Genomic DNA, 72,089 nt, shown 5'->3' with positions numbered 1-72,089 from the left:
TGGGTACAAGTGAACTCCCCAGGGGAGCCTTTATGCAGCCCCACATGCAACTGGACCCTCCGGGTTCACTCTTTCACTGCAACCCTAAATATAACCCTAGCACGCCTGGCAGTCGACTGAAAGCTCGGGCCACAGAAAATATGTTACGAGCCCCATTCGCCAATCCAAAAGTGCCCCCAAAGGAAGGCTTTGGGTACATCTGAACTCCCCAGGGGAGCCTTTACGCAGCCCCACATGCAACTGGACCCTCCGGGTTCACTCTTTCACCGCAAGCCTAAATATAGGCCTCGGCGCAATGGGAGAAGACTGAAAAGCCGGGCCTCAGATAACGTATTGCGATTCCCTTTCGCCCATCCAGAAGTGCCCCCAAAGGAAGGCTTTGGGTACAAGTGAACTCCCCAGGGGAGCCTTAACGCAGCCCCACATGCAACTGGACCCTCCGTATTCGCTCTTTCACAGCAACCCTAAATATAGCCCTGTCCCGCCTGGCAGTCGACTGAAAACTCGGGCCCCAGAAAATGCATTAAAAGCCTAATTCGCCCATCCAAAAGTGCCCCCAGAGGAAGGCTTTGGGTACAACTGAACTCCCCAGGGGAGCCTTTATGCAGCCCCACATGCAACTGGACCCTCCTTGTTCACTGTTTACGAGCAACCCTAAATATACCCCTAGCCACCATGGCAGAAGACTGAAAACTCGGGCTCCAGAAAATGCGTTTCAAGCCCCATTCACCCATCCAGAAGTGCCCCCAAAGGAAGGCTTTGGGTACATCTGAACTCCCCAGGGGAGCCTTTATGCAGCCCCACATGCAACTGGACCCTCCGGATTCACTCTTTCACCGCAAGCCTATATATAGCACTAGCACGCCTGGCAGTCGACTGAAAGCTTGGGCCACAGAAAATGTGTTACGAGCCCCTTTCACCCATCCAGAAGTGCCCCCAAAGGAAGGCTTTGGGTACAACTGAACTCCCCAGGGGAGCCTTTATGCAGCCCCACATGCAACTGGACCCTCCGGGTTCACTCTTTCACCGCAAGACTAAATATAGCACTAGCACGCCTGGCAGTCGACTGAAAGCTCGGGCCACAGAAAATTGGTAACGAGCCCCTTTCGCCATCCAAAAGTGCCCCCAAAGGAAGGCTTTGGGTACATCTGAACTCCCCAGGGAAGCTTTTACGCAGCCCCACATGCAACTGGACCCTCCGGGTTCGCTCTTTACAGCAACCCTAAATATAACCCTAGCCAGCATGGCAGAAGACTGAAAACTCGGGCTCCAGAAAAAGCGTTTCTAGCCCCTTTCGCCCATCCAGAAGTGCCCCCAAAGGAAGGCTTTGGGTACATCTGAACTCCCCAGGGGAGCCTTTATGCAGGCCCATACGAAACTGGACACCCCGTGTTCGCTCTTTCACAGCAACACTAAATATAACCCTGGTCCACATGGCAGACGACTGAAAGCTCGGGCCACAGAAAATGTGTTACGAGCCCCATTCGCCCATCCAAAAGTGCCCCCAATGGAAGGCTTTGGGTACAACCGAACTCCCCAGGGGAGCCTTTACGCAGCCCCACATGCAACTGGACCCTCCGTGTTCGCTCTTTACAGCAACCCTAAATATAACCCTAGCCAGCATGGCAGAAGACTGAAAAATTGGGCCACAGAAAAAGTGTTTCAAGCCCCTTTCGCCCATCCAGAAGTGCCCCCAAAGGAAGGCTTTGGGTACAAGTGAACTCCCCAGGGGAGCCTTTATGCAGCCTCACATGCAACTGGACCCTCCGCGATCACTCTTTCACGGCAAGCCTAAATATATCCCTCGGCGCAATGGGAGAAGACTGAAAAAGCGGGCCTCAGAAAACGCATTGCGATTCCCCTTGGACCATCCAAAAGTGCCCCCAAAGGAAGGCTTTGGGTACAACTGGACTCCCCAGGGGAGCCTTAACGCAGCCCCACATGCAACTGGTCCCTCCGTATTCGCTCTTTCACAGCAACCCTAAATATAGCCCTGGCCCGCCTGGCAGTCGACTGCAAACTCGGGCCCCAGAAAATGCATTAAAAGCCTACTTCGCCCATCCAAAAGTGCCCCCAGAGGAAGGCTTTGGGTACAAGTGAACTCCCCAGGGGAGCCTTTATGCAGCCCCACATGCAACTGGACCCTCCGTGTTCGCTCTTTACAGCAACCCTAAATATACCCCTAGCCACCATGGCAGAAGACTGAAAACTCGGGCCACAGAAAAAGCGTTTCAAGCCCCTTTCGCCCAGCCAGAAGTGCCCCCAAAGGAAGGCTTTGGGTACAACTGAACTCCCCAGGGGAGCCTTTATGCAGCCCCACATGCAACTGGACACTCCGTGTTCGCTCTTTACAGCAACACTAAATATAGCACTGGCCCGCATGTCAGAAGACTGAAAACTCGGGCCACAGAAAACGTGCTAAAAGCCCCATTCGCCCATCCAAAAGTGCCCCCAAAGGAAGGCTTTGGGTACATCTGAACTCCCCAGGGGAGCCTTTATGCAGGCCCATACGAAACTGGACCCCCCGTGTTCGCTGTTTACAAGCAACCCTAAATATAACACTAGGCAGCATGGCAGAAAACTGAAAACTCGGGCCACAGTAAAAGCGTTTCAAGCCCATTTCACCCATCCAGAAGTGCCCCCAAAGGAAGGCTTTGGGTACAAGTGAACTCCCCAGGGGAGCCTTTATGCAGCCCCACATGCAACTGGACCCTCCGGGTTCAATCTTTCATAGCAACCCTAAATATTGCTCTGGCACGCCTGGCAGTCGACTGAAAACTCGGGCCCCAGAAAATGCGTTAAAAGCCTAATTCGCCCATCCAAAAGTGCCCCCAGAGGAAGGCTTTGGGTACATCTGAACTCCCCAGGGGAGCCTTTACGCAGCCCCACATGCAACTGGACCCTCCTTGTTCACTGTTTACGAGCAACCCTAAATATACCCCTAGCCACCATGGCAGAAGACTGAAAACTCGGGCCACAGAAAAAGCGTTTCAAGCCCCTTTCGCCCATCCAGAAGTGCCCCCAAAGGAAGGCTTTGGGTACATCTGAACTCCCCAGGGGAGCCTTTATTCAGGCCCATACGCAACTGGACCCCCCGTGTTCGCTGTTTACAAGCAACCCTAAATATAACACTAGCCAGCATGGCAGAAAACTGAAAACTCGGGCCACAGAAAAAGCGTTTCAAGCCCCATTCACCCATCCAGAAGTGCCCCCAAAGGAAGGCTTTGGGTACAAGTGAACTCCCCATGGGAGCCTTTATGCAGCCCCACGTGCAACTGGACCCTCCGAGTTCACTCTTTCACAGCAATCCTAAATATAGCCCTGGCCCGCCTGGCAGTCGACTGAAAACTCGGGCCCCAGAAAATGCGTTAAAAGCCTAATTCGCCCATCCAAAAGTGCCCCCAGAGGAAGGCTTTGGGTACAACTGAACTCCCCAGGGGAGCCTTTATGCAGCCCCACATGCAACTGGACCCTCCGTATTTGCTCTTTCACAGCAACCCTAAATATAGCCCTGGCCCGCCTGGCAGTCGACTGAAAACTCGGGCCACAGAAAACGTGCTACAAGCCCCATTCGCCCATCCAAAATTGCCACCAGAGGAAGGCTTTGGGTACAAGTGAACTCCCCAGGGGAGCCTTTACGCAGCCCCACATGCAACTGGACCCCCCGTGTTCACTGTTTACAAGCAACCCTAAATATACCCCTAGCCACCATGGCAGAAGACTGAAAACTCGGGCTCCAGAAAATGCGTTTCAAGCCCCATTCACCCACCCAGAAGTGCCCCCAAAGGAAGGCTTTGGGTACAACTGAACTCCCCAGGGGAGCCTTTATGCAGCCCCACATGCAACTGGACCCTCCGGGTTCACTCTTTCACCGCAAGCCTAAATATAGCCCTGGCACGCCTGGCAGTCGACTGAAAACTCGGGCCACAGAAAAAGCGTTTCAAGCCCCTTTCGCCCATCCAGAAGTGCCCCCAAAGGAAGGCTTTGGGTACAACTGGACTCCCCAGGGGAGCCTTAACGCAGCCCCACATGCAACTGGACCCTCCGTATTCGCTCTTTCACAGCAACCCTAAATATAACCCTGGCCCGCCTGGCAGTCGACTGAAAACTCAGGCCCCAGAAAATGCATTAAAAGCCTAATTCGCTCATCCAAAAGTGCCCCCAGAGGAAGGCTTTGGGTACAAGTGAACTCCCCAGGGGAGCCTTTACGCAGCCCCACATGCAACTGGACCCTCCTTGTTCACTGTTTACGAGCATCCCTAAATATACCCCTAGCCACCATGGTAGAAGACTGAAAACTCAGGCTCCAGAAAATACGTTTCAAACCCCATTGACCCATCCAAAAGTGCCCCCAAAGGAAGGCTTTGGGTACATCTGAACTCCCCAGGGGAGCCTTTATTCAGGCCCATACGCAACTGGACCCCCCGTGTTCGCTGTTTACAAGCAACCCTAAATATAACACTAGCCAGCATGGCAGAAAACTGAAAACTCGGGCCACAGAAAAAGCGTTTCAAGCCCCATTCACCCATCCAGAAGTGCCCCCAAAGGAAGGCTTTGGGTACAAGTGAACTCCCCATGGGAGCCTTTATGCAGCCCCACATGCAACTGGACCCTCAGAATTCACTCTTTCACAGCAACCCTAAATATAGCCCTGGCCCGCCTGGCAGTCGACTGAAAACTCGGGCCCCAGAAAATGCGTTAAAAGCCTAATTCGCCCATCCAAAAGTGCCCCCAGAGGAAGGCTTTGGGTACAACTGAACTCCCCAGGGGAGCCTTTATGCAGCCCCACATGCAACTGGACCCTCCGTATTTGCTCTTTCACAGCAACCCTAAATATAGCCCTGGCCCGCCTGGCAGTCGACTGAAAACTCGGGCCACAGAAAACGTGCTACAAGCCCCATTCGCCCATACAAAAGTGCCACCAGAGGAAGGCTTTGGGTACAACTGAACTCCCCAGGGGAGCCTTTACGCAGCCCCACATGCAACTGGACCCCCCGTGTTCACTGTTTACAAGCAACCCTAAATATACCCCTAGCCACCATGGCAGAAGACTGAAAACTCGGGCTCCAGAAAATGCGTTTCAAGCCCCATTCACCCATCCAGAAGTGCCCCCAGAGGAAGGCTTTGGGTACAACTGAACTCCCCACGGGAGCCTTTATGCAGCCCCACATGCAACTGGACCCTCCGGGTTCACTCTTTCACAGCAACCCTAAATATAGCCCTAGCACGCCTGGCAGTCGACTGAAAACTCGGGCCACAGAAAAAGCGTTTCAAGCCCCTTTCGCCCATTCGGAAGTGAGCCAAAGGAAGGCTTTGGGTACAACTGGACTCCCCAGGGGAGCCTTTATGCAGCCCCACATGCAACTGGACCCTCCGTATTTGCTCTTTCACAGCAAGCCTAAATATATCCCTGGCCCGCCTGGCAGTCGACTGAAAACTCGGGCCAGAGAAAATGCATTAAAAGCCTAATTCGACCATCCAAAAGTGCCCCCAAAGGAAGGCTTTGGGTACATCTGAACTCCCCAGGGGAGCCTTTATGCAGGCCCATACGCAACTGGACCCCCCGTGTTCGCTGTTTACAAGCAACCCTAAATATAACACTAGCCAGCATGGCAGAAAACTGAAAACTCGGGCAACAGAAAAAGCGTTTCAAGCCCCATTCACCCATCCAGAAGTGCCCCCAAAGGAAGGCTTTGGGTACAAGTGAACTCCCCAGGGGAGCCTTTATGCAGCCCCACATGCAACTGGACCCTCCGAGTTCACTCTTTCACAGCAAGCCTAAATATATCCCTGGCCCGCCTGGCAGTTGACTGAAAACCCGGGCCAGAGAAAATGCGTTAAAAGCCTAATTCGCCCATCCAAAAGTGCCCCCAAAGGAAGGCTTTGGGTACAAGTGAACTCCCCAGGGGAGCCTTTATGCAGCCCCACATGCAACTGGACCCTCCGAATTCGCTCTTTACAGCAACCCTAAATATAACCCTAGCCAGCATGGCAGAAGACTGAAAACTCGGGCCACAGAAAAAGCGTTTCAAGCCCCTTTCGCCCATCCAGAAGTGCCCCCAAAGGAAGGCTTTGGGTACATCTGAACTCCCCAGGGGAGCCTTTATGCAGGCCCACATGCAACTGGAACCCCCGTGTTCGCTGTTTACAAGCAACCCTAAATATAACACTAGCCAGCCTAGCAGAAAACTGAAAACTCGGGCCACAGAAAAAGCGTTAAAAGCCTAATTCGCCCATCCAAAAGTGCCCCCAAAGGAAGGCTTTGGGTACAACTGAACTCCCCAGGGGAGCCTTTACGCAGCCCCACATGCAACTGGACCTTCCTTGTTCACTGTTTACGAGCAACCCTAAATATACCCCTAGCCACCATGGCAGAAGACTGAAAACTCGGGCTCCAGAAAATGCGTTTCAAGCCCCATTCACCCATCCAGAAGTGCCCCCAAAGGAAGGCTTTGGGTACAAGTGAACTCCCCAGGGGAGCCTTTATGCAGCCCCACATGCAACTGGACCCTCCGGGTTCACTCTTTCACCGCAAGCCTAAATATATCCCTAGCACGCCTGGAAGTCGACTGAAAGCTCGGGCCACAGAAAATGTGTTACGAGCCCCATTCGCCCATCCAAAAGTGCCCCCAAAGGAAGGCTTTGGGTACATCTGAACTCCCCAGGGGAGCCTTAACGCAGCCCCACATGCAACTGGACCCTCCTTGTTCGCTCTTTACAGCAACCCTAAATATAACCCTAGCCAGCATGGCAGAAGACTGAAAACTCGGGCCACAGAAAAAGCGTTTCAAGCCCCATTCACCCATCCAGAAGTGCCCCCAGAGGAAGGCTTTGGGTACAAGTGAACTCCCCAGGGGAGCCTTTATGCAGCCCCACATGCAACTGGACCTTCCTTGTTCACTGTTTACGAGCAACCCTAAATATACCCCTAGCCACCATGGCAGAAGACTGAAAACTCGGGCTCCAGAAAATGCGTTTCAAGCCCCATTCACCCATCCAAAAGTGCCCCCAAAGGAAGGCTTTGGGTACAACTGAACTCCCCAGGGGAGCCTTTATGCAGCCCCACATGCAACTGGACCCTCCGGGTTCACTCTTTCACCGCAACCCTAAATATAGCCCTCGGCGCAATGGGAGAAGTGTGAAAAAGCGGGCCTCAGAAAACGCATTGCGATTCCCCTTGGACCATCCAAAAGTGCCCCCAAAGGAAGGCTTTGGGTACATCTGAACTCCCCAGGGGAGCATTTACGCAGCCCCACATGCAACTGGACCCTCCGGGTTCACTCTTTCACAGCAACCCTAAATATACCCCTAGCCACCATGGCAGAAGACTGAAAACTCGGGCTCCAGAAAATGCGTTTCAAGCCCCATTCACCCATCCAGAAGTGCCCCCAAAGGAAGGCTTTGGGTACAAGTGAACTCCCCAGGGGAGCCTTTATGCAGCCCCACATGCAACTGGACCCTCCGGGTTCACTCTTTCACTGCAACCCTAAATATAACCCTAGCACGCCTGGCAGTCGACTGAAAGCTCGGGCCACAGAAAATATGTTACGAGCCCCATTCGCCAATCCAAAAGTGCCCCCAAAGGAAGGCTTTGGGTACATCTGAACTCCCCAGGGGAGCCTTTACGCAGCCCCACATGCAACTGGACCCTCCGGGTTCACTCTTTCACCGCAAGCCTAAATATAGGCCTCGGCGCAATGGGAGAAGACTGAAAAGCCGGGCCTCAGATAACGTATTGCGATTCCCTTTCGCCCATCCAGAAGTGCCCCCAAAGGAAGGCTTTGGGTACAAGTGAACTCCCCAGGGGAGCCTTAACGCAGCCCCACATGCAACTGGACCCTCCGTATTCGCTCTTTCACAGCAACCCTAAATATAGCCCTGTCCCGCCTGGCAGTCGACTGAAAACTCGGGCCCCAGAAAATGCATTAAAAGCCTAATTCGCCCATCCAAAAGTGCCCCCAGAGGAAGGCTTTGGGTACAACTGAACTCCCCAGGGGAGCCTTTATGCAGCCCCACATGCAACTGGACCCTCCTTGTTCACTGTTTACGAGCAACCCTAAATATACCCCTAGCCACCATGGCAGAAGACTGAAAACTCGGGCTCCAGAAAATGCGTTTCAAGCCCCATTCACCCATCCAGAAGTGCCCCCAAAGGAAGGCTTTGGGTACATCTGAACTCCCCAGGGGAGCCTTTATGCAGCCCCACATGCAACTGGACCCTCCGGATTCACTCTTTCACCGCAAGCCTATATATAGCACTAGCACGCCTGGCAGTCGACTGAAAGCTTGGGCCACAGAAAATGTGTTACGAGCCCCTTTCACCCATCCAGAAGTGCCCCCAAAGGAAGGCTTTGGGTACAACTGAACTCCCCAGGGGAGCCTTTATGCAGCCCCACATGCAACTGGACCCTCCGGGTTCACTCTTTCACCGCAAGACTAAATATAGCACTAGCACGCCTGGCAGTCGACTGAAAGCTCGGGCCACAGAAAATTGGTAACGAGCCCCTTTCGCCATCCAAAAGTGCCCCCAAAGGAAGGCTTTGGGTACATCTGAACTCCCCAGGGAAGCTTTTACGCAGCCCCACATGCAACTGGACCCTCCGGGTTCGCTCTTTACAGCAACCCTAAATATAACCCTAGCCAGCATGGCAGAAGACTGAAAACTCGGGCTCCAGAAAAAGCGTTTCTAGCCCCTTTCGCCCATCCAGAAGTGCCCCCAAAGGAAGGCTTTGGGTACATCTGAACTCCCCAGGGGAGCCTTTATGCAGGCCCATACGAAACTGGACACCCCGTGTTCGCTCTTTCACAGCAACACTAAATATAACCCTGGTCCACATGGCAGACGACTGAAAGCTCGGGCCACAGAAAATGTGTTACGAGCCCCATTCGCCCATCCAAAAGTGCCCCCAATGGAAGGCTTTGGGTACAACCGAACTCCCCAGGGGAGCCTTTACGCAGCCCCACATGCAACTGGACCCTCCGTGTTCGCTCTTTACAGCAACCCTAAATATAACCCTAGCCAGCATGGCAGAAGACTGAAAAATTGGGCCACAGAAAAAGTGTTTCAAGCCCCTTTCGCCCATCCAGAAGTGCCCCCAAAGGAAGGCTTTGGGTACAAGTGAACTCCCCAGGGGAGCCTTTATGCAGCCTCACATGCAACTGGACCCTCCGCGATCACTCTTTCACGGCAAGCCTAAATATATCCCTCGGCGCAATGGGAGAAGACTGAAAAAGCGGGCCTCAGAAAACGCATTGCGATTCCCCTTGGACCATCCAAAAGTGCCCCCAAAGGAAGGCTTTGGGTACAACTGGACTCCCCAGGGGAGCCTTAACGCAGCCCCACATGCAACTGGTCCCTCCGTATTCGCTCTTTCACAGCAACCCTAAATATAGCCCTGGCCCGCCTGGCAGTCGACTGCAAACTCGGGCCCCAGAAAATGCATTAAAAGCCTACTTCGCCCATCCAAAAGTGCCCCCAGAGGAAGGCTTTGGGTACAAGTGAACTCCCCAGGGGAGCCTTTATGCAGCCCCACATGCAACTGGACCCTCCGTGTTCGCTCTTTACAGCAACCCTAAATATACCCCTAGCCACCATGGCAGAAGACTGAAAACTCGGGCCACAGAAAAAGCGTTTCAAGCCCCTTTCGCCCAGCCAGAAGTGCCCCCAAAGGAAGGCTTTGGGTACAACTGAACTCCCCAGGGGAGCCTTTATGCAGCCCCACATGCAACTGGACACTCCGTGTTCGCTCTTTACAGCAACACTAAATATAGCACTGGCCCGCATGTCAGAAGACTGAAAACTCGGGCCACAGAAAACGTGCTAAAAGCCCCATTCGCCCATCCAAAAGTGCCCCCAAAGGAAGGCTTTGGGTACATCTGAACTCCCCAGGGGAGCCTTTATGCAGGCCCATACGAAACTGGACCCCCCGTGTTCGCTGTTTACAAGCAACCCTAAATATAACACTAGGCAGCATGGCAGAAAACTGAAAACTCGGGCCACAGTAAAAGCGTTTCAAGCCCCATTCACCCATCCAGAAGTGCCCCCAAAGGAAGGCTTTGGGTACAAGTGAACTCCCCAGGGGAGCCTTTATGCAGCCCCACATGCAACTGGACCCTCCGGGTTCAATCTTTCATAGCAACCCTAAATATTGCTCTGGCACGCCTGGCAGTCGACTGAAAACTCGGGCCCCAGAAAATGCGTTAAAAGCCTAATTCGCCCATCCAAAAGTGCCCCCAGAGGAAGGCTTTGGGTACATCTGAACTCCCCAGGGGAGCCTTTACGCAGCCCCACATGCAACTGGACCCTCCTTGTTCACTGTTTACGAGCAACCCTAAATATACCCCTAGCCACCATGGCAGAAGACTGAAAACTCGGGCTCCAGAAAATGCGTTTCAAGCCCCATTCACCCATCCAGAAGTGCCCCCAAAGGAAGGCTTTGGGTACAACTGAACTCCCCAGGGGAGCCTTTATGCAGCCCCACATGCAACTGGACCCTCCGGGTTCACTCTTTCACCGCAAGCCTAAATATAGCCCTAGCACGCCTGGCAGTCGACTGAAAGCTCGGGCCACAGAAAATGTGTTACGAGCCCCATTCGCCAATCCAAAAGTGCCCCCAAAGGAAGGCTTTGGGTACATCTGAACTCCCCAGGGGAGCCTTTACGCAGCCCCACATGCAACTGGACCCTCCGGGTTCACTCTTTCACCGCAAGCCTAAATATAGGCCTCGGCGCAATGGGAGAAGACTGAAAAGCCGGGCCTCAGATAACGTATTGCGATTCCCTTTCGCCCATCCAGAAGTGCCCCCAAAGGAAGGCTTTGGGTACAAGTGAACTCCCCAGGGGAGCCTTAACGCAGCCCCACATGCAACTGGACCCTCCGTATTCGCTCTTTCACAGCAACCCTAAATATAGCCCTGGCCCGCCTGGCAGTCGACTGAAAACTCGGGCCCCAGAAAATGCATTAAAAGCCTAATTCGCCCATCCAAAAGTGCCCCCAGAGGAAGGCTTTGGGTACAACTGAACTCCCCAGGGGAGCCTTTATGCAGCCCCACATGCAACTGGACCCTCCTTGTTCACTGTTTACGATCAACCCTAAATATACCCCTAGCCACCATGGCAGAAGACTGAAAACTCGGGCTCCAGAAAATGCGTTTCAAGCCCCATTCACCCACCCAGAAGTGCCCCCAAAGGAAGGCTTTGGGTACAACTGAACTCCCCAGGGGAGCCTTTATGCAGCCCCACATGCAACTGGACCCTCCGGATTCACTCTTTCACGGCAAGCCTATATATAGCACTAGCACGCCTGGCAGTCGACTGAAAGCTTGGGCCACAGAAAATGTGTTACGAGCTCCTTTCACCCATCCAGAAGTGCCCCCAAAGGAAGGCTTTGGGTACATCTGAACTCCCCAGGGGAGCCTTTATGCAGGCCCATACGAAACTGGACACCCCGTGTTCGCTCTTTCACAGCAACCCTAAATATAACCCTGGTCCACATGGCAGACGACTGAAAGCTCGGGCCACAGAAAATGTGTTACGAGCCCCATTCGCCCATCCAAAAGTGCCCCCAATGGAAGGCTTTGGGTACAACCGAACTCCCCAGGGGAGCCTTTACGCAGCCCCACATGCAACTGGACCCTCCGTGTTCGCTCTTTACAGCAACCCTAAATATAACCCTAGCCAGCATGGCAGAAGACTGAAAAATTGGGCCACAGAAAAAGTGTTTCAAGCCCCTTTCGCCCATCAGGAAGTGCCCCCAAAGGAAGGCTATGGGTACAAGTGAACTCCCCAGGGGAGCCTTTATGCAGCCCCACATGCAACTGGACCCTCCACGTTCACTCTTTCACCGCAAGCCTAAATATAGCCCTAGCACGCCTGGCAGTCGACTGAAAGCTCGGGCCACAGAAAATGTGTTACGAGCCCCATTCGCCCATCCAAAAGTGCCTCCAAAGGAAGGCTTTGAGTACAACCGAATTCCCCAGGGGAGCCTTTACGCAGCCCCACATGCAACTGGACCCTCCGTGTTCGCTCTTTACATCAACCCAAAATATAACCCTAGCCAGCATGGCAGAAGACTGAAAAATCGGGCCACATAAAAAGTGTTTCAAGCCCCTTTCGCCCATCCAGAAGTGCCCCCAGAGGAAGGCTTTGGGTACAACTGAACTCCCCCGGGGAGCCTTTACGCAGCCCCACATGCAACTGGACCCTCCGTATTTGCTCTTTCACAGCAACCCTAAATATAGCCCTGGCCCGCCTGGCAGTCGACTGAAAACTCGGGCCCCAGAAAATGCATTAAAAGCCTAATTCGCCCATCCAAAAGTGCCCCCAGAGGAAGGCTTTGGGTACAACTGAACTCCCCAGGGGAGCCTTTACACAGCCCCACATGCAACTGGACCCTCCTTGTTCACTGTTTACGATCAACCCTAAATATACCCCTAGCCACAAAGGCAGAAGACTGAAAACTCGGGCTCCAGAAAATGCGTTTCAAGCCCCATTCACCCATCCAGAAGTGCCCCCAAAGGAAGGCTTTGGGTACAACTGAACTCCCCAGGGGAGCCTTTACGCAGCCCCACATGCAACTGGACCCTCCGGGTTCACTCTTTCACCGCAAGCCTAAATATAGCCCTAGCACGCCTGGCAGTCGACTGAAAGCTCGGGCCACAGAAAATGTGTTACAAGCCCCATTCGCCCATCCAAAAGTGCCCCCAAAGGAAGGCTTTGGGTACATCTGAACTCCCCAGGGGAGCCTTTACGCAGCCCCACATGCAACTGGACCCTCCGTGTTCGCTCTTTACAGCAAGCCTAAATATAACCCTAGCCAGCATGGCAGAAGACTGAAAACTCGGGCTCCAGAAAATGCGTTTCAAGCCCCATTCACCCATCCAGAAGTGCCCCCAAAGGAAGGCTTTGGGTAGAAGTGAACTCCCCAGGGGAGCCTTTATGCAGCCCCACATGCAACTGGACCCTCCGTATTCGCTCTGTCACCGCAAGCCTAAATATATCCCTCGGCGCATTGGGAGAAGACTGAAAAAGCGGGCCTCAGAAAACGCATTGCGATTCCCCTTGGACCATCCAAAAGTGCACCCAAAGGAAGGCTTTGGGTACAAGTGGACTCCCCAGGGGAGCCTTAACGCAGCCCCACATGCAACTGAACCCTCCGTAATCTCTGTTTCACAGCAACCCTAAATATAGCCCTGGCCCGCCTGGCAATCGACTGAAAACTCGGGCCCCAGAAAATGCGTTAAAAGCCTAATTCGCCCATCCAAATGTGCCCCCAAAGGAAGGCTATGGGTACAAGTGAACTCCCCAGGGGAGCCTTTACGCAGCCCCACATGCAACTGGACCCTTCTTGTTCACTGTTTAGGAGCAACCCTAAATATACCCCTAGCCACCATGGCAGAAGACTGAAAACTCGGGCTCCAGAAAATGCGTTTCAAGCCCCATTCACCCATCCAGAAGTGCCCCCAAAGGAAGGCTTTGGGTACAAGAGAACTCCCCAGGGGAGCCTTTATGCAGGCCCATACGCAAATGGACCCTTCTTGTTCACTGTTTACGAGCAACCCTAAATATACCCCTAGCCACCATGGCAGAAGACTGAAAACTCGGGCTCCAGAAAATGCGTTTCAAGCCCCATTCACCCATCCAGAAGTGCCCCCAAAGGAAGGCTTTGGGTACAAGAGAACTCCCCAGGGGAGCCTTTATGCAGGCCCATACGCAACTGGACCCCCCGTGTTCGCTGTTTACAAGCAACCCTAAATATAACACTAGCCAGCATGGCAGAAAACTGAAAACTCGGGCCACAGAAAAAGCGTTTCAAGCCCCATTCACCCATCCAGAAGTGCCCCCAAAGGAAGGCTTTGGGTACAAGTGAACTCCCCAGGGGAGCCTTAACGCAGCCCCACATGCAACTGGACCCTCCGTATTCGCTCTTTCACAGCAACCCTAAATATATCCCTGGCCCGCCTGGCAGTCGACTGAAAACTCGGGCCACAGAAAATGCATTAAAAGCCTACTTCGCCCATCCAAAAGTGCCCCCAGAGGAAGGCTTTGGGTACAACTGAACTCCCCAGGGGAGCCTTTATGCAGCCCCACATGGAACTGGACCCTCCTTGTTTTCTGTTTACGAGCAACCCTAAATATACCCCTAGCCACCATGGCAGAAGACTGAAAACTCGGGCTCCAGAAAATGTGTTTCAAGCCCCATACACGCACCCAGAAGTGCCCCCAAAGGAAGGCTTTGGGTACAAGTGAACTCCCCAGGGGAGCCTTTATGCAGCCCCACATGCAACTGGACCCTCCGGGTTCACTCTTTCACCGCAAGCCTAAATATAGCCCTAGCACGCCTGGCAGTTGACTGAAAGCTCCGGACACAGAAAATGTGTTACGAGCCCCATTCGCCCATCCAAAAGTGCCTCCAAAGGAAGGCTTTGGGTACATCTGAACTCCCCAGGGGAGCCTTAACGCAGCCCCACATGCAACTGGACCCTCCGTGTTCGCTCTTTACAGCAACCATAAATATAACCCTAGCCAGCATGGCAGAAAACTGAAAACTCGGGCCACAGAAAAAGCGTTTCAAGCCCCATTCGCCCACCCAAAAGTGCCCCCAGAGGAAGGCTTTGGGTACAACTGAACTCCCCAGGGGAGCCTTTATGCAGCCCCACATGCAACTGGACCCTCCTTGTTCACTGTTTACGAGCAACCCTAAATATACCCCTAGCCACCATGGCAGAAGACTAAAAACTCGGGCTCCAGAAAATGCGTTTCAAGCCCCATTCACCCATCCAGAAGTGCCCCCAAAGGAAGGCTTTGGGTACAAGAGAACTCCCCAGGGGAGCCTTTATGCAGCCCCACATGCAACTGGACCCTCCGTGTTCGCTCTTTACAGCAACCCTAAATATAACCCTAGCCAGCATGGCAGAAGACTGAAAACTCGGGCCACAGAAAACGTGCTACAAGCCCCATTAGACCATCCAAAAGTGCCCCCAAAGGAAGGCTTTGGGTACAACTGAACTCCCCAGGGGAGCCTTTATGCAGGCCCATACGCAACTGGACCCCCCGTGTTCGCTGTTTACAAGCAACCCTAAATATAGCACTAGCCAGCATGGCAGAAGACTGAAAACTCGGGCTCCAGAAAATGCGTTTCAAGCCCCATTCAAACATCTAGAAGTGCCCCCAAAGGAAGGCTTTGGGTACAACTGAACTCCCCAGGGGAGCCTTTATGCAGCCCCACATGCAACTGGACCCTCCGGGTTCACTCTTTCACAGCAAGCCTAAATATACCCCTAGCCACCATGGCAGAAGACTGAAAACTCGGGCCACAGAAAAAGCGTTTCAAGCCCCTTTCGCCCATCCAGAAGTGCCCCCAAAGGAAGGCTTTGGGTACAAGTGAACTCCCCAGGGGAGCCTTTATGCAGCCCCACATGCAACTGGACACTCCGGGTTCACTCTTTTACAGCAACCCTAAATATAACACTGGCCCGCCTGGCAGTCGACTGAAAACTCGGCCCCCAGAAAATGCGTTAAAAGCCTAATTCGCCCATCCAAAAGTGCCCCCAGAGGAAGGCTTTGGGTACAACTGAACTCCCCAGGGGAGCCTTTACGCAGCCCCACATGCAACTGGACCCTCCTTGTTCACTGTTTACGAGCAACCCTAAATATACCCCTAGCCACCATGGAAGAAGACTGAAAACTCGGGCTCCAGAAAATGCGTTTCAAGCCCCATTCACCCATCCAGAAGTGCCCCCAAAGGAAGGCTTTGGGTACAACTGAACTCCCCAGGGGAGCCTTTATGCAGCCCCACATGCAACTGGACCCTCCGGGTTCACTCTTTCACCGCAAGCCTAAATATATCCCTAGAACGCCTGGCAGTCGACTGAAAGCTCGGGCCACAGAACATGTGTTACGAGCCCCATTCGCCCATCCAAAAGTGCCTCCAAAGGAAGGCTTTGGGTACATCTCAACTCCCCAGGGGAGCCTTTACGCAACCCCACATGCAACTGGACCCTCCGTGTTCGCTCTTTACAGCAACCCTAAATATAACGCTAGCCAGCATGGCAGAAGACTGAAAACTCGGGCCACAGAAAAAGTGTTTCAAGCCCCTTTCGCCCATCCAGAAGTGCCCCCAAAGGAAGGCTTTGGGTACAAGTGAACTCCCCCGGGGAGCCTTTACGCAGCCCCACATGCAACTGGACCCTCCGGGTTCACTCTTTCACAGCAAGCCTAAATATAACCCTGGCCCGCCTGGCAGTCGACTGAAAACTCGGGCCCCAGAAAATGCGTTAAAAGCCTAATTCGCCCATTCAAATGTGCCCCCAGAGGAAGGCTTTGGGTACAACTGAACTCCCCAGGGGAGCCTTAACGCAGCCCCACATGCAACTGGACCCTCCGTATTCGCTCTTTCACAGCAACCCTAAATATATCCCTGGCCCGCCTGGCAGTCAACTGAAAACTCGGGCCACAGAAAATGCAATAAAAGCCTACTTCGCCCATCCAAAAGTGCCCCCAGAGGAAGGCTTTGGGTACAACTGAACTCCCCAGGGGAGCCTTTACGCAGCCCCACATGGAACTGGACCCTCCTTGTTTTCTGTTTACGAGCAACCCTAAATATACCCCTAGCCACCATGGCAGAAGACTGAAAACTCGGGCTCCAGAAAATGCGTTTCAAGCCCCATTCACCCATCCAGAAGTGCCCCCAAAGGAAGGCTTTGGGTACAAGTGAACTCCCCAGGGGAGCCTTTATGCAGCCCCACATGCAACTGGACCCTCCGGGTTCACTCTTTCACCGCAAGCCTAAATATAGCCCTAGCACGCCTGGCAGTTGACTGAAAGCTCCGGACACAGAAAATGTGTTACGAGCCCCATTCGCCCATCCAAAAGTGCCTCCAAAGGAAGGCTTTGGGTACATCTGAACTCCCCAGGGGAGCCTTAACGCAGCCCCACATGCAACTGGACCCTCCGTGTTCGCTCTTTACAGCAACCATAAATATAACCCTAGTCAGCATGGCAGAAAACTGAAAACTCGGGCCACAGAAAAAGCATTTGAAGCCCCATTAGCCCATCCAAAAGTGCCCCCAGAGGAAGGCTTTGGGTACAACTGAACTCCCCAGGGGAGCCTTTATGCAGCCCCACATGCAACTGGACCCTCCTTGTTCACTGTTTACGAGCAACCCTAAATATACCCCTAGCCACCATGGCAGAAGACTAAAAACTCGGGCTCCAGAAAATGCGTTTCAAGCCCCATTCACCCATCCAGAAGTGCCCCCAAAGGAAGGCTTTGGGTACAAGTGAACTCCCCAGGGGAGCCTTTATGCAGCCCCACATGAAACTGGACCCTCCGGGTTCACTCTTTCACCGCAAGCCTAAATATATCCCTAGCACGCCTGGCAGTTGACTGAAAGCTCCGGCCACAGAAAATGTGTTACGAGCCCCATTCGCCCATCCAAAAGTGCCTCCAAAGGAAGGCTTTGGGTACAACTGAACTCCCCAGGGGAGCCTTTATGCAGCCCCACATGCAACTGGACCCTCCGTGTTCGCTCTTTACAGCAACCCTAAATATAACCCTAGCCAGCATGGCAGAAGACTGAAAACTCGGGCCACAGAAAACGTGCTACAAGCCCCATTAGACCATCCAAAAGTGCCCCCAAAGGAAGGCTTTGGGTACAACTGAACTCCCCAGGGGAGCCTTTATGCAGGCCCATACGCAACTGGACCCCCCGTGTTCGCTGTTTACAAGCAACCCTTAATATAGCACTAGCCAGCATGGCAGAAGACTGAAAACTCGGGCTCCAGAAAATGCGTTTCAAGCCCCATTCAAACATCTAGAAGTGCCCCCAAAGGAAGGCTTTGGGTACAACTGAACTCCCCAGGGGAGCCTTTATGCAGCCCCACATGCAACTGGACCCTCCGGGTTCACTCTTTCACAGCAAGCCTAAATATATCCCTGGCCCGCCTGGCAGTCGACTGAAAACTCGGGCCCCAGAAAATGCATTAAAAGCCTAATTCGCCCATCCAAAAGTGCCCCCAGAGGAAGGCTTTGGGTACAACTGAACTCCCCAGGGGAGCCTTTACGCAGCCCCACATGCAACTGGACCCTCCTTGTTCACTGTTTACGAGCAACCCTAAATATACCCCTAGCCACCATGGAAGAAGACTGAAAACTCGGGCTCCAGAAAATGCGTTTCAAGCCCCATTCACCCATCCAGAAGTGCCCCCAAAGGAAGGCTTTGGGTACAACTGAACTCCCCAGGGGAGCCTTTATGCAGCCCCACATGCAACTGGACCCTCCGCGTTCACTCTTTCACAGCAAGCCTAAATATAGCCCTAGCAGGCCTGGCAGTCGACTGAAAGCTCGGGTCACAGAAAATGTGTTACGAGCCCCATTCGCCCATCCAAAAGTGCCTCCAAAGGAAGGCTTTGGGTACATCTCAACTCCCCAGGGGAGCCTTTACGCAACCCCACATGCAACTGGACCCTCCGTGTTCGCTCTTTACAGCAACCCTAAATATAACGCTAGCCAGCATGGCAGAAGACTGAAAACTCGGGCCACAGAAAAAGCGTTTCAAGCCCCTTTCGCCCATCCAGAAGTGCCCCCAAAGGAAGGCTTTGGGTACAAGTGAACTCCCCAGGGGAGCCTTTACGCAGCCCCACATGCAACTGGACCCTCCGGGTTCACTCTTTCACAGCAAGCCTAAATATAACCCTGGCCCGCCTGGCAGTCGACTGAAAACTCGGGCCCCAGAAAATGCGTTAAAAGCCTAATTCGCCCATTCAAATGTGCCCCCAAAGGAAGGCTTTGGGTACAACTGGACTCCCCAGGGGAGCCTTTATGCAGCCCCACATGCAACTGGACCCTCCATATTCGCTCTTTCACAGCAACCCTAAATATAGCCCTGGCCCGCCTGGCAGTCGACTGAAAACTCGGGCCCCAGAAAATGCATTAAAAGCCTAATTCGCCCATCCAAAAGTGCCCCCAGAGGAAGGCTTTGGGTACAAGTGAACTCCCCAGGGGAGCCTTTATGCAGCCCCACATGCAACTGGACCCTCCGGGTTCACTCTTTCACCGCAAGCCTAAATATAGCACTAGCCACCATGGCAGTCGACTGAAAGCTCGGGCCACAGAAAATTGGTAACGAGCCCCTTTCGCCCATCCAAAAGTGCCCCCAAAGGAAGGCTTTGGGTACATCTGAACTCCCCAGGGGAGCCTTTATGCAGGCCCATACGAAACTGGACACCCCGTGTTCGCTCTTTCACAGCAACCCTAAATATAACCATGGTCCACATGGCAGACGACTGAAAGCTCGGGCCACAGAAAATGTGTTACGAGCCCCATTCGCCCATCCAAAAGTGCCCCCAATGGAAGGCTTTGGGTACAACCGAACTCCCCAGGGGAGCCTTTACGCAGCCCCACATGCAACTGGACCCTCCGCGATCACTCTTTCACGGCAAGCCTAAATATATCCCTCGGCGCAATGGGAGAAGACTGAAAAAGCGGGCCTCAGAAAACGCATTGCGATTCCCCTTGGACCATCCAAAAGTGCCCCCAAAGGAAGGCTTTGGGTACAACTGGACTCCCCAGGGGAGCCTTAACGCAGCCCCACATGCAACTGGTCCCTCCGTATTCGCTCTTTCACAGCAACCCTAAATATAGCCCTGGCCCGCCTGGCAGTCGACTGAAAACTCGGGCCCCAGAAAATGCATTAAAAGCCTACTTCGCCCATCCAAAAGTGCCCCCAGAGGAAGGCTTTGGGTACAACTGAACTCCCCAGGGGAGCCTTTACGCAGCCCCACATGCAACTGGACCCTCCGTGTTCGCTCTTTACAGCAACCCTAAATATACCCCTAGCCACCATGGCAGAAGACTGAAAACTCGGGCCACAGAAAAAGCGTTTCAAGCCCCTTTCGCCCATCCAGAAGTGCCCCCAAAGGAAGGCTTTGGGTAAAACTGAACTCCCCAGGGGAGCCTTTATGCAGCCCCACATGCAACTGGACCCTCCGTGTTCGCTCTTTACAGCAACACTAAATATAGCACTGGCCCGCATGGCAGAAGACTGAAAACTCGGGCCACAGAAAACGTGCTAAAAGCCTAATTCGCCCATCCAAAAGTGCCCCCAGAGGAAGGCTTTGGCTACATCTGAACTCCCCAGGGGAGCCTTTATGCAGGCCCATACGAAACTGGACACCCCGTGTTCGCTCTTTCACAGCAACCCTAAATATAACCCTGGTCCACATGGCAGACGACTGAAGGCTCGGGCCACAGAAAATGTGTTACGAGCCCCATTCGCCCATCCAAAAGTGCCCCCAATGGAAGGCTTTGGGTACAACCGAACTCCCCAGGGGAGCCTTTACGCAGCCCCACATGCAACTGGACCCTCCGCGATCACTCTTTCACGGCAAGCCTAAATATATCACTCGGCGCAATGGGAGAAGACTGAAAAAGCGGGCCTCAGAAAACGCATTGCGATTCCCCTTGGACCATGCAAAAGTGCCCCCAAAGGAAGGCTTTGGGTACAACTGGACTCCCCAGGGGAGCCTTTACGCAGCCCCACATGCAACTGGACCCTCCGTGTTCGCTCTTTACAGCAACCCTAAATATACCCCTAGCCAGCATGGCAGAAGACTGAAAACTCGGGCCACAGAAAAAGCGTTTCAAGCCCCTTTCGCCCAGCCAGAAGTGCCCCCAAAGGAAGGCTTTGGGTACAACTGAACTCCCCAGGGGAGCCTTTATGCAGCCCCACATGCAACTGGACCCTCCGTGTTCGCTCTTTACAGCAACACTAAATATAGCACTGGCCCGCATGGCAGAAGACTGAAAACTCGGGCCACAGAAAACGTGCTAAAAGCCCCATTCGCCCATCCAAAACTGCCCGCAAAGGAAGGCTTTGGGTACATCTGAACTCCCCAGGGGAGCCTTTATGCAGGCCCATACGAAACTGGACCCCCCGTGTTCGCTGTTTACAAGCAACCCTAAATATAACACTAGGCAGCATGGCAGAAAACTGAAAACTCGGGCCACAGTAAAAGCGTTTCAAGCCCCATTCACCCATCCAGAAGTGCCCCCAAAGGAAGGCTTTGGGTACAAGTGAACTCCCCAGGGGAGCCTTTATGCAGCCCCACATGCAACTGGACCCTCCGGGTTCAATCTTTCATAGCAACCCTAAATATTGCTCTGGCACGCCTGGCAGTCGACTGAAAACTCGGGCCCCAGAAAATGCGTTAAAAGCCTAATTCGCCCATCCAAAAGTGCCCCCAGAGGAAGGCTTTGGCTACATCTGAACTCCCCAGGGGAGCCTTTACGCAGCCCCACATGCAACTGGACCCTCCTTGTTCACTGTTTACGAGCAACCCTAAATATACCCCTAGCCACCATGGCAGAAGACTGAAAACTCGGGCTCCAGAAAATGCGTTTCAAGCCCCATTCACCCATCCAGAAGTGCCCCCAAAGGAAGGCTTTGGGTACAACTGAACTCCCCAGGGGAGCCTTTATGCAGCCCCACATGCAACTGGACCCTCCGGGTTCACTCTTTCACCGCAAGCCTAAATATAGCCCTAGCACGCCTGGCAGTCGACTGAAAGCTCGGGCCACAGAAAATGTGTTACGAGCCCCATTCGCCCATCCAAAAGTGCCCCCAAAGGAAGGCTTTGGGTACATCTGAATTCCCCAGGGGAGCCTTTATGCAGCCCCACATGCAACTGGACCCTCCTTGTTCACTGTTTACAAGCAACCCTAAATATAACCCTAGCCAGCATTGCAGAAAACTGAAAACTTGGGCCACAGAAAAAGCGTTTCAAGCCCCATTCACCCATCCAGAAGTGCCCCCAGAGGAAGGCTTTGGGTACAACTGAACTCCCCAGGGGAGCCTTTATGCAGCCCCACATGCAACTGGACCCTCCTTGTTCACTGTTTACGAGCAACCCTAAATATACCCCTAGCCACCATGGCAGAAGACTGAAAACTCGGGCTCCAGAAAATGCGTTTCAAGCCCCATTCACCCATCCAGAAGTGCCCCCAAAGGAAGGCTTTGGGTACAACTGAACTCCCCAGGGGAGCCTTAACGCAGCCCCACATGCAACTGGACCCTCCTTGTTCACTGTTTACGAACAACCCTAAATATACCCCTAGCCACCATGGCAGAAGACTGAAAACTCAGGCTCCAGAAAATGCGTTTCAAGCCCCATTCACCCATCCAGAAGTGCCCCCAAAGGAAGGCTTTGGGTACAACTGAACTCCCCAGGGGAGCCTTTATGCAGCCCCACATGCAACTGGACCCTCCGGGTTCACTCTTTCACCGCAACCCTAAATATAGCCCTCGGCGCAATGGGAGAAGTGTGAAAAAGCGGGCCTCAGAAAACGCATTGCGATTCCCCTTGGACCATCCCAAAGTGCCCCCAAAGGAAGGCTTTGGGTACATCTGAACTCCCCAGGGGAGCATTTACGCAGCCCCACATGCAACTGGACCCTCCGGGTTCACTCTTTCACAGCAACCCTAAATATACCCCTAGCCACCATGGCAGAAGACTGAAAACTCGGGCTCCAGAAAATGCGTTTCAAGCCCCATTCACCCATCCAGAAGTGCCCCCAAAGGAAGGCTTTGGGTACAACTGAACTCCCCAGGGGAGCCTTTATGCAGCCCCACATGCAACTGGACCCTCCGGATTCACTCTTTCACGGCAAGCCTATATATAGCACTAACACGCCTGGCAGTCGACTGAAAGCTTGGGCCACAGAAAATGTGTTACGAGCTCCTTTCACCCATCCAGAAGTGCCCCCAAAGGAAGGCTTTGGGTACAACTGAACTCCCCAGGGGAGCCTTTATGCAGCCCCACATGCAACTGGACCCTCCGGATTCACTCTTTCACGGCAAGCCTATATATAGCACTAGCACGCCTGGCAGTCGACTGAAAGCTTGGGCCACAGAAAATGTGTTACGAGCTCCTTTCACCCATCCAGAAGTGCCCCCAAAGGAAGGCTTTGGGTACAACTGAACTCCCCAGGGGAGCCTTTATGCAGCCCCACATGGAACTGGACCCTCCTGGTTCACTCTTTCACCGCAAGCCTAAATATAGCACTAGCACGCCTGGCAGTCGACTGAAAGCTCGGGCCACAGAAAATTGGTAACGAGCCCCTTTCGCCCATCCAGAAGTGCCCCCAAAGGAAGGCTTTGGGTACATCAGAACTCCCCAGGGGAGCCTTTATGCAGGCCCATACGAAACTGGACACCCCGTGTTCGCTCTTTCACAGCAACCCTAAATATAACCCTGGTCCACATGGCAGACGACTGAAAGCTCGGGCCACAGAAAATGTGTTACGAGCCCCATTCACCCATCCAAAAGTGCCCCCAATGGAAGGCTTTGGGTACAACCGAACTCCCCAGGGGAGCCTTTACGCAGCCCCACATGCAACTGGACCCTCCGTGTTCGCTCTTTACAGCAACCCTAAATATAACCCTAGCCAGCATGGCAGAAGACTGAAAAATTGGGCCACAGAAAAAGTGTTTCAAGCCCCTTTCGCCCATCCAGAAGTGCCCCCAAAGGAAGGCTTTGGGTACAAGTGAACTCCCCAGGGGAGCCTTTATGCAGCCCCACATGCAACTGGACCCTCCACGTTCACTCTTTCACCGCAAGCCTAAATATAGCCCTAGCACGCCTGGCAGTCGACTGAAAGCTCGGGCCACAGAAAATGTGTTACGAGCCCCATTCGCCCATCCAAAAGTGCCTCCAAAGGAAGGCTTTGAGTACAACCGAACTCCCCAGGGGAGACTTTACGCAGCCCCACATGCAACTGGACCCTCCGTGTTCGCTCTTTACATCAACCCTAAATATAACCCTAGCCAGCATGGCAGAAGACTGAAAAATCGGGCCACATAAAAAGTGTTTCAAGCCCCTTTCGCCCATCCAGAAGTGCCCCCAAAGGAAGACTTTGGGTACAAGTGAACTCCCCAGGGGAGCCTTTATGCAGCCCCACATGCAACTGGACCCTCCGGGTTCACTCTTTCACAGCAACCCTAAATATAGCCCTGGCCCGCCTGGCAGTCGACTGAAAACTCGGGCCCAGAAAATACATTAAAAGCCTAATTCGCCCCTCCAAAAGTGCCCCCAGAGGAAGGCTTTGGGTACAACTGAACTCCCCAGGGGAGCCTTTATGCAGCCCCACATGCAACTGGACCCTCCGGGTTCACTCTTTCACAGCAACCCTAAATATACCCCTAGCCACCATGGCAGAAGACTGAAAACTCGGGCCACAGAAAAAGCGTTTCAAGCCCCTTTCGCCCATCCAGAAGTGCCCCCAAAGGAAGGCTTTGGGTACAAGTGAACTCCCCAGGGGAGCCTTTATGCAGCCCCACATGCAACTGGACCCTCCGGGTTCACTCTTTTACAGCAACCCTAAATATAACACTGGCCCGCCTGGCAGTCGACTGAAAACTCGGCCCCCAGAAAATGCGTTAAAAGCCTAATTCGCCCATCCAAAAGTGCCCCCAGAGGAAGGCTTTGGGTACAACTGAACTCCCCAGGGGAGCCTTTACGCAGCCCCACATGCAACTGGACCCTCCTTGTTCACTGTTTACGAGCAACCCTAAATATACCCCTAGCCACCATGGCAGAAGACTGAAAACTCGGGCTCCAGAAAATGCGTTTCAAGCCCCATTCACCCATCCAGAAGTGCCCCCAAAGGAAGGCTTTGGGTACAACTGAACTCCCCAGGGGAGCCTTTACGCAGCCCCACATGCAACTGGACCCTCCGCGTTCACTCTTTCACCGCAAGCCAAAATATAACCCTAGAACGCCTGGCAGTCGACTGAAAGCTCGGGCCACAGAACATGTGTTACGAGCCCCATTCGCCCATCCAAAAGTGCCTCCAAAGGAAGGCTTTGGGTACATCTCAACTCCCCAGGGGAGCCTTTACGCAACCCCACATGCAACTGGACCCTCCGTGTTCGCTCTTTACAGCAACCCTAAATATAACGCTAGCCAGCATGGCAGAAGACTGAAAACTCGGGCCACAGAAAAAGCGTTTCAAGCCCCTTTTGCCCATCCAGAAGTGCCCCCAAAGGAAGGCTTTGGGTACAAGTGAACTCCCCAGGGGAGCCTTTACGCAGCCCCACATGCAACTGGACCCTCCGGGTTCACTCTTTCACAGCAAGCCTAAATATAACCCTGGCCCGCCTGGCAGTCGACTGAAAACTCGGGCCCCAGAAAATGCGTTAAAAGCCTAATTCGCCCATTCAAATGTGCCCCCAGAGGAAGGCTTTGGGTACAACTGAACTCCCCAGGGGAGCCTTAACGCAGCCCCACATGCAACTGGACCCTCCATATTCGCTCTTTCACAGCAACCCTAAATATATCCCTGGCCCGCCTGGCAGTCGACTGAAAACTCGGGCCGCAGAAAATGCATTAAAAGCCTAATTCGCCCCTCCAAAAGTGCCCCCAGAGGAAGGCTTTGGGTACAACTGAACTCCCCAGGGGAGCCTTTACGCAGCCCCACATGGAACTGGACCCTCCTTGTTCACTGTTTACGAGCAACCCTAAATATACCCCTAGCCACCATGGCAGAAGACTGAAAACTCGGGCTCCAGAAAATGCGTTTCAAGCCCCATTCACCCATCCAGAAGTGCCCCCAATGGAAGGCTTTGGGTACAACTGAACTCCCCAGGGGAGCCTTTATGCAGCCCCACATGCAACTGGACCCTCCGGGTTCACTCTTTCACAGCAACCCTAAATATAGCCCTAGCACGCCTGGCAGTTGACTGAAAGCTCGGGCCACAGAAAATGTGTTACGAGCCCCATTCGCCCATCCAAAAGTGCCTCCAAAGGAAGGCTTTGGGTACATCTGAACTCCCCAGGGGAGCCTTTATGCAGCCCCACATGCAACTGGACCCTCCGTGTTCGCTCTTTACAGCAACCCTAAATATAACCCTAGCCAGCATGGCAGAAGACTGAAAACTCGGGCCCCAGAAAACGTGCTACAAGCCCCATTAGACCATCCAAAAGTGCCCCCAAAGGAAGGCTTTGGGTACAAGTGAACTCCCCAGGGGAGCCTTTATGCAGGCCCATACGCAACTGGACCCCCCGTGTTCGCTGTTTACAAGCAACCCTTAATATAGCACTAGCCAGCATGGCAGAAGACTGAAAACTCGGGCTCCAGAAAATGCGTTTCAAGCCCCATTCAAACATCTAGAAGTGCCCCCAAAGGAAGGCTTTGGGTACAACTGAACTCCCCAGGGGAGCCTTTATGCAGCCCCACATGCAACTGGACCCTCCGGGTTCACTCTTTCACAGCAAGCCTAAATATAACCCTGGCCCGCCTGGCAGTCGACTGAAAACTCGGGCCCAAGAAAATGCATTAAAAGCCTAATTCGCCCCTCCAAAAGTGCCCCCAGAGGAAGGCTTTGGGTACAACTGAACTCCCCAGGGGAGCCTTTACGCAGCCCCACATGCAACTGGACCCTCCGGGTTCACTCTTTCACAGCAACCCTAAATATACCCCTAGCCACCATGGCAGAAGACTGAAAACTCGGGCCACAGAAAAAGCGTTTCAAGCCCCTTTCGCCCATCCAGAAGTGCCCCCAAAGGAAGGCTTTGGGTACAAGTGAACTCCCCAGGGGAGCCTTTATGCAGCCCCACATGCAACTGGACCCTCCGGGTTCACTCTTTTACAGCAACCCTAAATATAACACTGGCCCGCCTGGCAGTCGACTGAAAACTCGGCCCCCAGAAAATGCGTTAAAAGCCTAATTCGCCCATCCAAAAGTGCCCCCAGAGGAAGGCTTTGGGTACAACTGAACTCCCCAGGGGAGCCTTTACGCAGCCCCACATGCAACTGGACCCTCCTTGTTCACTGTTTACGAGCAACCCTAAATATACCCCTAGCCACCATGGCAGAAGACTGAAAACTCGGGCTCCAGAAAATGCGTTTCAAGCCCCATTCACCCATCCAGAAGTGCCCCCAAAGGAAGGCTTTGGGTACAACTGAACTCCCCAGGGGAGCCTTTATGCAGCCCCACATGCAACTGGACCCTCCGGGTTCACTCTTTCACAGCAAGCCAAAATATAACCCTAGAACGCCTGGCAGTCGACTGAAAGCTCGGGCCACAGAACATGTGTTACGAGCCCCATTCGCCCATCCAAAAGTGCCTCCAAAGGAAGGCTTTGGGTACATCTGAACTCCCCAGGGGAGCCTTTACGCAACCCCACATGCAACTGGACCCTCCGTGTTCGCTCTTTACAGCAACCCTAAATATAACGCTAGCCAGCATGGCAGAAGACTGAAAACTCGGGCCACAGAAAAAGCGTTTCAAGCCCCTTTTGCCCATCCAGAAGTGCCCCCAAAGGAAGGCTTTGGGTACAAGTGAACTCCCCAGGGGAGCCTTTACGCAGCCCCACATGCAACTGGACCCTCCGGGTTCACTCTTTCACAGCAAGCCTAAATATAACCCTGGCCCGCCTGGCAGTCGACTGAAAACTCGGGCCCCAGAAAATGCGTTAAAAGCCTAATTCGCCCATTCAAATGTGCCCCCAGAGGAAGGCTTTGGGTACAACTGAACTCCCCAGGGGAGCCTTAACGCAGCCCCACATGCAACTGGACCCTCCATATTCGCTCTTTCACAGCAACCCTAAATATATCCCTGGCCCGCCTGGCAGTCGACTGAAAACTCGGGCCGCAGAAAATGCATTAAAAGCCTAATTCGCCCCTCCAAAAGTGCCCCCAGAGGAAGGCTTTGGGTACAACTGAACTCCCCAGGGGAGCCTTTACGCAGCCCCACATGGAACTGGACCCTCCTTGTTCACTGTTTACGAGCAACCCTAAATATACCCCTAGCCACCATGGCAGAAGACTGAAAACTCGGGCTCCAGAAAATGCGTTTCAAGCCCCATTCACCCATCCAGAAGTGCCCCCAATGGAAGGCTTTGGGTACAACTGAACTCCCCAGGGGAGCCTTTATGCAGCCCCACATGCAACTGGACCCTCCGGGTTCACTCTTTCACCGCAAGCCTAAATATAGCCCTAGCACGCCTGGCAGTTGACTGAAAGCTCGGGCCACAGAAAATGTGTTACGAGCCCCATTCGCCCATCCAAAAGTGCCTCCAAAGGAAGGCTTTGGGTACATCTGAACTCCCCAGGGGAGCCTTTATGCAGCCCCACATGCAACTGGACCCTCCGTGTTCGCTCTTTACAGCAACCCTAAATATAACCCTAGCCAGCATGGCAGAAGACTGAAAACTCGGGCCACAGAAAACGTGCTACAAGCCCCATTAGACCATCCAAAAGTGCCCCCAAAGGAAGGCTTTGGGTACAACTGAACTCCCCAGGGGAGCCTTTATGCAGGCCCATACGCAACTGGACCCCCCGTGTTCGCTGTTTACAAGCAACCCTAAATATAGCACTAGCCAGCATGGCAGAAGACTGAAAACTCGGGCTCCAGAAAATGCGTTTCAAGCCCCATTCAAACATCTAGAAGTGCCCCCAAAGGAAGGCTTTGGGTACAACTGAACTCCCCAGGGGAGCCTTTATGCAGCCCCACATGCAACTGGACCCTCCGGGTTCACTCTTTCACAGCAACCCTAAATATAACCCTGGCCCGCCTGGCAGTCGACTGAAAACTCGGGCCCAAGAAAATGCATTAAAAGCCTAATTCGCCCCTCCAAAAGTGCCCCCAGAGGAAGGCTTTGGGTACAACTGAACTCCCCAGGGGAGCCTTTACGCAGCCCCACATGCAACTGGACCCTCCGGGTTCACTCTTTCACAGCAACCCTAAATATACCCCTAGCCACCATGGCAGAAGACTGAAAACTCGGGCCACAGAAAAAGCGTTTCAAGCCCCTTTCGCCCATCCAGAAGTGCCCCCAAAGGAAGGCTTTGGGTACAAGTGAACTCCCCAGGGGAGCCTTTATGCAGCCCCACATGCAACTGGACCCTCCGGGTTCACTCTTTTACAGCAACCCTAAATATAACACTGGCCCGCCTGGCAGTCGACTGAAAACTCGGCCCCCAGAAAATGCGTTAAAAGCCTAATTCGCCCATCCAAAAGTGCCCCCAGAGGAAGGCTTTGGGTACAACTGAACTCCCCAGGGGAGCCTTTACGCAGCCCCACATGCAACTGGACCCTCCTTGTTCACTGTTTACGAGCAACCCTAAATATACCCCTAGCCACCATGGAAGAAGACTGAAAACTCGGGCTCCAGAAAATGCGTTTCAAGCCCCATTCACCCATCCAGAAGTGCCCCCAAAGGAAGGCTTTGGGTACAACTGAACTCCCCAAGGGAGCCTTTATGCAGCCCCACATGCAACTGGACCCTCCGCGTTCACTCTTTCACCGCAAGCCTAAATATAACCCTAGAACGCCTGGCAGTCGACTGAAAGCTCGGGCCACAGAACATGTGTTACGAGCCCCATTCGCCCATCCAAAAGTGCCTCCAAAGGAAGGCTTTGGGTACATCTCAACTCCCCAGGGGAGCCTTTACGCAACCCCACATGCAACTGGACCCTCCGTGTTCGCTCTTTACAGCAACCCTAAATATAACGCTAGCCAGCATGGCAGAAGACTGAAAACTCGGGCCACAGAAAAAGCGTTTCAAGCCCCTTTCGCCCATCCAGAAGTGCCCCCAAAGGAAGGCTTTGGGTACAAGTGAACTCCCCAGGGGAGCCTTTACGCAGCCCCACATGCAACTGGACCCTCCGGGTTCACTCTTTCACAGCAAGCCTAAATATAACACTGGCCCGCCTGGCAGTCGACTGAAAACTCGGGCCCCAGAAAATGCGTTAAAAGCCTAATTCGCCCATTCAAATGTGCCCCCAGAGGAAGACTTTGGGTACAACTGAACTCCCCAGGGGAGCCTTAACGCAGCCCCACATGCAACTGGACCCTCCGTATTCGCTCTTTCACAGCAACCCTAAATATATCCCTGGCCCGCCTGGCAGTCAACTGAAAACTCGGGCCGCAGAAAATGCATTAAAAGCCTAATTCGCCCCTCCAAAAGTGCCCCCAGAGGAAGGCTTTGGGTACAACTGAACTCCCCAGGGGAGCCTTTACGCAGCCCCACATGGAACTGGACCCTCCTTGTTCACTGTTTACGAGCAACCCTAAATATACCCCTAGCCACCATGGCAGAAGACTGAAAATTCGGGCTCCAGAAAATGCGTTTCAAGCCCCATTCACCCATCCAGAAGTGCCCCCAAAGGAAGGCTTTGGGTACAACTGAACTCCCCAGGGGAGCCTTTATGCAGCCCCACATGCAACTGGACCCTCCGGGTTCACTCTTTCACCGCAAGCCTAAATATAGCCCTAGCACGCCTGGCAGTTGACTGAAAGCTCAGGCCACAGAAAATGTGTTACGAGCCCCATTCGCCCATCCAAAAGTGCCTCCAAAGGAAGGCGTTGGGTACATCTGAACTCCCCAGGGGAGCCTTTATGCAGCCCCACATGCAACTGGACCCTCCGTGTTCGCTCTTTACAGCAACCCTAAATATAACCCTAGCCAGCATGGCAGAAGACTGAAAACTCGGGCCACAGAAAACGTGCTACAAGCCCCATTAGACCATCCAAAAGTGCCCCCAAAGGAAGGCTTTGGGTACAAGTGAACTCCCCAGGGGAGCCTTTATGCAGGCCCATACGCAACTGGACCCCCCGTGTTCGCTGTTTACAAGCAACCCTTAATATAGCACTAGCCAGCATGGCAGAAGACTGAAAACTCGGGCTCCAGAAAATGCGTTTCAAGCCCCATTCACCCATCCAGAAGTGCCCCCAAAGGAAGGCTTTGGGTACAAGTGAACTCCCCAGCGGAGCCTTTATGCAGCCCCACATGCAACTGGACCCTCCGGGTTCACTCTTTCACAGCAAGCCTAAATATAGCCCTAGCAGGCCTGGCAGTCGACTGAAAGCTCGGGTCACAGAAAATGTGTTACGAGCCCCATTCGCCCATCCAAAAGTGCCTCCAATGGAAGGCTTTGGGTACATCTGAACTCCCCAGGGGAGCCTTTACGCAGCCCCACATGCAACTGGACCCTCCGTGTTCGCTCTTTACAGCAACCATAAATATAACCCTAGCCAGCATGGCAGAAAACTGAAAACTCGGGCCACAGAAAAAGCGTTTCAAGCCCCATTCACCCATCCAGAAGTGCCCGCAAAGGAAGGCTTTGGGTACAACTGAACTCCCCAGGGGAGCATTTACGCAGCCCCACATGCAACTGGACCCTCCTTGTTCACTGTTTACGAGCAACCCTAAATATACCCCTAGCCACCATGGCAGAAGACTGAAAACTCGGGCCACAGAAAAAGCGTTTCAAGCCCTGTTCACCCATCCAGAAGTGCCCCCAAAGGAAGGCTTTGGGTACAAGTGAACTCCCCAGGGGAGCCTTTATGCAGCCCCACATGCAACTGGACCCTCCGTATTCGCTCTTTCACAGCAACCCTAAATATAGCCATGGCCCGCATGGCAGACGACTGAAAAATCGGGCCCCAGAAAACGTGCTACAAGCCCCATTCAACCATCCAAAAGTGCCCCCAAAGGAAGGCTTTGGGTACAAGTGAACTCCCCAGGGGAGCCTTTATGCAGGCCCATACGCAACTGGACCCCCCGTGTTCGCTGTTTACAAGCAACCCTGAATATAACACTAGCCAGCATGGCAGAAAACTGAAAAACCGGGCCACAGAAAAATCGTTTCAAGTCCCATTCACCCATCCAGAAGTGCCCCCAAAGGAAGGCTTTGGGTACAACTGAACTCCCCAGGGGAGCCTTTACGCAGCCCCACATGCAACTGGACCCTCCTTGTTCACTGTTTACGAGCAACCCTAAATATACCCCTAGCCACCAAGGCAGAAGACTGAAAACTCGGGCTCCAGAAAATGCGTTTCAAGCCCCATTCACCCATCCAGAAGTGCCCCCAAAGGAAGGCTTTGGGTACAACTGAACTCCCCAGGGGAGCCTTTATGCAGCCCCACATGCAACTGGACCCTCCGGGTTCACTCTTTCACCGCAAGCCTAAATATATCCCTCGGCGCATTGGGAGAAGACTGAAAAAGCGGGCCTCAGAAAACGCATTGCGATTCCCCTTAGACCATCCCAAAGAGCCCCCAAAGGAAGGCTTTGGGTACAAGTGGACTCCCCAGGGGAGCCTTAACGCAGCCCCACATGCAACTTGTCCCTCCGTATTCGCTCTTTCACAGCAACACTAAATATAGCCCTGGCCCGCCTGTAAGTCGACTGAAAACTCGGGCCCCAGAAAATGCATTAAAAGCCTAATTCGCCCATCCAAATGTGCCCCCAGATGAAGGCTTTGGGTACAAGTGAACTCCCCAGGGGAGCCTTTACGCAGCCCCACATGCAACTGGACCCTCCTTGTTCACTGTTTACGATCAACCCTAAATATACCCCTAGCCACCATGGCAGAAGACTGAAAACTCGGGCTCCCGAAAATGCGTTTCAAGCCCCATTCACCCATCCAGAAGTGCCCCCAAAGGAAGGCTTTGGGTACAACTGAACTCCCCAGGGGAGCCTTTATGCAGCCCCACATGCAACTGGACCCTCCGGGTTCACTCTTTCACCGCAAGCCTAAATATAGCCCTAGCACGCCTGGCAGTCGACTGAAAGCTCGGGCCACAGAAAATGTGTTACGAGCCCCATTCGCCCATCCAAAACTGCCCCCAAAGGAAGGCTTTGGGTACATCTGAACTCCCCAGGGGAGCCTTTACGCAGCCCCACATGCAACTGGACCCTCCGTGTTCGCTCTTTACAGCAACCCTAAATATACCCCTAGCCAGCATGGCAGAAGACTGAAAACTCGGGCCACAGAAAAAGCGTTTCAAGCCCCTTTCGCCCATCCAGAAGTGCCCCCAAAGGAAGGCTTTGGGTACAAGTGAACTCCCCAGGGGAGCCTTTATGCAGCCCCACATGCAACTGGACCCTCCGGGTTCACTCTTTCACCGCAAGCCTAAATATAGCCCTAGCCACCATGGCAGAAGACTGAAAACTCAGGCCACAGAAAACGTGCTACAAGCCCCATTAGATCATCCAAAAGTGCCCCCAAAGGAAGGCTTTGGGTACAACTGAACTCCCCAGGGGAGCCTTTATGCAGCCCCACATGCAACTGGACCCTCCGGGTTCACTCTTTCACGGCAAGCCTAAATATAGCCCTCGGCGCAATGGGAGAAGTGTGAAAAAGCGGGCCTCAGAAAACGCATTGCGATTCCCCTTGGACCATGCAAAAGTGCCCCCAAAGGAAGGCTTTGGGTACAACTGGACTCCCCAGGGGAGCCTTTATGCAGCCCCACATGCAACTGGACCCTCCGTATTCGCTCTTTCACAGCAACCCTAAATATAGCCCTGGCCCGCCTGGCAGTCGACTGAAAACTCAGGCCCCAGGAAATGCATTAAAAGCCTAATTCGCCCATCCAAAAGTGCCCCCAGAGGAAGGCTTTGGGTACAAGTGAACTCCCCAGGGGAGCCTTTATGCAGCCCCACATGCAACTGGACCCTCCGGGTTCACTCTTTCACCGCAAGCCTAAATATAGCCCTAGCACGCCTGGCAGTCGACTGAAAGCTCGGGCCACAGAAAATATGTTACGAGCCCCATTCGCCAATCCAAAAGTGCCCCCAAAGGAAGGCTTTGGGTACAAGTGAACTCCCCAGGGGAGCCTTTATGCAGCCCCACATGCAACTGGACCCTCCGGGTTCACTCTTTCACAGTAACCCTAAATATAGCCCTAGCCACCATGGCAGAAGACTGAAAACTCGGGCTCCAGAAAATGCGTTTCAAGCCCCTTCACCCATCCAGAAGTGCCCCCAAAGGAAGGCTTTGGGTACATCTGAACTCCCCAGGGGAGTCTTTACGCAGCCCCACATGCAACTGGACCCTCCGGGTTCACTCTTTCACCGTAAGCCTAAATATAGCCCTAGCACGCCTGGCAGTCGACTGAAAGCTCGGGCCACAGAACATGTGTTACGAGCCCCATTCGCCCATCCAAAAGTGCCCCCAAAGGAAGGCTTTGGGTACATCTGAACTCCCCAGGGGAGCCTTTACGCAGCCCCACATGCAACTGGACCCTCCGTGTTCGCTCTTTACAGCAACAGTAAATATAACCCTAGCCAGCATGGCAGAAGACTGAAAACTCGGGACACAGAAAAAGCGTTTCAAGCCCCTTTCGCCCATCCAGAAGTTCCCCCAAAGGAAGGCTTTGGGTACAAGTGAACTCCCCAGGGGAGCCTTTATGCAGCCCCACATGCAACTGGACCCTCCTTGTTCACTGTTTACGAGCAACCCTAAATATACCCCTAGCCACCATGGCAGAAGACTGAAAACTCGGGCCAGAGAAAATGCGTTTCAAGCCCCATTCACCCATCCAGAAGTGCCCCCAAAGGAAGGCTTTGGGTACAAGTGAACTCCCCAGGGGAGCCTTTACGCAGCCCCACATGCAACTGGACCCTCCGGGTTCACTCTTTCACAGCAAGCCTAAATATAACCCTGGCCCGCCTGGCAGTCGACTGAAAACTCGGGCCCCAGAAAATGCGTTAAAAGCCTAATTCGCCCATTCAAATGTGCCCCCAGAGGAAGGCTTTGGGTACAACTGAACTCCCCAGGGGAGCCTTAACGCAGCCCCACATGCAACTGGACCCTCCGTATTCGCTCTTTCACAGCAACCCTAAATATATCCCTGGCCCGCCTGGCAGTCAACTGAAAACTCGGGCCGCAGAAAATGCATTAAAAGCCTAATTCGCCCCTCCAAAAGTGCCCCCAGAGGAAGGCTTTGGGTACAACTGAACTCCCCAGGGGAGCCTTTACGCAGCCCCACATGGAACTGGACCCTCCTTGTTCACTGTTTACGAGCAACCCTAAATATACCCCTAGCCACCATGGCAGAAGACTGAAAATTCGGGCTCCAGAAAATGCGTTTCAAGCCCCATTCACCCATCCAGAAGTGCCCCCAAAGGAAGGCTTTGGGTACAACTGAACTCCCCAGGGGAGCCTTTATGCAGCCCCACATGCAACTGGACCCTCCGGGTTCACTCTTTCACCGCAAGCCTAAATATAGCCCTAGCACGCCTGGCAGTTGACTGAAAGCTCAGGCCACAGAAAATGTGTTACGAGCCCCATTCGCCCATCCAAAAGTGCCTCCAAAGGAAGGCGTTGGGTACATCTGAACTCCCCAGGGGAGCCTTTATGCAGCCCCACATGCAACTGGACCCTCCGTGTTCGCTCTTTACAGCAACCCTAAATATAACCCTAGCCAGCATGGCAGAAGACTGAAAACTCGGGCCACAGAAAACGTGCTACAAGCCCCATTAGACCATCCAAAAGTGCCCCCAAAGGAAGGCTTTGGGTACAAGTGAACTCCCCAGGGGAGCCTTTATGCAGGCCCATACGCAACTGGACCCCCCGTGTTCGCTGTTTACAAGCAACCCTTAATATAGCACTAGCCAGCATGGCAGAAGACTGAAAACTCGGGCTCCAGAAAATGCGTTTCAAGCCCCATTCACCCATCCAGAAGTGCCCCCAAAGGAAGGCTTTGGGTACAAGTGAACTCCCCAGCGGAGCCTTTATGCAGCCCCACATGCAACTGGACCCTCCGGGTTCACTCTTTCACAGCAAGCCTAAATATAGCCCTAGCAGGCCTGGCAGTCGACTGAAAGCTCGGGTCACAGAAAATGTGTTACGAGCCCCATTCGCCCATCCAAAAGTGCCTCCAATGGAAGGCTTTGGGTACATCTGAACTCCCCAGGGGAGCCTTTACGCAGCCCCACATGCAACTGGACCCTCCGGGTTCGCTCTTTACAGCAACCATAAATATAACCCTAGCCAGCATGGCAGAAAACTGAAAACTCGGGCCACAGAAAAAGCGTTTCAAGCCCCATTCACCCATCCAGAAGTGCCCGCAAAGGAAGGCTTTGGGTACAAGTGAACTCCCCAGGGGAGCATTTACGCAGCCCCACATGCAACTGGACCCTCCTTGTTCACTGTTTACGAGCAACCCTAAATATACCCCTAGCCACCATGGCAGAAGACTGAAAACTCGGGCTCCAGAAAAAGCGTTTCAAGCCCTGTTCACCCATCCAGAAGTGCCCCCAAAGGAAGGCTTTGGGTACAAGTGAACTCCCCAGGGGAGCCTTTATGCAGCCCCACATGCAACTGGACCCTCCGTATTCGCTCTTTCACAGCAACCCTAAATATAGCCATGGCCCGCATGGCAGACGACTGAAAAATCGGGCCCCAGAAAACGTGCTACAAGCCCCATTCAACCATCCAAAAGTGCCCCCAAAGGAAGGCTTTGGGTACAAGTGAACTCCCCAGGGGAGCCTTTATGCAGGCCCATACGCAACTGGACCCCCCGTGTTCGCTGTTTACAAGCAACCCTGAATATAACACTAGCCAGCATGGCAGAAAACTGAAAAACCGGGCCACAGAAAAAGCGTTTCAAGTCCCATTCACCCATCCAGAAGTGCCCCCAAAGGAAGGCTTTGGGTACAACTGAACTCCCCAGGGGAGCCTTTACGCAGCCCCACATGCAACTGGACCCTCCTTGTTCACTGTTTACGAGCAACCCTAAATATACCCCTAGCCACCAAGGCAGAAGACTGAAAACTCGGGCTCCAGAAAATGCGTTTCAAGCCCCATTCACCCATCCAGAAGTGCCCCCAAAGGAAGGCTTTGGGTACAACTGAACTCCCCAGGGGAGCCTTTATGCAGCCCCACATGCAACTGGACCCTCCGGGTTCACTCTTTCACCGCAAGCCTAAATATATCCCTCGGCGCATTGGGAGAAGACTGAAAAAGCGGGCCTCAGAAAACGCATTGCGATTCCCCTTAGACCATCCCAAAGAGCCCCCAAAGGAAGGCTTTGGGTACAAGTGGACTCCCCAGGGGAGCCTTAACGCAGCCCCACATGCAACTTGTCCCTCCGTATTCGCTCTTTCACAGCAACACTAAATATAGCCCTGGCCCGCCTGTAAGTCGACTGAAAACTCGGGCCCCAGAAAATGCATTAAAAGCCTAATTCGCCCATCCAAATGTGCCCCCAGATGAAGGCTTTGGGTACAAGTGAACTCCCCAGGGGAGCCTTTACGCAGCCCCACATGCAACTGGACCCTCCTTGTTCACTGTTTACGATCAACCCTAAATATACCCCTAGCCACCATGGCAGAAGACTGAAAACTCGGGCTCCCGAAAATGCGTTTCAAGCCCCATTCACCCATCCAGAAGTGCCCCCAAAGGAAGGCTTTGGGTACAACTGAACTCCCCAGGGGAGCCTTTATGCAGCCCCACATGCAACTGGACCCTCCGGGTTCACTCTTTCACCGCAAGCCTAAATATAGCCCTAGCACGCCTGGCAGTCGACTGAAACCTCGGGCCACAGAAAATGTGTTACGAGCCCCATTCGCCCATCCAAAACTGCCCCCAAAGGAAGGCTTTGGGTACATCTGAACTCCCCAGGGGAGCCTTTACGCAGCCCCACATGCAACTGGACCCTCCGTGTTCGCTCTTTACAGCAACCCTAAATATACCCCTAGCCAGCATGGCAGAAGACTGAAAACTCGGGCCACAGAAAAAGCGTTTCAAGCCCCTTTCGCCCATCCAGAAGTGCCCCCAAAGGAAGGCTTTGGGTACAAGTGAACTCCCCAGGGGAGCCTTTATGCAGCCCCACATGCAACTGGACCCTCCGGGTTCACTCTTTCACCGCAAGCCTAAATATAGCCCTAGCCACCATGGCAGAAGACTGAAAACTCAGGCCACAGAAAACGTGCTACAAGCCCCATTAGATCATCCAAAAGTGCCCCCAAAGGAAGGCTTTGGGTACAACTGAACTCCCCAGGGGAGCCTTTATGCAGCCCCACATGCAACTGGACCCTCCGGGTTCACTCTTTCACCGCAAGCCTAAATATAGCCCTCGGCGCAATGGGAGAAGTGTGAAAAAGCGGGCCTCAGAAAACGCATTGCGATTCCCCTTGGACCATGCAAAAGTGCCCCCAAAGGAAGGCTTTGGGTACAACTGGACTCCCCAGGGGAGCCTTTATGCAGCCCCACATGCAACTGGACCCTCCGTATTCGCTCTTTCACAGCAACCCTAAATATAGCCCTGGCCCGCCTGGCAGTCGACTGAAAACTCGGGCCCCAGAAAATGCGTTAAAAGCCTAATTCGCCCATCCAAAAGTGCCCCCAGAGGAAGGCTTTGGGTACAAGTGAACTCCCCAGGGGAGCCTTTATGCAGCCCCACATGCAACTGGACCCTCCGGGTTCACTCTTTCACCGCAAGCCTAAATATAGCCCTAGCACGCCTGGCAGTCGACTGAAAGCTCGGGCCACAGAAAATATGTTACGAGCCCCATTCGCCAATCCAAAAGTGCCCCCAAAGGAAGGCTTTGGGTACAAGTGAACTCCCCAGGGGAGCCTTTATGCAGCCCCACATGCAACTGGACCCTCCGGGTTCACTCTTTCACAGTAACCCTAAATATAGCCCTAGCCACCATGGCAGAAGACTGAAAACTCGGGCTCCAGAAAATGCGTTTCAAGCCCCTTCACCCATCCAGAAGTGCCCCCAAAGGAAGGCTTTGGGTACATCTGAACTCCCCAGGGGAGTCTTTACGCAGCCCCACATGCAACTGGACCCTCCGGGTTCACTCTTTCACCGTAAGCCTAAATATAGCCCTAGCACGCCTGGCAGTCGACTGAAAGCTCGGGCCACAGAACATGTGTTACGAGCCCCATTCGCCCATCAAAAAGTGCCCCCAAAGGAAGGCTTTGGGTACAAGTGAACTCCCCAGGGGAGCCTTTATGCAGGCCCATACGCAACTGGACCCCCCGTGTTCGCTGTTTACAAGCAACCCTAAATATAACCCTAGCCAGCATGGCAGAAAACTGAAAACTCGGGCCACAGAAAAAGCGTTTGAAGCCCCATTCACTAATCCAGAAGTGCCCCCAAAGGAAGGCTTTGGGTACAAGTGAACTCCCCAGGGGAGCCTTTATGCAGCCCCACATGCAACTGGACCCTCCTTGTTCACTGTTTACGAGCAACCCTAAATATACCCCTAGCCACCATGGCAGAAGACTGAAAACTCGGGCCAGAGAAAATGCGTTTCAAGCCCCATTCACCCATCCAGAATTGCCCCCAAAGGAAGGCTTTGGGTACAACTGAACTCCCCAGGGGAGCCTTTATGCAGCCCCACATGCAACTGGACCCTCAGGGTTCACTCTTTCACAGCAACCCTAAATATATCCCTCGGCGCAATGGGAGAAGACTGAAAAAGCGGGCCTCAGAAAACGCATTGCGATTCCCCTTGGACCATACAAAAGTGCCCCCAAAGGAAGGCTTTGGGTACAACTGGACTCCCCAGGGGAGCCTTTACGCAGCCCCACATGCAACTGGACCCTCCGTATTCGCTCTTTCACAGCAACCCTAAATATAGCCCTGGCCCGCCTGGCAGTCCACTGAAAACTCGGGCCCCAGAAAATGCATTAAAAGCCTAATTCGCCCATCCAAAAGTGCCCCCAGAGGAAGGCTTTGGGTACAAGTGAACTCCCCAGGGGAGCCTTTACGCAGCCCCACATGCAACTGGACCCTCCTTGTTCACTGTTTACGAGCAACCCTAAATATACCCCTAGCCACTATGGCAGAAGACTGAAAACTCGGGCCACAGAAAATGCGTTTCAAGACCCATTCACCCATGCAAAAGTGCCCCCAAAGGAAGGCTTTGGGTACAAGTGAACTCCCCAGGGGAGCCTTTATGCAGCCCCACATGCAACTGGACCCTCCGGGTTCACTCTTTCACAGCAACCCTAAATATAGCCCTGGCCCGCCTGGCAGTCGACTGAAAACTCGGGCCCCAGAAAATGCGTTAAAAGCCTAATTCGCCCATCCAAAAGTGCCCCCAGAGGAAGGCTTTGGGTACAAGTGAACTCCCCAGGGGAGCCTTTACGCAGCCCCACATGCAACTGGACCCTCCGTATTCGCTCTTTCACAGCAACCCTAAATATAGCCCTGGCCCGCCTGGCAGTCGACTGAAAACTCGGGCCACAGAAAATGCGTTAAAAGCCTAATTCGCCCATCCAAAAGTGCCCCCAGAGGAAGGCTTTGGGTACAACTGAACTCCCCAGGGGAGCCTTTACGCAGCCCCACATGCAACTGGACCCTCCTTGTTCACTGTTTACGAGCAACCTTAAATATACCCCTAGCCACCATGGCAGAAAACTGAAAACTCGGGCCACAGAAAAAGCATTTCAAGCCCCATTCACCCATCCAGAAGTGCCCCCAAAGGAAGGCTTTGGGTACAAGTGAACTCCCCAGGGGAGCCTTTATGCAGCCCCACATGCAACTGGACCCTCCGGGTTCACTGTTTCACCGCAAGCCTAAATATAGCCATAGCACGCCTGGCAGTCGACTGAAAGCTCGGGCCACAGAAAATGTGTTACGAGCCCCATTCGCCCATCCAGAAGTGCCCCCAAAGGAAGGCTTTGGGTACAAGTGAACTCCCCAGGGGAGCCTTTATGCAGCCCCACATGCAACTGGACCCTCCGTATTCGCTCTGTCACCGCAAGCCTAAATATATCCCTCGGCGCATTGGGAGAAGACTGAAAAAGCGGGACTCAGAAAACGCATTGCGATTCCCCTTGGACCATCCAAATGTGCCCCCAAAGGAAGGCTTTGGGTACAACTGGACTCCCCAGGGGAGCCTTAACGCAGCCCCACATGCAACTGGACCCTCAGTATTCGCTCTTTCACAGCAACCCTAAATATAGCCCTGGCCCGCCTGGCAGTCGACTGAAAACTCGGGCCACAGAAAATGCGTTAAAAGCCTAATTCGCCCATCCAAAAGTGCCCCCAGAGGAAGGCTTTGGGTACAACTGAACTCCCCAGGGGAGCCTTTACGCAGCCCCACATGCAACTGGACCCTCCTTGTTCACTGTTTACGAGCAACCCTAAATATACCCCTAGCCACCATAGTAGAAGACTGAAAACTCGGGCTCAAGAAAATGCGTTTCAAGCCCCATTCACCCATCCAGAAGTGCCCCCAAAGGAAGGCTTTGGGTACAAGTGAACTCCCCAGGGGAGCCTTTATGCAGCCCCACATGCAACTGGACCCTCCGGGTTCACTCTTTCACCGCAAACCTAAATATAGCCCTAGACCGCCTGGCAGTCGACTGAAAGCTCGGGCCCTAGAAAATGCATTAAAAGCCGAATTTGCCCATCCAAAAGTGCCCCCAGAGGAAGGCTTTGGGTACAAGTGAACTCCCCAGGGGAGCCTTTATGCAGCCCCATATGCAACTGGACCCTCCGTAATCTCTCTTTCACAGCAATCCTAAATATAGCCCTGGCCCGCCTGGCAGTCGACTGAAAACTCGGGCCCCAGAAAATGCGTTAAAAGCCTAATTCGCCCATCCAAAAGTGCCCCCAGAGGAAGGCTTTGGGTACAACTGAACTCCCCAGGGGAGCCTTTATGCAGCCCCACATGCAACTGGACCCTCCGTATTCGCTCTTTCACAGCAACCCTAAATATAGCCCTGGACCGCCTGGCAGTCGACTGAAAACTCGGGCCCCAGAAAATGCGTTAAAAGCCTAATTCGCCCATCCAAAAGTGCCCCCAGAGGAAGGCTTTGGGTACAACTGAACTCCCCAGGGGAGCCTTAACGCAGCCCCATATGCAACTGGACCCTCCGTAATCTCTCTTTCACAGCAATCCTAAATATAGCTCTGGACCGCCTGGCAGTCGAATGAAAACTCGGGCCTCAGAAAAACTGTTAAAAGCCTAATTCGCCCATCCAAAAGTGCCCCCAGAGGAAGGCTTTGGGTACAACTGAACTCCCCAGGGGAGCCTTTACGCAGCCCCACATGCAACTGGACCCTCCTTGTTCACTGTTTACGAGCAACCCTAAATATACCCCTAGCCACCATGGCAGAAGACTGAAAACTCGGGCTCCAGAAAATGCGTTTCAAGCCCCATTCACCCATCCAGAAGTGCCCCCAAAGGAAGGCTTTGGGTACAACCGAACTCCCCAGGGGAGCCTTTATGCAGCCCCACATGCAACTGGACCCTCCGTGTTCGCTCTTTACAGCAACCCTAAATATACCCCTAGCCACCATGGCAGAAGACTGAAAACTCGGGCCACAGAAAAAGAGTTTCAAGCCCCTTTCGCCCATCCAGAAGTGCCCCCAAAGGAAGGCTTTGGGTGCAAGTGAACTCCCCAGGGGAGCCTTTATGCAGCCCCACATGCAACTGGACCCTCCGGGTTCACTCTTTCACAGCAACCCTAAATATAACCCTGGGCAGCCTGGCAGTCGACAGAAAACTGGGGCCCCTGAAAATGCGTTAAAAGCCTAATTCGCCCATCCAAAAGTGCCCCCAGAGGAAGGCTTTGGGTACAAGTGAACTCCCCAGGGGAGCCTTTACGCAGCCCCACATGCAACTGGACCCTCCTTGTTCACTGTTTACGAGCAACCCTAAATATACCCCTAGCCACCATGGCAGAAGACTAAAAACTCGGGCTCCAGAAAATGCGTTTCAAGCCCCATTCACCCATCCAGAAGTGCCCCCAAAGGAAGGCTTTTGGTACAAGTGAATTCCCCAGGGGAGCCTTTATGCAGCCCCACATGCAACTGGACCCTCCGGGTTCACTCTTTCACCGCAAGCCTAAATATAGCCCTAGCACGCCTGGCAGTCGACTGAAAGCTCGGGCCACAGAAAATGTGTTACGAGCCCCATTCGCCCATTCAAAAGTGCCTCCAAAGGAAGGCTTTGGGTACATCTGAACTCCCCAGGGGAGCCTTTACGCAGCCCCACATGCAACTGGACCCTCTGTGTTCGCTATTTACAGCAACCCTAAATATAACCCTAGCCAACATGGCAGAAGACTGAAAACTCGGGCCACAGAAAACGTGCTACAAGCCCCATTAGACCATCCAAAAGTGCCCCCAGAGGAAGGCTTTGGGTACAAGTGAACTCCCCAGGGGAGCCTTTATGCAGGCCCATACGCAACTGGACCCCCCGTGTTCGCTGTTTACAAGCAACCCTAAATATAACCCTAGCCAGCATGGCAGAAAACTGAAAACTCGGGCCACAGAAAAAGCGTTTGAAGCCCCATTCACTAATCCAGAAGTGCCCCCAAAGGAAGGCTTTGGGTACAAGTGAACTCCCCAGGGGAGCCTTTATGCAGCCCCACATGCAACTGGACCCTCGGGTTTCACTCATTCACAGCAACCCTAAATAAAGCCCTGGCCCGCCTGGCAGTCGACTGAAAACTCGGGCCACAGAAAATGTGTTACGAGCTCCATTCGCCCATCAAAAAGTGCCCCCAAAGGAAGGCTTTGGGTACATCTGAACTCCCCAGGGGAGCCTTTACGCAGCCCCACATGCAACTGGACCCTCTGTGTTCGCTCTTTACAGCAACCCTAAATGTAACCCTAGCCAGCATGGCAGAAGACTGAAAACTCGGGCTCCAGAAAATGCGTTTCAAGCCCCATTCACCCACCAGAAGTGCCCCCAAAGGAAGGCTTTGGGTACAACTGAACTCCACAGGGGAGCCTTTACGCAGCCCCACATGCAACTGGACCCTCCGTATTCGCTCTTTCAGCGCAAGCCTAATTATAGCCCTCGGCGCATTGGGAGAAGACTGAAAAATCGGACCTCAGAAAACGCATTGCGATTCCACTTGGACCATCCAAAAGTGCCCCCAAAGGATGGCTTTGGGTACAACTGAACTCCCCAGGGGAGCCTTTATGCAGCCCCACATGCAACTGGACCCTCCGGGTTCACTCTTTCACAGCAACCCTAAATATAGCCCTTGCCCGCCTGGCAGTCGACTGAAAAATTGGGTCACAGAAAATGCGTTAAAAGCCTAATCCGCCCATCCAAAAGTGCTCCTAGAGGAAGGCTTTGGGTACAACTGAACTCCCCAGGGGAGCCTTTATGCAGCCCCACATGCAACTGGACCCTCCGTATTCGCTCTTTCACAGCAACCCTAAATATAGCCCTGGCCCGCCTGGCAGTCGACTGAAAACTCGGGCCCCAGAAAATGCATTAAAAGCCTAAGTCACCCATCCAAAAGTGCCCCCAGAGGAAGGCTTTGGGTACAACTGAACTCCCCAGGGGAGCCTTTACGCAGCCCCACATGCAACTGGACCCTCCTTGTTCACTGTTTACGAGCAACCCTAAATATACCCCTAGCCACCATGGGAGAAGACTGAAAACTTGGGCTACAGAAAATGCGATTCAAGCCCCATTCACCCATCCAGAAGTGCCCCCAAAGGAAGGCTATGGGTACAACTGAACTCCCCAGGGGAGCCTTTATGCAGCCCCACATGCAACTGGACCCTCCGGGTTCACTCTTTCACAGCAAGCCTAAATATAGCCCTAGCACGCCTGGCAGTCGACTGAAAGCTCGGGCCACAGAAAATGTGTTACGAGCCCCATTCGCCCATCCAAAAGTGCCCCCAAAGGAAGGCTTTGGGTACATCTGAACTCCCCAGGGGAGCCTTTACGCAGCCCCACATGCAACTGGACCCTCCGTGTTCGCTCTTTACAGCAACCCTAAATATAACCCTAGCCAGCATGGCAGAAGACTGAAAACTCGGGCTCCAGAAAATGCGTTTCAAGCCCCATTCACCCATCCAGAAGTGCCCCCAAAGGAAAGCTTTGGGTACAACTGAACTCCCCAGGGGAGCCTTTACGCAGCCCCACATGCAACTGGACCCTCCGTATTCGCTCTTTCAGCGCAAGCCTAAATATAGCCCTCGGCGCAATGGGAGAAGACTGAAAAATCGGACCTCAGAAAACGCATTGCGATTCCCCTTGGACCATCCAAAAGTGCCCCCAAAGGATGGCTTTGGGTACAACTGAACTCCCCAGGGGAGCCTTTATGCAGCCCCACATGCAACTGGACCCTCCGGGTTCACTGTTTACGAGCAACCCTAAATATACCCCTAGCCACCATAGTAGAAGACTGAAAACTCGGGCTCAAGAAAATGCGTTTCAAGCCCCATTCACCCATCCAGAAGTGCCCCCAAAGGAAGGCTTTGGGTACAAGTGAACTCCCCAGGGGAGCCTTTATGCAGCCCCACATGCAACTGGACCCTCCGGGTTCACTCTTTCACCGCAAACCTAAATATAGCCCTAGACCGCCTGGCAGTCGACTGAAAGCTCGGGCCCTAGAAAATGCATTAAAAGCCGAATTTGCCCATCCAAAAGTGCCCCCAGAGGAAGGCTTTGGGTACAAGTGAACTCCCCAGGGGAGCCTTTATGCAGCCCCATATGCAACTGGACCCTCCGTAATCTCTCTTTCACAGCAATCCTAAATATAGCCCTGGCCCGCCTGGCAGTCGACTGAAAACTCGGGCCCCAGAAAATGCGTTAAAAGCCTAATTCGCCCATCCAAAAGTGCCCCCAGAGGAAGGCTTTGGGTACAACTGAACTCCCCAGGGGAGCCTTTATGCAGCCCCACATGCAACTGGACCCTCCGTATTCGCTCTTTCACAGCAACCCTAAATATAGCCCTGGACCGCCTGGCAGTCGACTGAAAACTCGGGCCCCAGAAAATGCGTTAAAAGCCTAATTCGCCCATCCAAAAGTGCCCCCAGAGGAAGGCTTTGGGTACAACTGAACTCCCCAGGGGAGCCTTAACGCAGCCCCATATGCAACTGGACCCTCCGTAATCTCTCTTTCACAGCAATCCTAAATATAGCTCTGGACCGCCTGGCAGTCGAATGAAAACTCGGGCCTCAGAAAAACTGTTAAAAGCCTAATTCGCCCATCCAAAAGTGCCCCCAGAGGAAGGCTTTGGGTACAAGTGAACTCCCCAGGGGAGCCTTTACGCAGCCCCACATGCAACTGGACCCTCCTTGTTCACTGTTTACGAGCAACCCTAAATATACCCCTAGCCACCATGGCAGAAGACTGAAAACTCGGGCTCCAGAAAATGCGTTTCAAGCCCCATTCACCCATCCAGAAGTGCCCCCAAAGGAAGGCTTTGGGTACAACCGAACTCCCCAGGGGAGCCTTTATGCAGCCCCACATGCAACTGGACCCTCCGTGTTCGCTCTTTACAGCAACCCTAAATATACCCCTAGCCACCATGGCAGAAGACTGAAAACTCGGGCCACAGAAAAAGAGTTTCAAGCCCCTTTCGCCCATCCAGAAGTGCCCCCAAAGGAAGGCTTTGGGTGCAAGTGAACTCCCCAGGGGAGCCTTTATGCAGCCCCACATGCAACTGGACCCTCCGGGTTCACTCTTTCACAGCAACCCTAAATATAACCCTGGGCAGCCTGGCAGTCGACAGAAAACTGGGGCCCCTGAAAATGCGTTAAAAGCCTAATTCGCCCATCCAAAAGTGCCCCCAGAGGAAGGCTTTGGGTACAAGTGAACTCCCCAGGGGAGCCTTTACGCAGCCCCACATGCAACTGGACCCTCCTTGTTCACTGTTTACGAGCAACCCTAAATATACCCCTAGCCACCATGGCAGAAGACTAAAAACTCGGGCTCCAGAAAATGCGTTTCAAGCCCCATTCACCCATCCAGAAGTGCCCCCAAAGGAAGGCTTTTGGTACAAGTGAATTCCCCAGGGGAGCCTTTATGCAGCCCCACATGCAACTGGACCCTCCGGGTTCACTCTTTCACCGCAAGCCTAAATATAGCCCTAGCACGCCTGGCAGTCGACTGAAAGCTCGGGCCACAGAAAATGTGTTACGAGCCCCATTCGCCCATTCAAAAGTGCCTCCAAAGGAAGGCTTTGGGTACATCTGAACTCCCCAGGGGAGCCTTTACGCAGCCCCACATGCAACTGGACCCTCTGTGTTCGCTATTTACAGCAACCCTAAATATAACCCTAGCCAACATGGCAGAAGACTGAAAACTCGGGCCACAGAAAACGTGCTACAAGCCCCATTAGACCATCCAAAAGTGCCCCCAGAGGAAGGCTTTGGGTACAAGTGAACTCCCCAGGGGAGCCTTTATGCAGGCCCATACGCAACTGGACCCCCCGTGTTCGCTGTTTACAAGCAACCCTAAATATAACCCTAGCCAGCATGGCAGAAAACTGAAAACTCGGGCCACAGAAAAAGCGTTTGAAGCCCCATTCACTAATCCAGAAGTGCCCCCAAAGGAAGGCTTTGGGTACAAGTGAACTCCCCAGGGGAGCCTTTATGCAGCCCCACATGCAACTGGACCCTCGGGTTTCACTCATTCACAGCAACCCTAAATAAAGCCCTGGCCCGCCTGGCAGTCGACTGAAAACTCGGGCCACAGAAAATGTGTTACGAGCCCCATTCGCCCATCAAAAAGTGCCCCCAAAGGAAGGCTTTGGGTACATCTGAACTCCCCAGGGGAGCCTTTACGCAGCCCCACATGCAACTGGACCCTCTGTGTTCGCTCTTTACAGCAACCCTAAATGTAACCCTAGCCAGCATGGCAGAAGACTGAAAACTCGGGCTCCAGAAAATGCGTTTCAAGCCCCATTCACCCACCAGAAGTGCCCCCAAAGGAAGGCTTTGGGTACAACTGAACTCCACAGGGGAGCCTTTACGCAGCCCCACATGCAACTGGACCCTCCGTATTCGCTCTTTCAGCGCAAGCCTAATTATAGCCCTCGGCGCATTGGGAGAAGACTGAAAAATCGGACCTCAGAAAACGCATTGCGATTCCACTTGGACCATCCAAAAGTGCCCCCAAAGGATGGCTTTGGGTACAACTGAACTCCCCAGGGGAGCCTTTATGCAGCCCCACAAGCAACTGGACCCTCCGGGTTCACTCTTTCACAGCAACCCTAAATATAGCCCTTGCCCGCCTGGCAGTCGACTGAAAAATTGGGTCACAGAAAATGCGTTAAAAGCCTAATCCGCCCATCCAAAAGTGCTCCTAGAGGAAGGCTTTGGGTACAACTGAACTCCCCAGGGGAGCCTTTATGCAGCCCCACATGCAACTGGACCCTCCGTATTCGCTCTTTCACAGCAACCCTAAATATAGCCCTGGCCCGCCTGGCAGTCGACTGAAAACTCGGGCCCCAGAAAATGCATTAAAAGCCTAAGTCACCCATCCAAAAGTGCCCCCAGAGGAAGGCTTTGGGTACAACTGAACTCCCCAGGGGAGCCTTTACGCAGCCCCACATGCAACTGGACCCTCCTTGTTCACTGTTTACGAGCAACCCTAAATATACCCCTAGCCACCATGGGAGAAGACTGAAAACTTGGGCTACAGAAAATGCGATTCAAGCCCCATTCACCCATCCAGAAGTGCCCCCAAAGGAAGGCTATGGGTACAACTGAACTCCCCAGGGGAGCCTTTATGCAGCCCCACATGCAACTGGACCCTCCGGGTTCACTCTTTCACAGCAAGCCTAAATATAGCCCTAGCACGCCTGGCAGTCGACTGAAAGCTCGGGCCACAGAAAATGTGTTACGAGCCCCATTCGCCCATCCAAAAGTGCCCCCAAAGGAAGGCTTTGGGTACATCTGAACTCCCCAGGGGAGCCTTTACGCAGCCCCACATGCAACTGGACCCTCCGTGTTCGCTCTTTACAGCAACCCTAAATATAACCCTAGCCACCATGGCAGAAGACTGAAAACTCGGGCTCCAGAAAATGCGTTTCAAGCCCCATTCACCCATCCAGAAGTGCCCCCAAAGGAAAGCTTTGGGTACAACTGAACTCCCCAGGGGAGCCTTTACGCAGCCCCACATGCAACTGGACCCTCCGTATTCGCTCTTTCAGCGCAAGCCTAAATATAGCCCTCGGCGCAATGGGAGAAGACTGAAAAATCGGACCTCAGAAAACGCATTGCGATTCCCCTTGGACCATCCAAAAGTGCCCCCAAAGGATGGCTTTGGGTACAACTGAACTCCCCAGGGGAGCCTTTATGCAGCCCCACATGCAACTGGACCCTCCGGGTTCACTCTTTCACAGCAACCCTAAATATAGCCCTTGCCCGCCTGGCAGTCGACTGAAAAATTGGGTCACAGAAAATGCGTTAAAAGCCTAATCCGCCCATCCAAAAGTGCCCCCAGAGGAAGGCTTTGGGTACAACTGAACTCCCCAGGGGAGCCTTTATGCAGCCCCACATGCAACTGGACCCTCCGTATTCGCTCTTTCACAGCAACCCTAAATATAGCCCTGGCCCGCCTGGCAGTCGACTGAAAACTCGGGCCCCAGAAAATGCGTTAAAAGCCTAATTCGCCCCTCCAAAAGTGCCCCTAGAGGAAGGCTTTGGGTACAACTGAACTCCCCAGGGGAGCCTTAACGCAGCCCCACATGCAACTGGACCCTCCTTGTTCACTGTTTACGAGCAACCCTAAATATAGCCCTGACAACCATGGCAGAAGACTGAAAACTCGGGCTCCAGAAAATGTGTTTCAAGCCCCATTCACCCATCCAGAAGTGCCCCCAAAGGAAGGCTTTGGGTACAACTGAACTCCCCAGGGGAGCCTTTATGCAGCCCCACATGCAACTGGACCCTCCGCGTTCACTCTTTCACCCCAAGCCTAAATATAGCCCTAGCACGCCTGGCAGTCGACTGAAAGCTCGGGCCACAGAAAATGTGTTACGAGCCCCATTCGCCCATCCAAAAGTGCCCCCAAAGGAAGGCTTTGGGTACATCTGAACTCCCCAGGGGAGCCTTTATGCAGCCCCACATGCAACTGGACCCTCCATGTTCGCTCTTTACAGCAACCCTAAATATAACCCTAGCCAGCATTGCAGAAGACTGAAAACTCGGGCCACAGAAAAAGCGTTTCAAGCCCCTTTCGCCCATCCCCATGTGCCCCCAAAGAAGGCTTTGGGTACAAGTGAACTCCCCAGGTGAGCCTCAATGCAGCCCCACATGCAACTGGACCCTCCGTATTCGCTCTTTCACAGCAACCCTAAATATAGCCCTGGCCTGCCTGGCAGTCGACTGAAAACTCGGGCCCCAGAAAATGCATTAAAAGCCTAATTCGCCCATCCAAAAGTGCCCCTAGAGGAAGGCTTTGGGTACAACTGAACTCCCCAGGGGAGCCTTAACGCAGCCCCACATGCAACTGGACCCTCCTTGTTCACTGTTTACGAGCAACCCTAAATATACCCCTAGCCACCATGGCAGAAGACTGAAAACTCGGGCTCCAGAAAATGTGTTTCAAGCCCCATTCACCCACCCAGAAGTGCCCCCAAAGGAAGGCTTTGGGTAGAAGTGAACTCCCCAGGGGAGCCTTTATGCAGCCCCACATGCAACTGGACCCTCCGGGTTCGCTCTTTTACCGCAAGCCTAAATATATCCTTCGCACGCCTGGCATTCGACTGAAAGCTCGGGCCACAGAAAATGTGTTATGAGCCCCATTCGCCCATCCTAAAGTGCCTCCAAAGGAAGGCTTTGGGTACATCTGAACTCCCCAGGGGAGCCTTTATGCAGCCCCACATGCAACTGGACCCTCAGAATTCGCTCTTTCACAGCAACCCAAAATATACCCCTAGCCACAATGGCAGAAGACTGAAAACTCGGGCCACAGAAAAAGCGTTTCAAGCCCCTTTCGCCCATCCAGAAGTGCCCCCAAAGGAAGGCTTTAAGTACAACTGAACTCCCCAGGGGAGCCTTTATGCAGCCCCACATGCAACTGGACCGTCCGGGTTCACTCTTTCACAGCAACACTAAATATATCCCTCGGCGCAATGGGAGAAGACTGAAAAAGCGGGCCTCAGGAAACGCATTGCGATTCCCCTTGGACCATACAAAAGTGCCCCCAAAGGAAGGCTTTGGGTACAACTGAACTCCCCAGGGGAGCCTTTACGCAGCCCCACATGCAACTGGACACTCCGGGTTCACTCTTTCACCGCAAGCATAAATATAGCCCTAGCACGCCTGGCATTCGACTGTAAGCTCGGGCCACAGAAAATGTGTTTTGAGCCCCATTCGCCCATCCAAAAGTGCCCCCAAAGAAAGGCTTTGGGTACATCTGAACTCCCCAGGGGAGCCTTTACGCAGCCCCACATGCAACTGGACCCAAAGTGTTCGCTCTTTACACCAACCCTAAATATAACCCTAGCCAGCATGGCAGAAGACTGAAAACTCGGGCCCCAGAAAAAGCATTTCAAGCCCCTTTCGCCCATCCAGAAGTGCCCCCAAAGGAAGGCTTTGGGTACAAGTGAACTCCCCAGGGGAGCCTTTATGCAGCCCCACATGCAACTGGACCGTCCGGGTTCACTCTTTCACAGCAACACTAAATATATCCCTCGGCGCAATGGGAGAAGACTGAAAAAGCGGGCCTCAGGAAACGCATTGCGATTCCCCTTGGACCATACAAAAGTGCCCCCAGAGGAAGGCTTTGGGTACAACTGAACTCCCCAGGGGAGCCTTTACGCAGCCCCACATGCAACTGGACCCAAAGTGTTCGCTCTTTACACCAACCCTAAATATAACCCTAGCCAGCATGGCAGAAGACTGAAAACTCGGGCCCCAGAAAAAGCGTTTCAAGCCCCTTTCGCCCATCCAGAAGTGCCCCCAAAGGAAGGCTTTAAGTACAACTGAACTCCCCAGGGGAGCCTTTATGCAGCCCCACATGCAACTGGACCGTCCGGGTTTACTCTTTCACAGCAACACTAAATATATCCCTCGGCGCAATGGGAGAAGACTGAAAAAGCGGGCCTCAGTAAACGCATTGCGATTCCCCTTGGACCATACAAAAGTTCCCCCAGTGGAAGGCTTTGGGTACAACTGAACTCCCCAGGGGAGCCTTTACGCAGCCCCACATGCAACTGGACACTCCGGGTTCACTCTTTCACCGCAAGCATAAATATAGCCCTAGCACGCCTGGCATTCGACTGTAAGCTCGGGCCACAGAAAATGTGTTTTAGCCCCATTCGCCCATCCAAAAGTGCCCCCAAAGAAAGGCTTTGGGTACATCTGAACTCCCCAGGGGAGCCTTTACGCAGCCCCACATGCAACTGGACCCAAAGTGTTCGCTCTTTACACCAACCCTAAATATAACACTAGCCAGCATGGCAGAAGACTGAAAACTCGGGCCACAGAAAAAGCGTTTCAAGCCCCTTTCGCCCATCCAGAAGTGCCCCCAAAGGAAGGCTTTGGGTACAAGTGAACTCCCCAGGGGAGCCTTTATGCAGCCCCACATGCAACTGGACCCTCCGTATTCGCTCTTTCACAGCAACCCTAAATATAACCCTAGCCACCATGGCAGAAAACTGAAAACTCGGGCTCCAGAAAATGCGTTTCAAGCCCCATTCACCCATCCAGAAGTGCCCCCAAAGGAAGGCTTTGGGTACAACTGGACTCCCCAGGGGAGCCTTAACGCAGCCCCACATGCAACTGGACCCTCCGTATTCGCTCTTTCACAGCAACCCTAAATATAGCCCTGGCCCGCCTGGCAGTCGACTGAAAACTCGGGCCTCAGAAAATGCATTAAAAGCCTAATTCGCCCATCCAAAAGTGCCCCCAGAGGAAGGCTTTGGGTACAAGTGAACTCCCCAGGGGGGCCTTTACGCAGCCCCACATGCAACTGGACCCTCCTTGTTCACTGTTTACGAGCAACCCTAAATATACCCCTAGCCACCATGGCAGAAGACTGAAAACTCGGGCTCCAGAAAATGTGTTTCAAGCCCCATTCACCCACCCAGAAGTGCCCCCAAAAAAAGGCTTTGGGTACAAGTGAACTCCCCAGGGGAGCCTTTATGCAGCCCCACATGCAACTGGACCCTCCGGGTTCACTCTTTCACAGCAACCCTAAATATAGCCCTAGCACGCCTGGCAGTCGACTAAAAGCTCGGGCCACAGAAAATGTGTTACGATCCCCATTCGCCCATCCAAAAGTGCCCCCAAAGGAAGGCTTTGGGTACATCTGAACTCCCCAGGGGAGCCTTTACGCAGCCCCACATGCAACTGGACCCTCCGTGTTCGCTCTTTACAGCAACCCTAAATATAACCCTAGCCAGCATGGCAGAAGACTGAAAACTCGGGCTCCAGAAAATGCGTTTCAAGCCCCATTCACCCATCCAGAAGTGCCCCCAAAGGAAGGCTTTGGGTACAACTGAACTCCCCAGGGGAGCCTTTACGCAGCCCCACATGCAACTGGACCCTCCGTATTCGCTCTTTCAGCGCAAGCCTAAATATAGCCCTCGGCGCATTGGGAGAAGACTGAAAAATCGGACCTCAGAAAACGCATTGCGATTCCCCTTGGACCATCCAAAAGTGCCCCCAAAGGATGGCTTTGGGTACAAGTGAACTCCCCAGGGGAGCCTTTATGCAGCCCCACATGCAACTGGACCGTCCGGGTTCACTCTTTCACAGAAACACTAAATATATCCCTCGGCGCAATGGGAGAAGACTGAAAAAGCGGGCCTCAGAAAACGCATTGCGATTCCCCTTGGACCATCCAAAAGTGCCCCCAGAGGAAGACTTTGGGTACAACTGAACTCCCCAGGGGAGCCTTTATGCAGCCCCACATGCAACTGGACCCTCCGGGTTCACTCTTTCACAGAAACACTAAATATATACCTCGGCGCAATGGGAGAAGACTGAAAAAGCGGGCCTCAGAAAACGCATTGCGATTCCCCTTGGACCATCCAAAAGTGCCCCCAAAGGAAGGCTTTAAGTACAACTGAACTCCCCAGGGGAGCCTTTATGCAGCCCCACATGCAACTGGACCCTCCGGATTCACTCTTTCACAGCAACACTAAATATATCCCTCGGCGCAATGGGAGAAGACTGAAAAAGCGGGCCTCAGAAAACGCATTGCGATTCCCCTTGGACCATCCAAAAGTGCCCCCAGAGGAAGACTTTGGGTACAACTGAACTCCCCAGGGGAGCCTTTATGCAGCCCCACATGCAACTGGACACTCCTTGTTCACTGTTTACGAGCAACCCTAAATATATCCCTAGCCACCATGGCAGAAGACTGAAAACTCGGGCTCCAGAAAATGCGTTTCAAGCCCCATTCACCCATCCAGAAGTGCCCCCAAAGGAAGGCTTTGGGTACAACTGAACTCCCCAGGGGAGCCTTTATGCAGCCCCACATGCAACTGGACCCTCCGGGTTCACTCTTTCACCGCAAGTATAAATATAGCTATAGCACGCCTGGCATTCGACTGTAAGCTCGGGCCACAGAAAATGTGTTTTGAGCCCCATTCGCCCCTCCAAAAGTGCCCCCAGAGGAAGGCTTTGGGTACATCTGAACTCCCCAGGGGAGCCTTTACGCAGCCCCACATGCAACTGGACCCAAAGTGTTCGCTCTTTACACCAACCCTAAATATAACCCTAGCCAGCATGGCAGAAGACTGAAAACTCGGGCTCCAGAAAATGCGTTTCAAGCCCCATTCACCCATCCAGAAGTGCCCCCAAAGGAAGGCTTTGGGTACAAGTGAACTCCCCAGGGGAGCCTTTATGCAGCCCCACATGCAACTGGACCCTCCGGGTTCACTCTTTCACCACAAGCCTAAATATAGCCCTAGCACGCCTGGCAGTCGACTGAAAGCTCGGGCCACAGAAAATGTGTTCCGAGCCCCATTCGCCCATCCAAAAGTGCCCCCAGAGGAAGGCTTTGGGTACATCTGAACTCCCCAGGGGAGCCTTTACGCAGCCCCACATGCAAATGGACCCTCCGTGTTCGCTCTTTCACCGCAAGCCTAAATATAGCCCTCGGCGCAATGGGAGAAGACTGAAAAATCGGGCCTCAGAAAACGCATTGCGATTCCCCTTGGACCATGCAAAAGTGCCCCCAGAGGAAGGCTTTGGGTACAGCTGGACTCCCCAGGGGAGCCTTAACGCAGCCCCACATGCAACTGGACCCTCCGTATTCGCTCTTTCACAGCAACCCTAAATATAGCCCTGGCCCGCCTGGCAGTTGACTGAAAACTCGGGCCCCAGAAAAACTGTTAAAAGCCTAATTCGCCCATCCAAAAGTGCCCTCAGAGGAAGGCTTTGGGTACAACTGAACTCCCCAGGGGAGCCTTTACGCAGCCCCACATGCAACTGGACCCTCTGTGTTCGCTCTTTCACAGCAATCCTAAATATAACCCTAGCCAGCATGGCAGAAGACTGAAAATTCGGGCCACAGAAAAAGCGTTTCAAGCCCCTTTCGCCCATCCAGACATGCCCCCAAAGGAAGGCTTTGGGTACAAGTGAACTCCCCAGGGGAGTCTTTATGCAGCCCCACATGCAACTGGACCCTCCTTGTTCACTGTTTACGAGCAACCCTAAATATAGCCGTGGCCCGCTTGGCAGTCGACTGAAAATTCGGGCCCCAGAAAATGCATTAAAAGCCTAATTCGCCCATCCAAAAGAGCCCCAAGAGGAAGGCTTTGGGTACAAGTGAACTCCCCAGGGGAGCCTTTACGCAGCCCCACATGCAACTGGACCCTCCTTGTTCACTGTTTACGAGCAACACTAAATATATCCCTAGCCACCATGGCAGAAGACTGAAAACTCGGGCCACAGAAAATGCGTTTCAAGCACCATTCACCCATCCAGAAGTGCCCCCAAAGGAAGGCTTTGGGTAGAACTGAACTCCCCAGGGGAGCCTTTATGCAGCCCCACATGCAACTGGACCCTCCGGGTTCACTGTTTCACCGCAAGCCTAAATATAGACCTCGGCGCAATGGGGGAAGACTGAAAAAGCGGGCTTTAGAAATCACATTGCGATTCCCCTTGGACCATCCAAAAGTGCCCCCAGAGGAAGGCTTTGGGTACAACTGAACTCCCCAGGGGAGCCTTAACGCAGCCCCACATACAACTGGACCCTCCGTATTCGCTCTTTCACAGCAACCCTAAATATAGCCCTGGCCCGCTTGGCAGTCGACTGAAAACTCGGGCTCCAGAAAATGCATTAAAAGTCTAATTCAACCATCCAATAGTGCCCCCCTAGGAAGGCTTTGGGTACAAGTGAACTCCCCAGGGGAGCCTTAACGCAGCCCCACATGCAACTGGACCCTCCTTGTTCACTGTTTACGAGCAACCCTAAATATACCCCTAGCCACCATGGCAGAAGACTGAAAACTCGGACTCCAGAAAATGCGTTTCAAGCCCCATTCACCCATCCAGAAGTGCCCCCAAAGGAAGGCTTTGGGTACAAGTGAACTCCCCAGGGGAGCCTTTATGCAGCCCCACATGCAACTGGACCCTCGGGGTTCACTCTTTCACAGCAACCCTAAATATATCCCTCGGCGCAATGGGAGAAGACTGAAAAAGCGGGCCTCAGAAAACGCATTGCGATTCCCCTTGGACCATCGAAAAGTGCCTCCAAAGGAAGGCTTTGGGTACAAGTGAACTCCCCAGGGGAGCCTTTATGCAGCCCCACATGCAACTGGACCCTCCGTATTCGCTCTTTCACAGCAACCCTAAATATAATCCTGGCCCGCATGGCAGACGACTGAAAAATCGGGCCCCAGAAAATGCATTAAAAGCCTAATTCGCCCCTCCAAAAGTGCCCCCAGAGGAAGGCTTTGGGTACAAGTGAACTCCCCAGGGGAGCCTTTACGCAGCCCCACATGCAACTGGACCCTCCTTGTTCACTGTTTACGAGCAACCCTAAATATACCCCTAGCCACCATGGCAGAAGACTGAAAACTTGGGCTCCAGAAAATGCGTTTCAAGCCCCATTCACCCATCCAGAAGTGCCCCCAAAGGAAGGCTTTGGGTACAAGTGAACTCCCCAGGGGAGCCTTTATGCAGCCCCACATGCAAGTGGACCCTCCGCGTTCACTCTTTCACCGCAAGCCTAAATATAGCCCTAGCACGCCTGGCAGTCGACTGAAAGCTCGGGCCACAGAAAATGTGTTACGAGCCCCATTCGCCCATCCAAAAGTGCCCCCAAAGGAAGGCTTTGGGTACATCTGAACTCCCCAGGGGAGCCTTTACGCAGCCCCACATGCAACTGGACCCTCCGGGTTCGCTCTTTACAGCAACCCTAAATAAAACCCTAGCCAGCATGGCAGAAGACTGAAAACTCGGGCCACAGAAAAAGCGTTTCAAGCCCCTTTCGCCCATCCAGGAGTGCCCCCAAAGGAAGGCTTTGGGTACAACTGAACTCCCCAGGGGAGCCTTTATGCAGCCCCACATGCAACTGGACCCTCCGGGTTCACTCTTTTACCTCAAGCCTAATTATAGCCCTCGGCGCAAAGGGAGAAGACTGAAAAAGCGGGCCTCAGAAAACGCATTGCGATTCCCCTTGGACCATGCAAAAGTGCCCCCAAAGGAAGGCTTTGGGTACAACTGGACTCCCCAGGGGAGCCTTAACGCAGCCCCACATGCAACTGGACCCTCCGTATTAGCTCTTTCACAGCAACCCTAAATATAGCCCTGGCCCGCCTGGCAGTCGACTGAAAACTCTGGCCCCAGAAAATGCGTTAAAAGCCTAATTCGCCCCTCCAAAAGTGCCCCCAGAGGAAGGCTTTGGGTACAACTGAACTCCCCAGGGGAGCCTTTACGCAGCCCCACATGCAACTGGACCCTCCTTGTTCACTGTTTACGAGCAACCCTAAATATACCCCTAGCCAGCATGGCAGAAGACTGAAAACTCGGGCTCCAGAAAATGCGTTTCAAGCCCCATTCACCCATCCAGAAGTGCCCCCAAAGGAAGGCTTTGGGTACAAGTGAACTCCCCAGGGGAGCCTTTATGCAGCTCCACATGCAACTGGACCCTCCGGGTTCACTCTTTCACCGCAAGCCTAAATATAGCCCTAGCACGCCTGGCAGTTGACTGAAAGCTCGGGCCACAGAAAATGTGTTACGAGCCCCATTCGCCCATCCAAAAGTGCCCCCAAAGGAAGCCTTTGGGTACATCTGAACTCCCCAGGGGAGCCTTTACGCAGCCCCACATGCAACTGGACCCTCCGTGTTCGCTCTTTACACCAACCCTAAATATAACCCTAGCCAGTATGACAGAAGACTGAAAACTCGGGCTCCAGAAAATGCGTTTCAAGCCCCATTCGCCCATCCAGAAGTGCTCCCAGAGAAAGGCTTTGGGTACAAGTGAACTCCCCAGGGGAGCCTTTATGCAGCCCCACATGCAACTGGACCCTCCTTGTTCACTGTTTACGAGCAACCCTAAATATACCCCTAGCCACCATAGTAGAAGACTGAAAACTCGGGCCACAGAAAAAGCGTTTCAAGCCCCTTTCGCCCATCCAGAAGTGCCCCCAAAGGAAGGCTTTGGGTACAACTGAACGCCCCAGGGGAGCCTTTATGCAGCCCCACATGCAACTGGACCCTACTTGTTCACTGTTTACGAGCAAACCTAAATATAGCCCTGGCCCGCCTGGCAGTCGACTGAAAACTCGGGCCCCAGAAAATGCATTAAAAGCCTAATTCGCCCCTCCAAAAGTGCCCCCAGAGGAAGGCTTTGGGTACAAGTGAACTCCCCAGGGGACCCTTTACGCAGCCCCACATGCAACTGGACCCTCCTTGTTCACTGTTTACGAGCAACCCTAAATATACCCCTAGCCACCATGACAGAAGACTGAAAACTCGGGCTCCAGAAAATGCGTTTCAAGCCCCATTCGCCCATCCAGAAGTGCTCCCAGAGAAAGGCTTTGGGTACAAGTGAACTCCCCAGGGGAGCCTTTATGCAGCCCCACATGCAACTGGACCCTCTGGGTTCACTCTTTCACCGCAAGCTTAAATATAGCCCTAGCACGCCTGGCAGTCGACTGAAAGCTCGGGCCACAGAAAATGTGTTACGAGCCCCATTCGCCCATCCAAAAGTGCCCCCAAAGGAAAGCTTTGGGTACATCTGAACTCCCCAGGGGAGACTTTACGCAGCCCCACATGCAACTGGACCCTCCTTGTTCACTGTTTACGAGCAACCCTAAATATACCCCTAGCCACCATGGCAGAAGACTGAAAACTCGGGCTCCAGAAAATGCGTTTCAAGCCCCATTCACCCATCCAGAAGTGCCCCCAAAGGAAGGCTTTGGGTACAAGTGAACTCCCCAGGGGAGCCTTTATGCAGCCCCACATGCAACTGGACCCTCCGCGTTCACTCTTTCACCGCAAGCCTAAATATAGCCCTAGCACGCCTGGCAGTCGACTGAAAGCTCGGGCCACAGAAAATGTGTTACGAGCCCCATTCGCCCATCCAAAAGTGCCCCCAAAGGAAGGCTTTGGGTAGATCTGAACTCCCCAGGGGAGCCTTTACGCAGCCCCACATGCAACTGGACCCTCCTTGTTCACTGTTTACGAGCAACCCTAAATATACCCCTAGCCACAATGGCAGAAGACTGAAAACTTGGGCCACAGAAAAAGCGTTTCAAGCCCCTTTCGCCCATCCAGAAGTGCCCCCAAAGGAAGGCTTTGGGTACAAGTGAACTGCCCAGGGTAGCCTTTATGCAGCGCCACATGCAACTGGACCCTCCGTATTCGCTCTTTCACAGCAACCCTAAATATAACCCTGGCCTGCAAGGCAGACGACTGAAAAATCAGGCCCCAGAAAACGTGCTACAAGCCCCATTCGACCATCCAAAAGTGCCCCGAAAGGAAGGCTTTGGGTACAAGTGAACTCCCCAGGGGAGCCTTTATGCAGGACCATAAGCAACTGGACCCCCCGTGTTCGCTGTTTACAAGCAACCCTAAATATAACACTAGCCAGCATGGCAGAAAACTGAAAACTCGGGCCACAGAAAAAGCATTTCAAGCCCCATTCACCCATCCAGAAGTGCCCCCAAAGGAAGGCTTTGGGAACAAGTGAACTCCCCAGGGGAGCCTTTACGCAGCCCCACATGCAACTGGACCCTCTGTGTTCGCACTTTACAGCAACCCTAAATATAACCCTATCCAGCATGGCAGAAGACTGAAAACTCGGGCCACAGAAAAAGCGTTTCAAGCCCCTTTCGCCCATCCAGGAGTGCCCCCAAAGGAAGGCTTTGGGTACAACTGAACTCCCCAGGGGAGCCTTTATGCAGCCCCACATGCAACTGGACCCTACTTGTTCACTGTTTACGAGCAACCCTTAATATAGCCCTGGCCCGCCTGGCAGTCGACTGAAAACTCGGGCCCCAGAAAATGCATTAAAAGTCTAATTCGCCCCTCCAAAAGTGCCCCCAGAGGAAGGCTTTGGGTACAAGTGAACTCCCCAGGGGAGCCTTTACGCAGCCCCACATGCAACTGGACCCTCCTTGTTCACTGTTTACGAGCAACCCTAAATATACCCCTAGCCACCATGACAGAAGACTGAAAACTCGGGCCACAGAAAATGCGTTTCAAGCCCCATTCGCCCATCCAGAAGTGCTCCCAAAGGAAGGCTTTGGGTACAACTGAACTCCCCAGGGGAGCCTTTATGCAGCCCCACATGCAACTGGACCCTCCGCGTTCACTCTTTCACCCCAAGCCTAAATATAGCCCTAGCACGCCTGGCAGTCGACTGAAAGCTCGGGCCAGAGAAAATGTGTTACGAGCCCCATTCGCCCATCCAAAAGTGCCCCCAGAGGAAGGCTTTGGGTACAACTGAACTCCCCAGGGGAGCATTAACGCAGCCCCAGATGCAACTGGACCCTCCGGGTTCGCTCTTTACAGCAACCCTAAATATAACCCTAGCCAGCATGGCAGAAGACTGAAAACTCGAGCCACAGAAAAAGCGTTTCAAGCCCCTTTCGCCCATCCAGAAGTGCCCCCAAAGGAAGGCTTTGGGTACAACTGAACTCCCCAGGGGAGCCTTTATGCAGCCCCACGTGCAACTGGACCCTCCGTATTCGCTCTTTCACAGCAACCCTAAATATAATCCTGGCCCGCATGGCAGACGACTGAAAAATCGGGCCACAGAAAACGTGCTACAAGCCCCATTCGACCATCCAAAAGTCCCCCCAAAGGAAGGCTTTGGGTACAAGTGAATTCCCCAGGGGAGCCTTTATGCAGGCCCATACGCAACTGGACCCCCCGTGTTCGCTGTTTACAAGCAACCCTAAATATAACCCTAGCCAGCATGGCAGAAAACTGAAAACTCGGGCCACAGAAAAAGCGTTTCAAGCCCCTTTCGCCCATCCAGAAGTGCCCCCAAAGGAAGGATTTGGGTACAAGTGAACTCCCCAGGGGAGCCTTTATGCAGCCCCACATGCAACTGGACCCTCTGTGTTCACTCTTTCACAGCAACCCTAAATATAGCCCTGGCCCGCCTGGCAGTCAACTGAAAACTCGGGCCACAGAAAACGTGCTACAAGCCCCATTCGCCCATCCAAAAGTGCCCCCAGAGGAAGGCTTTGGGTACAAGTGAACTCCCCAGGGGAGCCTTTACGCAGCCCCACATGCAACTGGACCCTCCGTGTTCGCTCTTTCACCGCAAGCCTAAATATAGCCCTCGGCGCAATGGGAGAAGACTGAAAAAGAGGGCCTCAGAAAACGCATTGCGATTCCCCTTGGACCATCCAAAAGTGCCCCCAAAGGAAGGCTTTGGGTACAACTGGACTCCCCAGGGGAGCCTTAACGCAGCCCCACATGCAACTGGACCCTCCGTATTCGCTTTCACAGCAACCCTAAATATAGCCCTGGCCCGCCTGGCAGTCGACTGAAAACTCGGGCCCCAGAAAATGCATTAAAAGCCTAATTTGCCCCTCCAAAAGTGCCCCCAGAGGAAGGCGTTGGGTACAACTGAACTCCCCAGGGGAGCCTTTACGCAGCCCCACATGCAACTGGACCCTCCGTATTCGCTCTTTCACAGCAACCCTAAATATAACCCTGGCCCGCATGGCAGACGACTGAAAAATCGGGCCCCAGAAAACGTGCTAAAAGCCCCATTCGACCATCCAAAAGTGCCCCCAAAGGAAGGCATTGGGTACATCTGAACTCCCCAGGGGAGCCTTTATGCAGGCCCATACGCAACTGGATCCCCCGTGTTCGCTGTTTACAAGCAACCCTAAATATAACACTAGCCAGCATGGCAGAAAACTGAAAACTCGGGCTCCAGAAAATGCGTTTCAAGCCCCATTCACCCATCCAGAAGTGCCCCCAAAGGAAGGCTTTGGGTACAACTGAACTCCCCAGGGGAGCCTTTACGCAGCCCCACATGCAACTGGACCCTCCGGGTTCACTCTTTCACAGCAACCCTAAATATAACCCTGGCCCGCCTGGCAGTCGACTGAAAACTCGGGCCCCACAAAATGCGTTAAAAGCCTAATTCGCCCATCCAAAAGTGCCCCCAGAGGAAGGCTTTGGGTACAAGTGAACTCCCGAGGGGAGCCTTAACGCAGCCCCACATGCAACTGGACCCTTCGTATTTGCTCTTTCAGAGCAACCCTAAATAAAGCCCTGGCCCGCCTGGAAGTCGACTGAAAACTCGGGCCCCAGAAAATGCATTAAAAGCCTAATTCGCCCATCCAAAAGTGCCCCCAGAGGAAGGCTTTGGGTACAACTGAACTCCCCAGGGGAGCCTTTACGCAGCCCCACATGCAATTGGACCCTCCTTGTTCACTGTTTACGAGCAACCCTAAATATACCCCTAGCCACCATGGCAGAAGACTGAAAACTCGGGCTCCAGAAAATGCGTTTCAAGCCCCATTCACCCATCCAGAAGTGCCCCCAAAGGAAGGCTTTGGGTACAACTGAACTCCCCAGGGGAGCCTTTATGCAGCCCCACATGCAACTGGACCCTCCGCGTTCACTCTTTCACTGCAACCCTAAATATAGCGCTAGCACGCCTGGCAGTCCACTGAAAGCTCGGGCCACAGAAAATGTGTTACGAGCCCCATTCGCACATCCAAAAGTGCCCCCAAAGGAAGGCTTTGGGTACATCTGAACTCCCGAGGGGAGCCTTTATGCAGCCCCACATGCAACTGGACCCTCCGTATTTGCTATTTCACATCAACACTAAATATAGCCCTGGCCCGCCTGGCAGTCGAATGAAAACTCGGGCCCCAGAAAATGCATTAAAAGCCTAATTCGCCCCTCCAAAAGTGCCCCCAGAGGAAGGCTTTGGGTACAAGTGAACTCCCCAGGGGAGCCTTTACGCAGCCCCACATGCAACTGGACCCTCCTTGTTCACTGTTTACGAGGAACCCTAAATATAACACTAGCCATCATGGCAGAAAACTGAAAACTCGGGCCACAGAAAAAGCGTTTCAAACCCCATTCACCCATCCAGAAGTGCCACCAAAGGAAGGCTTTGGGTACAAGTGAACTCCCCAGGGGAGCCTTTACGCAGCCCCACATGCAACTGGACCCTCCGGGTTCACTCTTTCACAGCAACCCTAAATATAACCCTGGCCCGCCTGGCAGTCGACTGAAAACTCGGGCCCCACAAAATGCGTTAAAAGCCTAATTCGCCCATCCAAAAGTGCCCCCAGAGGAAGGCTTTGGGTACAAGTGAACTCCCGAGGGGAGCCTTAACGCAGCCCCACATGCAACTGGACCCTTCGTATTTGCTCTTTCAGAGCAACCCTAAATAAATCCCTGGCCCGCCTGGAAGTCGACTGAAAACTCGGGCCCCAGAAAATGCATTAAAAGCCTAATTCGCCCATCCAAAAGTGCCCCCAGAGGAAGGCTTTGGGTACAACTGAACTCCCCAGGGGAGCCTTTACGCAGCCCCACATGCAATTGGACCCTCCTTGTTCACTGTTTACGAGCAACCCTAAATATACCCCTAGCCACCATGGCAGAAGACTGAAAACTCGGGCCACAGAAAATGCGTTTCAAGCCCCATTCACCCATCCAGAAGTGCCCCCAAAGGAAGGCTTTGGGTACAACTGAACTCCCCAGGGGAGCCTTTATGCAGCCCCACATGCAACTGGACCCTCCGCGTTCACTCTTTCACTGCAACCCTAAATATAGCCCTAGCACGCCTGGCAGTCCACTGAAAGCTCGGGCCACAGAAAATGTGTTACGAGCCCCATTCGCACATCCAAAAGTGCCCCCAAAGGAAGGCTTTGGGTACATCTGAACTCCCGAGGGGAGCCTTTATGCAGCCCCACATGCAACTGGACCCTCCGTATTTGCTCTTTCACAGCAACACTAAATATAGCCCTGGCCCGCCTGGCAGTCGAATGAAAACTCGGGCCCCAGAAAATGCATTAAAAGCCTAATTCGCCCCTCCAAAAGTGCCCCCAGAGGAAGGCTTTGGGTACAACTGAACTCCCCAGGGGAGCCTTTACGCAGCCCCACATGCAACTGGACCCTCCTTGTTCACTGTTTACGAGCAACCCTAAATATACCCCTAGCCACCATGGCAGAAGACTGAAAACTCGGGCTCCAGAAAATGCGTTTCAAGCCCCATTCACCCATCCAGAAGTGCCCCCAAAGGAAGGCTTTGGGTACAAGTGAACTCCCCAGGGGAGCCTTTATGCAGCCCCACATGCAACTGGACCCTCCGGGTTCACTCTTTCACCGCAAGCCTAAATATAGCCCTAGAACGCCTGGTAGTCGACTGAAAGCTCGGGACACAGAAAATGTGTTACAAGCCCCATTCGCCCATCCAAAAGTGCCCCCAAAGGAAGGCTTTGGGTATAACTGGACTCCCCAGGGGAGCCATTACGCAGCCCCACATGCAACTGGACCCTCCTTGTTCACTGTATACCAGCAACCCTAAATATAACACTAGCCAGCATGGCAGAAGACTGAAAACTCGGGCCACAGAAAAAGCGTTTCAAGCCCCTTTCGCCCATCCAAAAGTGCCCCCAAAGGAAGGCTTTGGGTACAACTGAACTCCCCAGGGGAGCCTTTACGCAGCCCCACATGCAACTGGACCCTCCGTGTTCGCTCTTTACAGCAACCCTAAATATAACCCTGGCCCGCATGGCAGACGACTGAAAACTCGGGCCCCAGAAAACGTGCTAGAAGCCCCATTCGACCATCCAAAAGTGCCCCCAAAGGAAGGCTTTGGGTACAAGTGAACTCCCCAGGGGAGCCTTTATGCAGCCCCACATGCAACTGGACCCTCCGGGTTCACTCTTTCACAGCAACCCTATATATAACCCTGGCCCGCCTGGCAGTCGACTGAAAACTCGGGCCCCAGAAAATGCGTTAAAAGCCTAATTCGCCCATCCAAAAGTGCCCCCAAAGGAAGGCTTTGGGTACAACTGGACTCCCCAGGGGAGCCTTAACGCAGCCCCAAATGCAACTGGACCCTCCGTATTCGCTCTTTCACAGCAACCCTAAATAGAACCCTGGCCCGCATGGCAGACGACTGAAAAATCGGGCCCAAGAAAACGTGCTACAAGCCTCATTCGACCATCCAAAAGTGCCCCCAAAGGAAGGCTTTGGGTACAACTGAACTCCCCAGGGGAGCCTTTATGCAGCCCCATACGCAACTGGACCCTCCGTGTTCGCTGTTTACAAGCAACCCTAAATATAACCCTAGCCAGCATGGCAGAAAACTGAAAACTCGGGCCACAGAAAAAGCGTTTCAAGCCCCATTCACCCATCCAGAAGTGCCCCCAAAGGAAGGCTTTGGGTACAAGTGAACTCCCCAGGGGAGCCTTTATGCAGCCCCACATGCAACTGGACCCTCCGTGTTCGCTCTTTCACAGCAACCCTAAATATAACCCTGGCCCGCCTGGCAGTCGACTGAAAACTCGGGCCCCACAAAATGCGTTAAAAGCCTAATTCGCCCATCCAAAAGTGCCCCCAGAGGAAGGCTTTGGGTACAAGTGAACTCCCCAGGGGAGCCTTTATGCAGCCCCACATGCAACTGGACCCTCCGGGTTCACTCTTTCACAGCAACCCTAAATATAGCCCTGGCCCGCCTGGCAGTCGACTGAAAACTCGGGCCCCAGAAAATGCGTTAAAAGCCTAATTCGCCCCTCCAAAAGTGCCCCCAAAGGAAGGCTTTGGGTACAACTGGACTCCCCAGGGGAGCCTTAACGCAGCCCCAAATGCAACTGGACCCTCCGTATTCGCTCTTTCACAGCAACCCTAAATAGAACCCTGGCCCGCATGGCAGACGACTGAAAAATCGGGCCCAAGAAAACGTGCTACAAGCCTCATTCGACCATCCAAAAGTGCCCCCAAAGGAAGGCTTTGGGTACAACTGAACTCCCCAGGGGAGCCTTTATGCAGCCCCATACGCAACTGGACCCTCCGTGTTCGCTGTTTACAAGCAACCCTAAATATAACCCTAGCCAGCATGGCAGAAAACTGAAAACTCGGGCCACAGAAAAAGCGTTTCAAGCCCCATTCACCCATCCAGAAGTGCCCCCAAAGGAAGGCTTTGGGTACAAGTGAACTCCCCAGGGGAGCCTTTATGCAGCCCCACATGCAACTGGACCCTCCGTATTCGCTCTTTCACAGCAACCCTAAATATAACCCTGGCCCGCATGGCAGACGACTGAAAAATCGGGCCCCAGAAAACGTGCTAAAAGCCCCATTCGACCATCCAAAAGTGCCCCCAAAGGAAGACTTTGGGTACATCTGAACTCCCCAGGGGAGCCTTTATGCAGGCCCATACGCAACTGGATCCCCCGTGTTCGCTGTTTACAAGCAACCCTAAATATAACACTAGCCAGCATGGCAGAAAACTGAAAACTCGGGCCACAGAAAAAGCGTTTCAAGCCCCATTCACCCATCCAGAAGTGCCCCCAAAGGAAGGCTTTGGGTACAAGTGAACTCCCCAGGGGAGCCTTTACGCAGCCCCACATGCAACTGGACCCTCCGGGTTCACTCTTTCACAGCAACCCTAAATATAACCCTGGCCCGCCTGGCAGTCGACTGAAAACTCGGGCCCCAGAAAATGCGTTAAAAGCCTAATTCGCCCATCCAAAAGTGCCCCCAGAGGAAGGCTTTGGGTACAAGTGAACTCCCCAGGGGAGCCTTAACGCAGCCCCACATGCAACTGGACCCTTCGTATTTGCTCTTTCAGAGCAACCCTAAATATAGCCCTGGCCCGCCTGGCAGTCGACTGAAAACTCGGGCCCCAGAAAATGCATTAAAAGCCTAATTCGCCCATCCAAAAGTGCCCCCAGAGGAAGGCTTTGGGTACAAGTGAACTCCCCAGGGGAGCCTTTACGCAGCCCCACATGCAATTGGACCCTCCTTGTTCACTGTTTACGAGCAACCCTAAATATACCCCTAGCCACCATGGCAGAAGACTGAAAACTCGGGCTCCAGAAAATGCGTTTCAAGCCCCATTCACCCATCCAGAAGTGCCCCCAGAGGAAGGCTTTGGGTACAAGTGAACTCCCCAGGGGAGCCTTTATGCAGCCCCACATGCAACTGGACCCTCCGCGTTCACTCTTTCACTGCAACCCTAAATATAGCCCTAGCACGCCTGGCAGTCCACTGAAAGCTCGGGCCACAGAAAATGTGTTACGAGCCCCATTCGCACATCCAAAAGTGCCCCCAAAGGAAGGCTTTGGGTACATCTGAACTCCCGAGGGGAGCCTTTACGCAGCCCCACATGCAACTGGACCCTCCGTATTTGCTCTTTCACAGCAACACTAAATATAGCCCTGGCCCGCCTGGCAGTCGAATGAAAACTCGGGCCCCAGAAAATGCATTAAAAGCCTAATTCGCCCCTCCAAAAGTGCCCCCAGAGGAAGGCTTTGGGTACAACTGAACTCCCCAGGGGAGCCTTTACGCAGCCCCACATGCAACTGGACCCTCCTTGTTCACTGTTTACGAGCAACCCTAAATATACCCCTAGCCACCATGGCAGAAGACTGAAAACTCGGGCTCCAGAAAATGCGTTTCAAGCCCCATTCACCCATCCAGAAGTGCCCCCAAAGGAAGGCTTTGGGTACAAGTGAACTCCCCAGGGGAGCCTTTATGCAGCCCCACATGCAACTGGACCCTCCGGGTTCACTCTTTCACCGCAAGCATAAATATAGCCCTAGAACGCCTGGTAGTCGACTGAAAGCTCGGGACACAGAAAATGTGTTACAAGCCCCATTCGCCCATCCAAAAGTGCCCCCAGAGGAAGGCTTTGGGTAGAACTGAACTCCCCAGGGGAGCCTTTACGCAGCCCCACATGCAACTGGACCCTCCTTGTTCACTGTATACGAGCAACCCTAAATATAACACTAGCTAGCATGGCAGAAGACTGAAAACTCGGGCCACAGAAAAAGCGTTTCAAGCCCCTTTCGCCCATCCAAAAGTGCCCCCAAAGGAAGGCTTTGGGTACAACTGAACTCCCCAGGGGAGCCTTTACGCAGCCCCACATGCAACTGGACCCTCCGTGTTCGCTCTTTACAGCAACCCTAAATATAACCCTGGCCCGCATGGCAGACGACTGAAAACTCGGGCCCCAGAAAACGTGCTAGAAGCCCCATTCGAACATCCAAAAGTGCCCCCAAAGGAAGGCTTTGGGTACAAGTGAACTCCCCAGGGGAGCCTTTATGCAGCCCCACATGCAACTGGACCCTCCGGGTTCACTCTTTCACAGCAACCCTAAATATAGCCCTGGCCCGCCTGGCAGTCGACTGAAAACTCGGGCCCCAGAAAATGCGTTAAAAGCCTAATTCGCCCCTCCAAAAGTGCCCCCAAAGGAAGGCTTTGGGTACAACTGGACTCCCCAGGGGAGCCTTAACGCAGCCCCACGTGCAACTGGACCCTCCGTATTCGCTCTTTCACAGCAACCCTAAATAGAACCCTGGCCCGCATGGCAGACGACTGAAAAATCGGGCCCAAGAAAACGTGCTACAAGCCTCATTCGACCATCCAAAAGTGCCCCCAAAGGAAGGCTTTGGGTACAACTGAACTCCCCAGGGGAGCCTTTATGCAGCCCCATACGCAACTGGACCCTCCGTGTTCGCTGTTTACAAGCAACCCTAAATATAACCCTAGCCAGCATGGCAGAAAACTGAAAACTCGGGCCACAGAAAAAGCGTTTCAAGCCCCATTCACCCATCCAGAAGTGCCCCCAAAGGAAGGCTTTGGGTACAAGTGAACTCCCCAGGGGAGCCTTTATGCAGCCCCACATGCAACTGGACCCTCCGGGTTCACTCTTTCACAGCAAGCCTAAATATAACCCTGGCCCGCCTGGTAGTGGACTGAAAACTCGGGCCCCAGAAAATGCGTTAAAAGCCTAATTCGCCCCTCCAAAAGTGCCCCCAGAGGAAGGCTTTGGGTACAACTGAACTCCCCAGGGGAGCCTTTATGCAGCCCCACATGCAACTGGACCCTCCTTGTTCACTGTTTACGAGCAACCCTAAATATACCCCTAGCCACCATGGCAGAAGACTGAAAATTCGGGCTCCAGAAAATGCGTTTCAAGCCCCATTCACCCATCCAGAAGTGCCCCCAAAGGAAGGCTTTGGGTACAAGTGAACTCCCCAGGGGAGCCTTTATGAAGCCCCACATGCAACTGGACCCTCCGGGTTCACTCTTTCACCGCAAGCCTAAATATAGGCCTAGCACGCCTGGCAGTCGACTGAAAGCTCGGGCCACAGAAAATGTGTTACGAGCCCCATTCGCCCATCCAAAAGTGCCCCCAAAGGAAGGCTTTGGGTACATCTGAACTCCCCAGGGGAGCCTTTACGCAGCCCCACATGCAACTGGACCCTCCGTGTTCGCTCTTTACAGCAACCCTAAATATACCCCTAGCCAGCATGGCAGAAGACTGAAAACTCGGGCCACAGAAAAAGCGTTTCAAGCCCCTTTCGCCCATCCAGAAGTGCCCCCAAAGGAAGGCTTTGGGTACAAGTGAACTCCCCAGGGGAGCCTTTATGCAGCCCCACATGCAACTGGACCCTCCGTATTTGCTCTTTCACAGCAACCCTAAATATAGCCCTGGCCCGCCTGGCAGTCGACTGAAAACTCGGGCCCCAGAAAATGCGTTAAAAGCCTAATTCGCCCATACAAAAGTGCCCCCAGAGGAAGGCTTTGGGTACAACTGAACTCCCCAGGGGAGCCTTTACGCAGCCCCACATGCAACTGGACCCTCCTTGTTCACTGTTTACGAGCAACCCTAAATATACCCCTAGCCACCATGGCAGAAGACTGAAAACTCGGGCTCCAGAAAATGCGTTTCAAGCCCCATTCACCCATCCAGAAGTGCCCCCAAAGGAAGGCTTTGGGTACAACTGAACTCCCCAGGGGAGCCTTTATGCAGCCCCACATGCAACTGGACCCTCCGGGTTCACTCTTTCACCGCAAGCCTAAATATAGCCCTAGCACGCCTGGCAGTCGACTGAAAGCTCGGGCCACAGAAAATGTGTTACGAGCCAGATTCGCCCATCCAAAAGTGCCCCCAAAGGAAGGCTTTGCGTACAAGTGAACTCCCCAGGGGAGCCTTTACGCAGCCCCACATGCAACTGGACCCTCCGTGTTCGCTCTTTACAGTAACCCTAAATATACCCCTAGCCAGCATGGCAGAAGACTGAAAACTCGGGCCACAGAAAAAGCGTTTCAAGCCCCTTTCGCCCATCCAGAAGTGCCCCCAAAGGAAGGCTTTGGGTACAACTGAACTCCCCAGGGGAGCCTTTATGCAGCCCCACATGCAACTGGACCCTCCGGGTTCACTCTTTCACCGCAAGCCTAAATATAGCCCTAGCACGCCTGGCAGTCGACTGAAAGCTCGGGCCACAGAAAATGTGTTACGAGCCCCATTCGCCCATCCAAAAGTGCCCCCAAAGGAAGGCTTTGGGTACATCTGAACTCCCCAGGGGAGCCTTTACGCAGCCCCACATGCAACTGGACCCTCCGTGTTCGCTCTTTACAGCAACCCTAAATATACCCCTAGCCAGCATGGCAGAAGACTGAAAACTCGGGCCACAGAAAAAGCGTTTCAAGCCCCTTTCGCCCATCCAGAAGTGCCCCCAAAGGAAGGCTTTGGGTACAAGTGAACTCCCCAGGGGAGCCTTTATGCAGCCCCACATGCATCTGGACCCTCCGGGTTCACTCTTTCACAGCAACCCTAAATATAGCCCTGGCCCGCCTGGCAGTCGACTGAAAACTCGGGCCCCAGAAAATGCGTTAAAAGCCTAATTCGCCCCACCAAATGTGCCCCCAAGGAAGGCTTTGGGTATAACTGGACTCCCCAGGGGAGCCTTAACGCAGCCCCACATGCAACTGGACACTCCGTATTCGCTCTTTCACAGCAAACCTAAATATAGCCCTGGCCAGCATGGCAGAAGACTGAAAACTCGGGCCCCAGAAACTGCATTAAAAGCCTAATTCGCCCATCCAAAAGTGCCCCCAGAGGAAGGCTTTGGGTACAAGTGAACTCCCCAGGGGAGCCTTTATGCAGCCCCACATGCAACTGGACCCTCTGTGTTCGCTCTTTACAGCAACCCTAAATATAACCCTAGCCAGCATGGCAGAAGACTGAAAACTCGGGCCACAGAAAAAGCGTTTCAAGCCCTTTTCGCCCATCCAGATGTGCCCCCAAAGGAAGGCTTTGGGTACAAGTGAACTCCCCAGGGGAGCCTTTATGCAGCCCCACATGCAACTGGACCCTCCTTGTTCACTGTTTACGAGCAACCCTAAATATAACCCTAGCCACCATGGCAGAAGAGTGAAAATTCGGGCCCCAGAAAATGCGTTAAAAGCCTAATTCGCCCCTCCAAAAGTGCCCCCAGAGGAAGGCTTTGGGTACAACTAAACTCCCCAGGGGAGCCTTTACGCAGCCCCACATGCAACTGGACCCTCCTTGTTCACTGTTTACGAGCAACCCTAAATATAGCCCTGACAACCATGGCAGAAGACTGAAAACTCGGGCTCCAGAAAATGTGTTTCAAGCCCCATTCACCCATCCAGAAGTGCCCCCAAAGGAAGGCTTTGGGTACAAGTGAACTCCCCAGGGGAGCCTTTATGCAGCCCCACATGCAACTGGACCCTCCGGGTTCACTCTTTCACCGCAAGCCTAATATATAGCCCTAGCACGCCTGGCAGTCGACTGAAAGCTCGGGCCACAGAAAATGTGTTACGAGCCAGATTAGCCCATCCAAAAGAGCCCCCAAAGGAAGGCTTTGCGTACAAGTGAACTCCCGAGGGGAGCCTTTACGCAGCCCCACATGCAACTGGACCCTCCGTGTTCGCTCTTTACAGTAACCCTAAATATACCCCTAGCCAGCATGGCAGAAGACTGAAAACTCGGGCCACAGAAAAAGAGTTTCAAGCCCCTTTCGCCCATCCAGAAGTGCCCCCAAAGGAAGGCTTTGGGTACAAGTGAACTCCCCAGGGGAGCCTTTATGCAGCCCCACATGCAACTGGACCCTCTGGGTTCACTCTTTCACAGCAACCCTAAATATAACCCTGGCCCGCATGGCAGACGACTGAAAAATCGGGCCCCAGAAAACGTGTTACAAGCCC

Source organism: Anas platyrhynchos, chromosome 8 (assembly GCF_047663525.1).
Source record: "Anas platyrhynchos isolate ZD024472 breed Pekin duck chromosome 8, IASCAAS_PekinDuck_T2T, whole genome shotgun sequence".
NCBI lineage: Eukaryota > Metazoa > Chordata > Aves > Anseriformes > Anatidae > Anas > Anas platyrhynchos.
Note: the sequence above shows the minus strand (reverse complement) of the source record.